This window comes from Oncorhynchus mykiss, chromosome 27 (assembly GCF_013265735.2).
Source record: "Oncorhynchus mykiss isolate Arlee chromosome 27, USDA_OmykA_1.1, whole genome shotgun sequence".
NCBI lineage: Eukaryota > Metazoa > Chordata > Actinopteri > Salmoniformes > Salmonidae > Oncorhynchus > Oncorhynchus mykiss.
In genome coordinates, this window is record NC_048591.1 from 20,946,724 (window position 1) to 21,018,812 (window position 72,089).

The following is a 72,089-nucleotide window of genomic DNA, read 5'->3' on the forward strand; positions in this document are numbered from 1 at the left end:
TTTATGGATCTTCATGTAATGTGAATAGTTCCCCAACCTCAATAAGATAATGTATTATCCAGTCTGTGATAAATGGTCAGGAATAGCGGACAAGCCAGCAATTCCTCTGCTTTAAAACAACGACGGTTTCCCAAATGGTACCCTATTCCCTTTGTAGTGCACTACTATTGACCAGAACCCAATGGGCTTTGATCAAAAGTACTGCACTATATTGGGAATAGGGTGCCAATCGTGTCACAACCAATATCAATTAAAATCACGCATGGAATAAACTAAAGCAACCCTCCCATTACAAATAGATGCAGATTTAGGAAAGATTAAATTGCACTTAAAAATCTCGTCAGTAAGTAAGAGAGACGTCTCTAATCTTTGGAAGAGACCCAATCCTGTTGCAGTGTAACTCTGACCTAGCTGTGTGTAGTGCGTACCATGTGGTAGTGACCTGAAATGCAAACACAGCAGCCAGAGTGCCCTCACACAGGTCATTTCACCCACATTTGACTTCCATTGGTTTTGTTATTTTATCAATGTATGAGTAGTACATTAATCCAGATACAGTATGACTAAATGCATGGTAGACAATGGCAGTGTGTGGGCATTAGAAACATTATTGTGCCACCACACCTACTGCATTGTGTCTAAGTACAGTAATCAAGATGAAAATGTGGGTGTATCAATATCTAAAATACAAGAGTGAAATAATTCAATACCTGTCCTGAAACCTTTTACAAGACTCAGGCCCCTTATAGTATGTAACTGTACACAAGCATGCATTGTGTAAGATGGTATATTCTTGCCTGTCTTTAGTACTAATGTAAGTGATACGTTGATGGCGTCTGATTACTCTTTCTCAGCTTTGCTTGAGGAGCCAGTCCCCAGATGATACAGCTCTGAAAACCATCCCACCACTGTCCACCCCTTCAGTAGCTGTCAGGAGAGAAACAGTGGCACAAGGTGAAGGACTGCTAGCCTCCTCTGAATAACCTCTTCCAGTGGCCGGTAGTTTACTAAGCTGTTGGAGGATCCCTGCACATCTTACACAGTTTCAGTTGCCCTGTCTCAAGTCAGTTTATATATTTTTTTAAATATTATGTTTTTCATACAGTATTATGTAAATGGTGGGGCTTTATTAATGGCACAAATTATGGAACAAATGCAAAACAATCCTATTTAGCTTCCTGAGCTTATGTAGCTGGTAGCTAATAGAATGCTTTACCAAAAGTATTGGAGTGAGATTGCAGAAGGAATTGGGGAGCTGTCCTGATGTAAAGTTTTGTCCTCTCTCACCAGTGAGGTTAGCATGATAAAACACACAGTTCCAGGATGTCTAACTGGTTTGGTAGCTTTATTTACCCAGTATTGAGTTAGACAAAACAATGTGTGTGAAGAAGGAAGGCTGCTCGTTTAGGACTGCCACTACCGTGTGAGCCTACTAACTGACTTGTCAGTCAAATGAAGCAAGCAAGTACGGCACTTCAAATCTTAAGCACGTTATCAGTGTGCTTTTAGGATTAGTCCTCATCAATTGGTTTAGAAAGTTTTGTTTTCATTCACAATAACAGATTGTGTGTTTAGTATCAGGTACTTTTAGACAACACATGAACAGCGAGATTTTCTTTAAGACGGTTGACTAAAGGAGGCCACTTCTATTGTAAATGCATTTCAAGTCACATAGACCTTTCAACCCTCAAGAGTTCAAAGATTGTTTGAGATTTTGTATGTAGAAGTGCCACTAACAGCATGGCACAGGTGTGAGAGACACATTTAAGAGTCAATATTGACTCTTCAGCTGTGTGTGTGTCGTAGGCATGAGCCAGTTTGATATGATGTGCTTAATTAGAACCCTTAATGCATCCCAAATGGCACCCTATTCTCTACATAGTGCACTATTTATGGGCCCTGATCAAAAATAGTGCAATATATGGGGGAAAGGGTGATATTTGGGACGCATACACTAGCTTGATCCTACTCTGGAAAGCCTCCAAACAGGCTGGGATGGTAAGTGCTCCAGACAGAGGAAATCAATGTTATTGGCCTGCTCCTTACTATCTCTATGTCACCCACTCTAGTATCAGTGATGTAGTGGTAAAGAATAGGTGGTTAAACTGATCACCGGTCACAGTGAAAAAAGTAACGCTCCATATACTTTCAATGCATTTTCCACCAAAATGTGGGTAAACTGTAGTGCAAAAAAAGGTGCATCACTATCTGGTATCCAAGATGATTTCCAAGCAGATGTTTTTGTTTTCCATTTTTGGAAGAAATGTGAACATGATTCATGTTAGTGCTGCAGTGTTGCCAATTTGTCAGAACAATCCTCTTCATTTACCTTCTGTGGTACCACTGACAATTTTTCTGTGAGAAAAAAACTTATCTTATTTCCCAATCATTGTGTAACAAATAACAATTGATATTTGTGCTGTTATTACATAGTTACTGCCTTTGTTGGTATATGAATATGCCATTTTATAAATTCTGTCAAAGAAGGAATGGTCTATTCTTGTATTGTACATAATGTACCAGATAATTGATAAACACTGTATAGTATGCCTATTGTATGTGATACAATTATCAACTAAATTATAAATTAATAAGGGACAAGAAATTTGAAATGGATTTTCTTTGTTTGGGTCGCTATTTCATGTCAGATTACTTTAGTCAAAACTGAGTTAAATCATTTGTAATGATTGAAAACAGTTTATGAAGAATTGAGGCAGCAATAAATCAGGAGTTAGAAAAAGTTGAAAACATGTATTGTTTTGTTCATGATATCTATAGCTCTACTGTGTGTGTGTGTGTGTACAAACACACACACACACACAGTGCCTTCAGAAAGTTTTCAGACCCCTTGACTTTTTCCACATTTTATGTTATAGCCTTATTCTAAAATGGATTAAATAAAATAAAAAGTCCTCATCAATCTACACCCAATACCCCATAATGACAAAGCGAAAACAGGTTGTTATTTACATAAATATTCAGACCCTTTGGTATGAGACTTGAAGTTGAAATCAGGTGCATCTAGTTTCCATTGATCATCCTTGAGATGTTTCTACAACTTGATTGGAGTCCACCTGTGGTAAATTCAATTGATTGGACATCATTTGGAAAAGCACACACCTGCACACGTTTGGAACAACCAAGACCCTTCCTGGAGCTGGCCGCCTGGCCAAACTGAGCAAACGGGGGAGAAGGGCCTTGGTCAGGGAGGTGACCAAGAACCCGATTCTCACTCGGACAGAGCTCTAGAGTCCCTCTTTGGAGATAGGAGAACCTTCAAGAAGGACAACAATCTCTGCACCACTCCACCAATCAGGCCTTTATGGTAGAGTGGCTAGATGGAAGCCACTCTTCAGTAAAAGGCACATGAAAGCCTGCTTGGAGTGGGAAAAAGGCACCTAAAGACTCTCAGACCATGAGAAACAAGAGTCTCTGGTCTGATGAAACCCATATTGAACTCTTTGGCCTGAATGCCAAGCATCACGCCTGGAAGAAACCTGGTACCATCCCTACGGTGAAGCATGGTTGTGGCAGCATCATGTTGTGGGGATGTTTTTCTGGGACTGGGAGACTAGTCAGAATCAAGGGAAGATGAACAGAGCAAAGTACAGAGAGATCCTTGATGAAAAGCTGCTCCAGAGCGCTCAGAACATCAGACTGGGGCAAAGGTTCACCTTCCAACAGGACAACGACCCTAAGCACACAGCCAACACAACGCATGACTGGCTTCTCTAAATGTCCTTGAGTGGCCCAGTCAGAATCCGGACTTGAACCCGATTGAACATCTCGAGGCCAATGAAAATAGCTGTGCAGCGACGCTCCCCATCCAACCTGACAGAGCTTGAGAGGATCTGCAGAGAAGAATGGGAGAAACTCCCAAAATACAGGTGTGCCAAGCTTGTCGCATCATACCCAAGAAAAATCGAGGCTGTAATTACTTCCAAAGGTGCTTCTACAAAGTACTGTGTAAAGGGTCTGAATACTCATGTAAATGTGATATTTCTGGGGGTTTAAAAAAAAATGTTTTCTGAAAACCTTTTGTAACGTAACAAAATGTGGAAAAAGTAAAGGGGTCTGAATACTTTCCGAATGCACTGTAGATATAGAATTTCTATAGAGTCCCTCAATGGAGGTGTCATAATACCCATAAAACCTAGTGGTCAAAGAAGGAAATGGTTCCAATTGTTTTCCCACCATAAATGTTTCCCATAGAAACACTTAAAATAAGGTCTGTGTTTCATGTAGTCTTACCCTGACGTTATGTTTTGATAACCATGTATATCTCTCTTGGACAAGGTGATTTTAATCAATATATTCGGCTCTATTTACTTTCAGATTCGAAGTAGACATCATGCAAAACTACATATCCCTGCAAACTCCTGTATGTCATCTCTAGCTGACACCTTTGCTAACAGTTCACAGAATTGTCCATTTATAGAAATGTAGCAAATTTATTAATCACTTAATTTAGCTGACATTGGGTAGTTAATTCAGAGATTCTTACCTTTGCCTCGAGTCGGCAGTCTTGTCCAGATCATCATGACATTTGTATTTCTTTATGATATCCACATTAGCAGCTAATTAACATTTCATTTTTGGGGGGGTAAATACAGGCAAATTATTGATAAAAGTCACCTTGTCCTAGGGCCTCCCAGAGTGGCGCAGCGGTCTAAGGCACCTCATTGCAGTGCTAGAGGCGTCACTACAGACCCGGGTTCAATGAGTCCCATAGGGTGGCGCACAATTGGCCCAACATCGTCAGGGTTAGGGGAGGGTTTGGCTGGGGGGGGCTTTACTTGGCTCATTGCGCTCTAGCGACTCCTTGTGGCGTGCTGGGTGCCTGCAGGCTGAAATCAGTTGTAAGTTGAACAGTGTTTTCTGTGACACATTGGTGAGGCTGGCTTCTGGGTTAAGCGGCGGGTGTTAAGAAGTGCGGTTTGGTGTGTCATGTTTCGGAGGATGCATGATTCGACCTTCGCCTCCCGAGCCCATTGGGGAGTTGCAGCGTTGAGACGAGAAAAGGGGGTAAAATACAAAAAAGTAACTTTGTCCTAGAAAGATTTACAGGTTATCCCAATGTCAGGCCAGAGTAAGCATACACAAAACACAGCCCTTATTTTAAGTGTTTCTAAAATCCCCTATGGAAAAAATGTATGGTGGAAAACGATTGGAACCATTTCCCTCTTTGACCCTTACGTTTAATGGGTATTATGATTCATACTCTGGTACTCTATTGATGACTCTATTGATGTACTCTATGATTTAGTAATACCACAATGCTGTGGCGGGTTTTCGACACTTATTTGGAGAAAGCGCACGTGACTGCCTGTGTAATGATGTAATCCTGAAGCAACAAGGTTGGTGATGACAACCTATAGCTATTGAATAATTGTAAATGGACACAATTGTAAAGATTTTTAAGACAAGATATTGTCCAGCCATTTGAAACCACTTCCGACAATTATCGAAGTCAATGTTTAATATCGATTATCAAATGTTTCTGCAACACCATGAATATCAGGCTCTTCTTTTTCAGTTTCACCACCAGAGGGCAGCTCTTCCTAATTAGTAATTCATGTGTCTGCTTAGGGTCAATTCATTAATACATCTTGTTTTCTGAGCAGGGTTTAGGATATGCAAAACAAATATTTCACTTTTTTATTGAACATTAAACATCTGTACTTTTTCAAAAATGAACATACTCCTTTCAAACTACTTAATTCAAGCCAATTAATTTGCAGGTGAAACCCTACCTTATTTCCATTCATTTTAGATTGATATCATTCAACTCATAAAAAAGAGACTTGAATTACATAGCTGACAAATAAAACAAATCAGAGGAGATATCATTGACCCAGACCAGAGAAAAGCAAATAGGCTATGTTGATTTCACGTTCGACTCCTCCCGCAAGAAAAATAGTAGGCGGGGCTTTGTACCTAAGCAGATGGGATGAGAGCATTGTCTTCAATCTGTCAGTGTTACACCTCTGCTGAGAGACATATGCCGAAGATTTTCCTGCTTTTCTAGACGCAGAAGAAGATTGTCAGAAGAAGACATCGTCAGGTTTTTATGCAAAAACGTTTGTACTGTCGAGGATTCCCTTTGTTTCAATGCACTCGGTCACCCTGTTGCTGGAGAGACGGCGGAACTGAATCGGTCTATACTCTCGTCTCGTAAACCGATTTGTCACTGGCTGGCGAAGGGGACATGAATATCGGAGAATTTCTCTGTTGACGGCCATCAAAAGAGAGACACTGGTGACATCATACCCCAAATCACGCAGTAGGACAGGACACAGAGGCGAAGGGAGAGACATTATTCTGTAGTGTATTTCGACGAATCCTGCAGCAATGCCGGGGTTTGATTACAAGTTTCTGGAGAAACCGAAGAGACGTTTTCAATGTCCATTATGCAGTAAAGCCATGCGCGAGCCTGTTCAAGTTTCTACGTGTGGCCACCGATTTTGTGACACCTGTCTACAAGAATTCTTAAGGTAAGCTGCGCGTGCGTGTGTGTGTGTGTTCCAGATCAAACGCTATTAGCCTATTGGATTGCAATAATGATTTAGCATTTTGATGTGTTCTGTATACACAGCCTTAAAGAACACTGAAAAAACTTGTTTTCAAACTTCTCCCTGTATCTCTCTCGCTGTGCGTGTGTGTGTGTGTGTGCGTGCGTGCTACATGTGTCTTGTCTATGGGTCACTATAGGAACTAACCATAAATATCAAATTTCAGTTGGAAAGTATATATGTAAACAAACCCTGTAGGCGTGTCCTTCCTTTGTAAGGCCTTTGCACTCACAGGTGAAGCAAAATTATAGGTAAAGGAAGTGGTGGTGACTTAAATCCTTAACAATAAATTAGGACATATTATTATTATTATTATTATATGGGACAATATACAAACGTTTTTGAGAAAGATCATTTCAATATTTTTTTAATTGTATTTATTGGTTCCTTTTCATTTTGATAAGAGATGAAAAACATTAATTGAAGGTTATTTGTTGATGTAAAAATCGAAATGTACCGATTTTAAGGTTGTCATATTTGGGGTAGGGTAGGGTCACAATAAATTATTTCCCCCCCAAAAATATAGTAGAAATTTGGTCCCCTGCTGAAAAAGTTTGAATACCACTGCCTCACCTACCCAGCCTATGGTATTGAAAATGTTTATAACATATTTCACTCATGTCAACTTTATTCCTCTAGATTAGCCAAATTGTTTTATTTTGGTCCAAATATGATTCTATATTTCTGAATGTGATATCCTCCGGGTAGATATGTGTGGTATATTATGATACAGTATGATGATACAACAGCCATTGGGGGTGTTGTTTATACATGCAAATCTTTCATGAAGTCAGTTTCTTTATTTTCCATAACTGAATTCAAATTTGCCCAACTGGCAGAAGTCTGGGAGCCACCAATGAGAACTCAAGCTCTAAAAGGCCATAAAACAGAAGAGAAAACAATGTCTTGTTTGCATCATCATTTGGCACACTGCAATTGTAATATTGTGCATATAGGTTTCAGATAATAATAAACAGTCAGATTCAATTCTGTGATGAGGAAGTAATGTTTCAGTAGTTGTTGGTTTTGCAGACTTTGCTGCCATTCTAGCTGTAGTCGCCTACCATGACACATGTAAACAATTATCTAATGTTAAGACCTCAGGACCAGGGACAGACAGAGAGAGGGGAGAGGCACGTTTGAGGTTGTCTGTTTGTGTGTGTGAGCCTGCATGGAAATATATCTGTGTGTGTGCATGTTTGTTAATGTGTGTGTGTTTTCATCCAGGCAGGCATAGGGGACCCTGGCCTATCCTCCCATCCTGTCTGTCTGTCTTTTTGCCCTGAGGCTATGTGCCTGCCTGGCTGGGTTTTGGGTCAGGGGGAGGGGGCAGGGTGGTAGGGGTGCTGGGGTAGTCAGCAGTGGCACTGCCTTGGATAAGGGGGGATTAGACAGATTCCTTTATTGGATTAAGGGCACAAGTGTGCTGAGAGACTGGCGCCCATTCACTCGGAGGTCATCAAATTCAAATCACTTTAGAATCATTTTATTTGTCACATGGTTCATAAACAGCCGGTGTAGACTGACAGTGACATGCTTACAGGCCCTTCTCAACAATGCAGAGAGAAAAATAGAGAAATAATCACACAAGGAATAAATATACAATGAGCCATGTCTGAGCCCGAGAGAGGTTATGTCCCAAATAGAACTCTATCACCTATATAGTGTACTACTTTTGACAAGGGCTCTGGCTCTGTTCAGAAGTAGTGCACTTCACTATATAGGGGATAGGGTGCCATTTGGGACAGAGCCTCTGTCGTGGTCACATACAGTGTAAAATTACTGCCAAAATTAAGATTTAGTTTTGAGCCACTTGAGTTCCTCATACCCCTTCACCACTTCCACATCCCCACACCCCCCATTGAAAGATGACTGAAATACTTGGGGGTCTTACTTTATGTACAGTACCAGTATCAACATTTTGGACACCTACTCATTCAAGGGTTTTAAATTTTTTTTTTTTTTACAATTTTCTACTTTGTAGAATAATATGGAAGACATCAAAACTATGCAATTACACATATGGAATCATGTAGTAACCCAAAAAAGTGTTAAACAAATCAAAATGTATTTGATTTCTTCAGTGTCCACCCTTTGCCTTGATGACAGCTTTGCACACTCTTGGCATTCTCTCAACCAGCTTCACCTGGAATGCTTTTCAACAGTCTTGAAGGAGTCAACTGTTGGACCAAATAAATCATCCTCTCACTGTCAACTGTGTTTATTTTCAACAAACTTAACATGTGTAAATAGTTGTGTGAACATAACAAGATTCAACAACTGAGACATAAACTGAACAAGTTCCACATTCATGTGACTTAACAGAAATTGAATAATGTGTCCCTGAACAAAGGGGGGGGGGGTCAAAATCAAAAGTAACAGTCAGTATCTGGTGTTGCCGCCAATTGCATTAAGTGCTTCAGTGCATCTCCTCCTCATGGACTGCACCAGATTTGCCATTTCTTGCTGTGAGATGTTACCCCACTCTTCCACCAAGGCACCTGCAAGTTCCTGGAAATTTCTGGGGGAATGACCCTAGCCCTCACCCTGTTGGATCAGGTCCAACAGGTCCCAGACATGCTCAATGTGATTGAGATCCAGGCTCTTTGCTGGCCATGGCAGAACACTGACATTCCTGTCTTGCAGGAAATCACGCACAGAATGAGCAGTATGGCTGGTGGCATTGTCATGCTGGAGGGTCATGTCAGGATGAGCCTGCAGGAGCAGTACCACTTGAGGGAGAAGGATGTCTTGCTTGTAACACACAGCGTTGAGATTGCCTTAATGACAACAAGCTAAGTCCGATGATTCTGTGATACACCTCCCCGGACCATGACGGACCCTCCACTTCAAATTGATCCAGCTCCAGAATACAGGCCTTGGTGTAACGCTCATTCCTTCAACGATAATCGTGAATCCAACCATCACCCCTGGTGAGACAAAACTGTGACTCGTCAGTGAAGAACACTTTGTGCCAGTTCTGTCTGGTCCAGCAACGGTGGGTTTGTGCCCATAGGCGATGTTGTTGCCGGTGATGTCTGGTGAGGACCTGCCTTACAACAGGCCTACAAGCCCTCAGTCCAGCCTCTCTCAGCCTATTGCGGACAGTCTGAGCACTGATGGAGGGACTGTGCGTTCCTGGTGTAACTCTGGTAGTAGTTGTTGCCATCCTGTACCTGTCCCGCAGGTGTGATGTTCAGATGTACTGATCCTGTGCAGGTGTTGTTACACATGGTCTGCCACTGCGAGGACGATCAGCTGCCCGTCCTGTCTCCCTGTAGCGCTGTCTTAGGCGTCTCACAGTACGAACATTGCGATTTATTGCCCTGGCCGCATCTGCAGTCCTCATGCCTCCTTGCAGCATGCTTAAGGCACGTTCACGCAGGGACCCTGGGCATCTTTCTTTTGGTGTTTTTCAGAGTCAGTAGAAAGGCCTCTTTTTAGTCTCTAATTTTTCATAACTGTGACCTTTAATTGCTTACCGTCTGTAAGCTGTTAGTGTCTTAACGACTGTTCCACAGGTGAATGTTCATTAATTGTTTATGGTTCATTGAACAAGTATGGAAAAACAGTGTTTAAACCCTTTACAATGAAGATTTTGAAAGTCTTTGAAAGACACAGTCCTGAAAAAGGGACGTTTCTTATTTTGCTGAGTTTAGATAGGTGTGTGCCTTTCCAAATCATGTCCAATCAGTTGCATTTACTACAGGTGGACTCCAATAAAGTTGTAGAAACATATCAAGGATGATTCATGGAAACAGGATGCACCTGAACTCAATTTTGAGTTTCCTAGCCAGGAGTCTGAACACTTACAGTTGAAGTCGGAAGTTTACATACACCTTAGCCAAATACATTTAAACTCAGTTTTTCACTATTCCTGACATTTGATCCCTGTAAAAAAGGCCTGTTTTATGTCTGTCAGGATCACCACTTTATTTTAAGAATGTGAAACGTCAGAATAATAGTAGAGATTTATTTCAGCTTTTATTTCTTTCATCACATTCCCAATGGGTCAGAAGTTTAAATACACTCAATTAGTATTTGGTAGCATTGCCTTTAAATTGTTTAACTTGGGTCAAGCGTTTCGAGTAACCTTCCACAAGCTTCCCACAATAAGTTGGGTGAATTTTGGCCCATTCCTCCTGACAGAGCTGGTGTAACTGAGTCAGGTTTGTAGGCCTCCTTGCTCACACGCACTTTTTCAGTTCTGCCCACACATTTTCTATAGGATTGAGGTCAGGGCTTTGTGATGACCACTCCAATACCCTGACTTTGTTGTCCTTAAGCCATTTTGCCACAACTTTGGAAGTTTGCTTGGGGTCATTGTCCATTTGGAAGACCCATTTGCAACCAAGCTTTAACTTCCTAACTGATGTCTTGAGATGTTGCTTCAATATATCCACATAATTGTTCTTCCTCATGATGCCATCTATTTTGTGAAGTGCACCACTCCCTCCTGCAGCAAAGCACCCCCACAACATGATGCTGCCACCCCTGTGCTTCATGGTTGGGACGGTGTTCTTCGGCTTGCAAGCCTCCCCCTTTTTCCTCCAAACATAACGATGGTCATTATGGCCAAACAGTTCTATTTTTGTTTCATCAGACTAGAGGACGTTTCTACAAAAAGTACGATCTTTGTCCCCATGTGAAGTTGCAAACCATAGTTTGTCTTTTTTATGGCGGTTTTAGAGCAGTGGCTTCTTCCTTGCTGAGCGGCCTTTCAGGTTATGTCGATATAGGACTTGTTTTACTGTGGATATAGATACTTTTGTACCGGTTTCCTCCAGCATCTTCACAAGGTCCTCTGCTGTTGTTCTGGGATTGATTTGCACTTTTCGCACCAAAGCACGTTCATATCTAGGAGACAGAACGCGTCTCCTTCCTCAGCGGTATGATGGCTGTGTGGTCCCATGGTGTTTATACTTGCGTACTATTGTTTGTACAGGTGAACGTGGTACCTTCAGGCGTTTGGGAATTGCTCCCAAAGATGAACCAGACTTGTGGAGGTCTACAATTTCTTTTCTGAGGTCTTGGCTGATTTCTTTAGATTTTCCGATGATGTCTAGGCACTGAGTTTGAAGGTAGGCCTTGAAATACATCCACAGGTACACCTCCAATTGACTCAAATGATGTCAATTAGCCTATCGGAAGCTTCTAAAGCCATGAAATCATTTTCTGGAATTGTCCAAGCTGTTTAAAGGCACAGTCAACTTAGTGTATGTTAACATCTGACCCACTGGAATTGTGATACAGTGAACTATAAGTGAAATAATCTGTCTGTAAACAATTGTTGGAAAAATGACTTGTGTCATGCACAAAGTAGATGTCCTAACTGACTTGCCAAAACTATTGTTAACAATACATTTGTGGAGTGGTTGGAAAACGAGTTTTAATGACTCCAACCTAAGTGTATGTAAACTTCTGACTTCAACTGTATGTATACAAGGTTTTTCAGATTTTTTATCTCAAGGATGATCAATGGAAACTAGATGCACCTGATTTCAACTTCAAGTCTCATACCAAAGGGTCTGAATACTTATGTAAATAAAAACTTGTTTTCGCTTTGTCATTATGGGGTATTGTGTGTAGATTGATGGAAAAGGGCAATTTTAATCAATTTTAAAATAAAACTGGAATGGAACTAAATGTGGAAAAACTGTAAGTGGTCTGAACACTTTACGAATGCAATGTATAGGGAATAGGGTGGCATTTGGGACGCATGCAATGTCAGTGACTTACAATGTGAGTGACATTATTGACTTGGTAAGCTTGTTAAACTGTAGTGCCAAACATAGCCAAGAGATTGGGGCCTCTGTTTTCATAACGCATTGTTTTCTCAGCCTAGAAAACATCACACTTTTTCTGACTGGTATTTTATCCTCTAAAACATTTTGATGCCTCATGAGGTCTGTCCACTCCTACTTTACTTATTTCTTCATCTGCCAGGATCCTATTGGTCCAGCTGACATGGGGTTTAGGCTATTTGACAGCCACTTCACCTCTCCATCGATCCCACTCTTTAATCTAGTCAATTGATTAACCCAGTAAAAATCAGTTCACTGAGTGTGTTTCCATTGGCTTAGTTAGCACACTGTGCAAACCGAGGACACAGACCATTGCACAAGAAGGGATTGCACAAGGTACAGGTGAGATCATTGCTTCAGGTTTTACACTTTTTCATATGCTATCGTACAATAACATTTCCCTTTTCTCTGACAGACCCACTACTTTTGACTAACACAATAATAGCTTTATTTGCTGAATCATGTCTTTGTGATGAAAAGGTTTCGCTTGCCTGTCAGTCTGTCAGCATGTGATGCTAATGGGCTGTGTTTCCACCCAGGGAGAGAGAGGGAGGGAGGAATGTTTAAATACAACAGGCCAACAGGCAGAAGCCCTGGAGGCTGCCCGGCCCAGCTCTGATGTAGAGTCATGGGGTAGTAGAGCAAGCACAGACCTGAGGCTTATCACTTCTGCAATCAACTGTGAATCACATGACTGTACCACCGTGTATGCTGGTCTTGAACTGTGTCCCAAATGGCACCCTATTCCCTACTTTTGGCCAGGGCCCATAAGGCTCTGGTGAAAAGTAGTGTACTGTATAGGGAATAGGGTGCCATTTGGGACGCAACCCTGGTTGGCGACGGCAAAACGCTTATCATAGGCCTTGGCAATTAGCTCAATACCTCATGAGCAAAGGAGAATAAAAACTCAAACGATACAAAAACAACTATTATCCCCATGATATAGGGCAAGAGCAGCCTTACGTGCCTAACCCATCCCATACATGGAGTCATCTATCTTGCGTTAGTGTTTGTGAACCAAGGCAGAGTCACACGCACGCTACTGTGCCATCTCTGTGGGAATGATACAGTGCTCTGGCCTGGTCTTGACAGGGACAGCTATTGGTTTGTTCTGCCCCATAACTTATTCCAGGATATGTTTCCCCAACACTATGGTAGCCTACTGTAACTTCTTCCTGGATGGGCCTCCCCAACACTATGGTAGCCTACTGTAACTTCTTCCTGGATATGTTTCCCAATCACTATGGTAGCCTACTGTAACTTCTTCCTGGATGGGCCTCCCCAACACTATGGTAGCCTACTGTAACTTCTTCCTGGATGGGCCTCCCCAACACTATGGTAGCCTACTGTAACTTCTTCCTGGATGGGCCTCCCCAACACTATGGTAGCCTACTGTAACTTCTTCCTGGATGGGCCTGCCCAACACTATGGTAGCCTACTGTAACTTCTTCCTGGATATGTTTCCCAATCACTATGGTAGCCTACTGTAACTTCTTCCTGGATGGGCCTCCCCAACGCTATGGTCACCTACTGTAACTTCTTCCTGGATGGGCCTCTCAAACACTATGGTAGCCTACTGTAACTTCTTGCTGGATGGGCCTCCCCAACACTATGGTAGCCTACTGTAACTTCTGATTTCCTCTGCTGTCCCGTGGAGCTTACAATCTAATTGGTATGTCTCCCAAATGACACCTTTTTCCCTGTTAAAGTGCACTACTTTTAACCAGGGCCAATAGGGATCTCATCAACAGTAGCATACTATGTAGGGAAGAGGCTGCCATTTGGGACGTGGTGAATGCTTTGTGCTGTTTTGCTGATGCAGGCTATAGGCCTACTCATCTCTTCTGAAACATAATCTTCAGTGCGCTGTAGAATTGACACCTTTCCCTATGTTGCTATGTGCATAATAGCAAAGTTAACCAGCATATTACGATTGAAAACAATGCGGGGGAGGCAGATGCAGCAGAGACGAGGACACAGGACATTTCATTTGGTTTATAATCAATAGCCGAACTGTTAAATGTGCCTGGCTTTATCAATTATCCATATATATCTACAGAAATAAGACCGATCTTGCTTATTTGCCTGTTTCAGTTTTGTTTATTAGCCTGCTGATTCCGTGAGCACCAAGCCTCATGCAAAGTCAAAATGTCGGATAAAGCAATTTCACAGATTCGGCTGTTTTTAGTCTTTGCTATGCTGTAATAAAGGCTATAATTTTTTTTCTCGTTAGAACAGCCTGGTATTGCTTATAATTTATTTAGTGATGTTTACAATGTTTCAAACAGGCAGAAAAATTGCACATAAAATGCATGCAGCTCTCACTCACTCCTATGCCCCCCTTTTTCTTGATCTCCTTATTTGTATTTTTACAATTATTATTAAGATCATCATTATAATAATCAGTAATGTCGTTATCATTAGTGGTCTTTGTATACTAGCCTTGTATAACCACCATCGAGCTCTAGGCCTAAGAGTCCTGTTTACTCTTAATACCGTAACTTACTTTCAATATATAGGCTACTGTATCAATCAATAGATTATTCATTCATTCATTCATGCCATTACACAGCATACGAGACATTCATGCTTTGTAATGAAATCAAGCATTTTAGTTTTTAAATTAAATAACAAAGGGCGCTTTGAATAATTAGCCTAAACAATAAATAAATCGCAATTCACAAATGCATGCAACTGTTTCTAGTCTGCTGTAATAAAGGCTTTATCTTATTTTTTTGTTAGAACAGACTCTCTGGTACACTTATTGAGTGTTTACACTGTTCCAAATGGACAAAAAAAAGAATAATATTGTAATCAAACTGCTACTCTTTGTCACACATAATACTCAGGCAACGCTTGCTCCTATACCCTCCTTTTTCTTGATATCCAGTAGTCAAATGTCTTCCACAGATCGGACTTCCCCTATCCCTCCTGAGCAACCAGGAAACATTTGCCCGTTTCTAATTTATTTTTCACGTCCTCCCCATCCATTTAGCTGTCGACATTATTGTGTTGGGAGTTTGTTATAACCAATTTATTTATGTGATTATCATAGGCTATAGGTCAGGCCCTATTGGTCACATGCATGCGACACTTACATGTTCCCCGTAAAGAGAGCAAGGGTTGAGGGAATATGGAATGTTTTTCGTAAACAAATGATGGATTTCCGTAACAGAACTTTTCAGTCAGAAACATGGAAGAAACTAAATGGCTGAAATGATGTAGCATCTTCAGCACGGACAGCGCAATAAACACTTGCTGTTGTGCCTTTTCGCTGCAGTAGGGAGGAGAGCGAAACAACGTGCGCAAATCACACAGGCACTCGCCGTCATTTCTTTTAACTGTGTGAACATCGGACTCTTTCTTGAGTCATTTGTCTTAATTATTTAATCAAACAGTGTGCTTAAAGTATCAGACAAGCTCTGTGCATATGTAGTTGATTTATTCAAACACATATGGTATGTCAATATATGGACAAATAAGTCTAAACATTTCGATCAACTTATTGGTCAAAAGAACAGGATGCCAATTTTTTTTTAGTCTGGGACAACCCTAATCACCAGCATTATCAGTGCCTCCGCTACCTCCTACTTCCTCTCTCCTTCCTCATCCTGCTTCTTCCTTCCATCCCTTTTGCAGTCTGGGAAAGAGAGTTTGCAGCAAGTAAACAAAAAGCTTATTGCAGTGAGGAAAGAGTTTGGAGGGAAGAAAAAGGGTATGATTGATGTGGTCTGAGACAGCGGAGAGAGGGAGGGAATCTGGGTGAGTAACATTGGTCTCCATTAAAGCCAGATGAACTGACTTCTGTCCATTGTGTGTGCAGATTGATAGGGGAACGCAGAATAGAGGCACTTTTGGCCAGGGAGTTATCTAGTGTTTCTTAAAGGACTAAATGGGGTTGGGGAGTACTGGTGCCCAGTTCTGTGTGTGAGCCAGGCCTGCTCTGGCAGCTGGGCCTTTGAAAAAGAGTGTGTGTTTGTTTGTGTGTGGGTTCAGCTGGACTAGTAATGAATGGCTCAGTGAATGAGGATCTCCAGTCCCCAGCCCCACACGCATCCTATAGTCGCTTCACAGAGGCCTTCATAGACCCTCAAAGTTGTCCAAAGGCATTTATGTATGTATGGCACACGAGGATACAGAAGGGGATGCAGAGTGAAAGGGATTTTTGCTTCGTCTATTGCTGAGCACAACGTAGTTCACTGTGCTTCGCTGAAGGGGGTTTAGTTAGCGGAGTGAAATCCCCCAGGCCTCTGCTCTGTTCTACTCTGCTCTACTCTGTTCTCTGGGTGGGTGGCGAAGACCTCTCAAAGCTGAATATTGCTGTTCCAGCTGATAAACTGGGAATGGTGGAGTCTAGAATCTGGCTATAAACACTGAGGCAGTAGTAGCCCATACAAAGGAGTGACTCCTAGACACTGATCTTGGGTCAGTTTTGTATTTTCCTCCCACTAATGGTTCAGGTTAGGATTGATGGAGGGGAAGCTGATTTATTAGATCTGTACCTAGGGGAAACTAGAGAAACTACCCCAGAGCTAGTACCTGATATACAGTAAAAGAGAGGCAGGGTGGACACACCCTGACATGGAAATATCCCAATGTAGGCTATCCCTATTGAGAGAAACTAAACCAGTACTTCCTCACACGTGCATGGACTTTGAAGCGATCCATTGTGTGAAAGTCCACTGATCTTTTCAAGTTTAACATGTCAGTTACACATACCGTATGAATTATAGCTCTGCCCTTCAGAATGACTCCATGACCAATATGGTGCTCATTCACCCAAATCAACTGGTACAGTAGTCGTTACTGTACATGGACACACTGATTTGATGGCCTTCACAGATATGGTCAATAAAAAAATACTTGTTCTGTATTCCATTAGGTTTTTCAGAATTAGGCAAACTCAGGTAACCTGGGGAATGCATTAATCCTTTGGTGTTTGTAATGGATGACCTCACTGAAACAACAAAACAACAAGGTTGTATTTTGTCAACCTGTATGGAACTTACACCACCAGGATGTTTCTATTGCCCTGATAAGAGGTTTCTGTTGTGGGTGTGACTGTAAAACAACGTCTACACTTGCAAAGGTGATGATGTGTGCTTGTGTTTACGTGTGAGTGTGGCTGGGCGTGAGTGTATGTGGTTGAGAGAGTATTGTATACTCACTGAACATTTTGTGTGTCACTCACATGGCGTGATATACAGTGCATGCTGAAACCTGAAGTCACCCATCCATTTATCTTTAGGGCACCATCTTTTTCATTCAGCTCCTTGGCAGAACATAAGCCTTACTGTTCTCCAAGCATTTTCCCATAAGACCCCCTGTACCATGAGAGGAGTGATATGGATGTGAGCCAAGACATTGCAGGATGATGTCATTGTATGGGGTCTCATGGGAGGAAGCTGAGGGGCTTTAGACGTCCAGCTGTGATGACATCACTGAGAGAACGTTATTGGTCTGTTTCGCACAGCTGCAGAGTTCCTTCACACAGACTCTCTCCACATGGACTGGACGGCCCAGTTGCTATTGTCAAACTCCCTTAGTGGGAACTAGGGGTCATTTGGTTGAATTTTCTGCAATAGTAATTTTCTATGCCTTGGTCACTGGCGTAAGGGCTTCGTGATGCTAATTGTTGGTCTAAGCTAGGAAAATGTGAGTAAGTCTATGTACTTTTTTCAGGACAAAATTTCACACCTCTCAAAGAGGGAAAGCACTTAAAATTCTTGTCTAGCCTCTCCAAATGCGCTGACACATTCCTGCATCAAGGCTCTTATCTTCCCAGTTCTCTTTATCAACATTGTTGGTCTTATACAAAGTGTGCATGAAGCATCCCTAGAGCAGGTTTGGGACTTGCCGAGACTCGTCCATGGCTATAGGAGGTCTTATTCAAACAGCTCGGAATCTGGCAGCTCTTCAGGCTAACAAAGGTGGTAGGCATTCCAGTTATGCAGCGGAGCACCTTGCCCCTCACACAGAGAGCATGCTGGGGCCAAGCTGCCAGTCCCAGCCCTGTCACTGGAGCCTGAGCAGTTGGCAGCCCTCCCAGCATGGCCAGTGCCTACACGTGCATGTAATGTGAAAGGGCTAATGTAAGGTGTTTATTGTGAAACATACTAGCCCTCACGTCAGACTACATCAGGATTAATGGACAATGTACAGCGGAGAGAGTCTGGGTTAAGATTGTGGGAACTGGGAAGTGATGAGGGCTGTTAGGAGGTGGATGGATAGGCAGATTACCCTAATGACCAATTCAAGGTTACACAGTGGACATGGGAGGGTCTGCTTGGCCATGGCACAGCTTCTGCTTAGCTGTTCGAACCCCATTCCACTGCTCGGCTACATCACCGCACTGCTCCCTGTTGAGCTAATTGACTTCCCCCAAACTGTCTGTGTTGTGCAGAAACTTCTGCACTGGCTGTAAAGCTGACAGCCCCTCTGCAAATGAACACATGGACACACATGCTCAGACACCCACATATATTAAGCTAGTATAATGCATTAATTAATGTATACAATTTCTTCCCCAAGAGAGGCTACTGACTACTTTCTATTAAACCCAGTAGTCATGAGAGCTATTGGAAGCGTGTCTGTGAGGGGTAGTTGATGTTGTGAGAGGCTCATTAGCGGCAGGCAGCTGACTGACTGACTGACTGACTGACTGACTGACCATTGGTTCTGGTTGCTGAGTGGAGGCCCAGGCATGTGAAGAATCTGTGTCTGGGCTCTGAAAGGAGAGCAGCTGGCCAGTGGGACTGGAACGTGGGGAAGGCACCTGTCTTAGTGAAAGGGTCCACTGTAGACCAGAACAGGTGTTGGCATAGCAGTTAAGCTTTTCACTAAAAGCATACACACACATCCTGAATTATAGTAATTTATTCGGGAGAGGCTCCTTCAATGTTAAGGTCATTGCCATTCAACCCTAAGCCTTTCCGTTCAGCCCGCTCCCCCTGGCCAGTGAAAGGGCCGTTGTGATGATGGCTCCCTTCCTTCCTTCCTGCCCTACCTTAACATCAGCTAGCTGTACTTACTGTGTTGGACAACTAACTAAAACCCCAATGACCATCCACCACCACCACTCTCTGTCTGTGTGGCATCCTCCCTTCTCTCTCACAGCTCATTTCAGATATGTCAACAAGGCACAATGCACAGCCTCCTCCAATCATCCCTTCTCCTCCCCCTGCACAGATGGGCTATTGATCCTATGAAAGAGCCGAGCGGAGTAAGGAACTAGCTCACGTTCGTGGCCAGATGCATCATTCACTACCGCTCTGTTTAGGATGAGAGAGCATTTGTCTCATTGCAGCCTCTCGCCTCATTCATTTCTTAATTAATTTCCCATTTCAATTTGGCTTTTGTTCAGTGGCGCTCCTTTCAGTCATCATCCGGACCTGTAAATCAATATTGTTGAACAAGAGAAACCTGCTGAATTTTCTCTCTCTCTTGCTACCTTTAGCTCTCTCCCTCTCTACAGTCATAGAAAGCAGGGCCAGACTTATGTACACAAATAGTGTAACACTAAACTGGGCCATTGTGCTTTGTTTATGTTTAGTGAAATTCACATGGCTAATCGTTCTCCCTCGTCGCACTCTCTCTGTCTCTGATTCCAAAAGCAAAATGCCTCAATGTTGTCACTCCTGGCAACATGAGCAGTTTAAAGAATGCATACAACAGGAGCACTGCCTTCTAGGTGTTTCGACACAAAGGAGTATTTTTGACGTCACTGCCTCGCCTGGCTAAACAAAGAAAATACATCCTCAAAAAGAGGAATGGACAGCAGCTTGAGCTGCAGCTGAATGCTGGTTTCAAACATGTATGGCTCAAGGAGAAGGGGACGGAGGGAAAGAGATGACTAGATTTCTCTGGCAGGTTATTTTATGTCTCTGTCTGAATGTTTGTGGGCTTCAGATTCAGGCTGATAAGGGAAACAGGAGCCACAGCATGTCCGGAGACGAGCTTTCTGGCCTTATCGCGTGTGTGTGCACACGTTTACGTCACCGGCTAGACCACAGACAGCAGCCCCTGTCTGCTTACTGAGCTCTCTCTCACACAAAGAGCCTCACCTTCCCTCACTGTTACCATGGCCACAGCCAGCACAGGGCCCTCTCAAACTGTCACCAGCAGTGACACATCTCAGACACACTGACTTGAAATGAATTGGCATACTGACAAAACAAGAAAAATTGCTTTTTCCTAAATGTCAGATAAATGGAAATGCAGGTAGAGCAGAAATATAAATGATTATTATGTAAGGCTGTTTTTGCTCTGAAGTGTCACCATAGAAAAGTGCCAGGGTAAGGCGTCCTTTTGATCACCTTTTGAAAGCAAGCAGCATTTAGTGAGGGAGTTTGAAGAAGGCGAGGTAGAAATTTTGGACAGTTTTGTGGCTGTGAGCAAGGAGGAAGCCTGTGATGAGTGACTCATGACAGACAAGGGAAGAGAAGACGCGTGGTTCTGTTCTGTGCCATCCGCCGCAATGATGAATGTGTCCATCCCAAATGGCACCTTATGCCCTTCATAGGCCACTACTTTTGACAGGGAGCTATGGGCTCTGGTCAAAAGTAGTGCGCTATGTAGGGAATCAGGTGCCATTTGGGACTCAGACTATTACTCATGCAGAGGCAGGTCACACTGCCAGGCAGGCAGGCACAGGGTGAATCCACAATCATTAACTTCTCCACCTTGCACTCCTCCTCAGATGACCACGCCCTCACACAAGTTCCTCACAGCTTTACTTCTATGGAGGAGTTGAACAGAACTGATAACATGGTGATTACTTATCTACAAGTTATACCTTGAAAGCATGTTAGGACATAAGGTTCATCAATTGGTGTTTATAGTTTTGTTTATTTGTTTCTCATGGGGAATCTTTGTTGTTTTCCTGATTGAAACATCTCTCCTTCTCTTACTCAACCTGCTAATGAAAGGGTTCAACAACACTAAAGGCGTGGCAGAATTTTTCCACAGATGTTCCGTTGGGATTGAGCTAAATTAAGCCTCCCACACGGCACAGATGAAAGTAGTGTACACACAAATCCTGGTATCTCACTCACCCACATAGGCTTACTGTACATTCAGAAAGTGAGATCAATGGACAGAGAACAAACCCTCTGACCTCACTGTTGGTAAATCCATAAATAATAGACCAATCTTTATGGATAAAGCACTAAGCGCAGTAGATCACCTATATTCTATGTAAACCCTATCATGGTGAAGAAAGGAGAGCAACTTGGAACTTGAACTTGGTGCTGTTCCTTTTTGCATCAGCAGCTCCTAAAAGGTGACAAGAAGGGCATTCCTTTCCTCCATTGTTCCCTCCAGACACAAATACAGCCTGCAATGAACCACGCTGGTCTTAACAAGCAACAAAAGGCTTTATGGTTGTTGTGGGCATTGAGTATGAAACAAGAGCACAGTGGTGAATCACAGGTCATGTAGGTTAGACACAAAAAAAGTATTGCTTTCATCAGTCCTCAATTTGATCTTGTTTGTCTAACTTACTCCTCATCTATTGATGTGCCATAGAAGCAAGGTATGAATAGCTTGATGTTAATTAATTCACTGCAAGCCTTGTCACCAAAGGGGCAGCAGGTAGCCTAGTGGTTAGAGAATTGGGCCAGTAACCGAAAGGTTGCTAGATTGAATCTCAGAGCCGACAAGGTACAAATCTGTCGTTCTGCCCCTGAACAAGGCAGTTAACCCACGTAGGCTGTCATTGTAAATAAGAATTTGTTCTGAACTGACTTGCCTAGTTAAATAAAGGTTAAAACTTTTTTAGAGCATTTTATTGCATTCTGCTGATATATATCACACAGTGAATGTTTTGAAGGCACTGAGTAGTGATGAAAGGTTATTATACAAAAATAAGTCTCACCAGTGCCATCTTTAGCCAACGCTAGCATTTTGCTACATGTTACATGTCTCTGTGCAGGCTTGAGAGCAGATGCAGACTAATCAAAAGATCTGTAGTCCATAAGATATTATTAGTAGCAGGGAGGGATTATGTGTTCAACCCACCTGCTGTCCCTGTGGCAGTGTGCTGGGGAGAAGCAGTATGGAGTTGGTGAGGTAATCCGCCTTTAGCCACCAGCTCCATGGATTAGCACAGTGCTAATGTTGGCCTGCCACCATGTGATCCTGTATGCAGGCCATTGTTGTTCTCCATAATGTGTGTCTGACAAAAAACATCGCCTAAACCTTTCAATGGACCAGTGTGACAAAAGAAGTTGACACATTGTTAGAGGGTCAGGACACTTCAGATCATGTTGTCTGCTTTCCTCGGTGGAGTCTCTCTTTCTGTAGGACCTCCTTACATTGACATTTTAGTCATTTAGCAGACTCTCTTATCCAGAGTGACTCACAGTCAGTGTGTTCATCTTAAGATAGCTAGGGGGAGACAACCACATATCACAGTCGGTGTAAGTAAAGTTTTCCTCAAAGTAGCTATCAGCAAAGTCTGTGCTAGTAGGAAAAGAGAAGTGCAATTTTTATTTTTCATTTGTTTATGACTCATCCTTGCTCTGTGCGAGGAGTAGGAACAACAGTCACTGTTATGAGTGCATTATTTCAGTGATGGATGAAGCACTGGTTTCTACTACACCGTGGAGTAGATGGCTTGGCTGTCCAGGCAATCAAAGGGGCTCTGCCTGACTCACCTTATGCCTCAGTGAGCACAGAATAATGGTCACTAAGGAGTGTGCTCTACCAACAGAATGACTAGATGATAGTATAATGTGCTCTGTCAGGGAGAAGGTAAATCAAGATGAACTTGGCTGGAAGGTCAATGAACTGTCACTTGTCACAAGTGGCACTGACTGTAGTGTAGCGCCTTGGACTAAGAACATTTTCAAGGATGCCTAATTTAGAAACTAAACCGCTAAGTGGCTTGTGATAGATATATTACCTGTAGTTGGCCAGCCGCCAGTAATACTTTATGGAGAGAACCTTTTGTCTCGGCTCGGGAGTAACCGATCTCAGTGTGGTTTTAAAACTCTTTACAAGCGCTCAGGGGGAAGATTACTCTGGGGATACATGCGGATGGAGGAAACTAACTAGCCATGGGCTTATTCATCACTCTCAGTACTCTGTGTCCCTGGTGTATTATCTCTGGGCCTGGTTTATAGCTATGGACTCGAAGGTTTGGTATTTCGCCAAACATTCATTTCTAGAGGTTGATAGATGCTCTACTCACAGTACTCTTGCTGTGTTGTTTGGTGGTGGGATGCCTTCTGGGGGAAACCTCTACGGTATACTGTGTGTCTGCTTATTACATCATACTTCAGTTTTGGTCATAAGTATCAAGGCAACTTTTGTGGTAAGTAGTGAAAAGTTCAATTGTAATCTTGGGCAGTCTTAAAGCTTTTTGCCTTCGTTAGAATGTGCAGTGGATTGACTTACTCTCTCAGGGATGCTGCAGTCTTTATCCCTAAAGTAGGCTGTCCCATGAGGTCTCAAATATACTTCATTTCCCAACGAGGAACCATCTCACCTCTGCATTAAGGAGCTGATACCTCCAGCTAATCACAGGCAGTGCTTTAAGAAGCAGTCCTTTATCCTCCAGGGATGGAATAGTAGTCTTCTGTTTCTCTCATCCCTCAGGATTAAGACCAAACCTGCACTCTTCTCATCTGCCGGATATCCTGACGGTGAATACCTGAGATTAGTGAAGCGTTTGTAAGAGGAGTCTGAATACCTCCTGTGAGTTTGAGAGGGGGGCAGGGTGTTACCTTTACCTCTCAGATTTACTGTGTTGCTGTATGCTTTACTTTCTGGCTCCAGTAGCTGACTCGGGTTGGGCCCTGGTCAAAAGTAGTGCACTACATAAGGAATAGATTGTCAATTGGAACAAATCCTCAGTGTTTGAGGAGTGATGGCAGGACAGTCTCTCAGTCCTATGCTATGTGTGTGTGATAAGACGAAGTGCCTCTTTTAATAAGCCAGTCAGCACCCGGGCTAGTCATAAACCAGTCTCTGAGCCCCTCTGCCCAGCGTTGGTTAGCATTCTTCAGGATTACTGTGGCGGCACCACAACTTTTCAAAGGCAGCAGGCCTCGCGCATTGCAGATCACCCCCACAGCAGACATCTGCCCCCTGAAGCAAAGCTACAATAAGATCTGTCATCAAAACGGCTCAAATTTGCGTGTGTGAGGAAATTAATTTACTGTGTGTGTACACTAATTTGAGTCCAATATGTGTAAACTGAAAATTCCACTCTTTCTTCTAGTGCCCCAGTTTACCAGAGTTGCGATGGTAGTAAAGAGAGCAGGAACAAACAGTACTGACAAGAGTGTGGTGTTTCACACATCTAATACCTTGACAGGAGCTCTTAACACTTCTTCAGAGGATAGTGGCTCCTTCTCACATGTGTGCCATATCAAACCCAGGACCTTCATTGGCCCCTGGTGGTAGCCAAGCCCTGTGAGAAGCTCAGCCCACCCCACTCCACTATCTCTACACCCTGGGTGCATCTCAAATGTTACCCTATTCCCTATATAGGGCCCATAGGGCTCTGGTAAAATGTAGCGTACTATATTGGGAATAGGGTGCCATTTGGGATGCAACTCAAACTAAAGATCAAAGACAAGCTTCTAATTTGTATGCTCTCATCAAGCCCCCATTCTTAGATGGGTTCTCATGGATTCAACTGAACTGCTCAGAGCAGTGATACTGCTGGTCCTGCATGGTGGTGTGTGTACAGTGTGTGTCTCTAAGGGGTTTCTTGGCTGTGTATACTTTGTCTAAGCTGTGAGTGTGTTGAGTATGAGGGCGGCTGCAGTCATGCGTGGTATGCAGCCAGAGCCCAGCTAGCTCTCAGTAGGATTGATGGAACCGTTCTCCATCTAAACCCCCACCCTGGACCCAGATCAGCAGGAGTTAATGAAATTGAATTGATTTTTGTACCTCTTTCATGCAGGCAGAATATAATCCTGGGAAGAATTTGGTTGGGAAAATGATCTGGGAACGCATTCAGGGCTCTAAAGTTTGACCAATTTGGCAGAAATATCCGACCAAATATTTTCCTGTGCGACCAGGAGTTTTATTTTGGGACAACTGTGAGACTATGAAAAAATTTTCTCAGATAGTAATTGTTGTAATGACAAGGCTTCGCTGCACCATTGTTTGAGTGCCCTAGAGAAACAAACGAGTGCAGATTCGTTAGCGTCGTGGTTGCACCCTTACTACAGAGAAAACAGCATGCTTCTAACCCAACCATGTCAAAAGATCTGACCCATATTACCGGCACAATGTTTATCTTCCTATAGTGCAGAGTTTCCCAAACTCGTTCCTGGGGACCCCCTGGGTGCATGTTTTTACATAGCTGATTCAGATGAGTTGGTTATGAATGAGGTGTGTAGTGCTAGGGCAAAAAACTAAACAAAGATAAACCAAGATAGACCACAGCTTGTTGTTTCCAATTGGAACAAATTAGTCATAGTGGTCAGAACAAGCAAGGAGGTGGGAAGAGCCAAGCACACGTTAGCAATATCCTATTGGCGCGTTCTGGTATACATCTGCATATTTCCGTTAGGAAATGCCTACTCTGTTGTGTGCGTGTGCAATAACTAAATTCGCCATTGCACTCCTAAACAGCGTGATTTAAAACAAACTTTTGCAAAGGGTAAAGTCTACAAAACTTAGTCCACTCTGTTCACAACATATTTTTCGTTTTGGGAACCAAAAACTGTATAGAGATCAAATGTTTAATCAATGACAAAATTTGCAGAATGTCTGCCAAAATCCACCTCGTTCCATCTACCATATTTGGTAGTGAGAGGACATGCCAACCAGATGCTTCACGTTTATACATCCAGAAATATCTGTCTCCTTGTTCTATCTGTGACTAAAATGTGCACCCAGGGAGATGGCCCCAGGACCGAGTTTGGGAAACCCTGCTATAGTGGATCTCTGGGACAAAACTTTCCATTCATAAACCATGTCGTGGGTCATCCTACAACTACTTGCATTAACCATTTGTTTACACTTTGTTTAGTAATTTTACCTCATTGGCTGGCTAACTATCTCATAACTTTACCACTATATCCAAACATTTGGGGCCTCAGAAGGAATGGAAAAGGGATTGCTTCTTCAGGAAATCAATAGAGAGAAATAGTAATAGTAATTTTTTTTTTTGGCACTAACTCCGCCATGGTTCATTGGACAAAGCCTATGGGGGACATGACTGGAGTTTTTGTATGGTTTTTGGATAGACGCTGAATATGAGGTCTGTGGTAAACACAGGCTTGGGAGATCTTATACGTTTTGTTCTATGAGATAATCTTCATCAGCTAATGTCACTTATTTTGAAGAATTGATGTAATAAAAAAAACCATATAAAACACAAAGGCTTCATAATTCATAAAGGTCATGTTACCTGACTGATATTATCTCATAGAACACATAATATCTCCTAAGTCTGTGTTGACCTCCGACCTTATTTTGGCATTTATTCCAAAACCCTATTCTTTCCCTATCCATTTTTTCCGCAGGGATGACTGAACGATCCAGAGGTCATTTTTTTTGTTGTTGCCCGATTTGGCAAAAAATCTGTCTCCCGCCAGCATGTGCTGTTTTTCTTCTTCATTGTTTTGCCCACCAAGCAAGTGTTTTGCTAGATGAGGTTTATTTGATCTAATAGAAGTTTCGTAATGCTTAAGTTGTTACGAGTGTACTGATATAAGTAGGACACGTGACATCCCGGTATCTTTGAGAGAAAAAACACTTTATATCGGAGTTGCCTCAAGATAGTAGTGCTGAGCGATTTAATTTCGGTTATTTTTTGTTGACCGACGTCGGTTCAATTATTAGAATTTCATTTCCTTCGTTTTTTTTCTTCTGTGAGCTCATCTCTAGAGATATGTCAGATCCAGCCTGAACTGTGCAATGTAGTAGGGAGTTGTAGTTTCCAACAGGCCAATATTCTACATAGTTTATCTCATAGAACGTGGTAATTAACTACAATGACCATAATCCATTGCGCATCTACTTATCAGGTCTCTTTCTTTTACGCCTACTACAGAAGACACAGAACAATGCAAGTTCATGAGGGGATATAGTGAGCAGCTATTAGTTTGTGTGGTATCTCTACCAGAAAATACATGATCTAAGTGATTTGATAGTTGGAATTCAGCTGTCATTAAAGTATGCCTTATTTACTTTACCATTCCAGTGTTTTACTTGCTATATTGTATTTACTTTGCCACCATGGCCTTTTTTTTTGCCTTTACCTCCCTTATCTCACCTCATTTGCTCATATCGTATATAGACTTATTTTAACTCTGTTTGTTTTACTCCATGTGTAACTCTGTCGTTGTTTGTGTCGAACTGCTTTGCTTTATCTTGGCCAGGTCGCAATTGTAAATGAGAACTTGTTCTCAACTTACCTACCTGGTTAAATAAAGGTGAAAAAAATAATAAATAAAACTTTGAAGAACTACTAAAATAGAGATTTTGTCTGACAGCATAGGCAGCAGCTCTATAGAGATGATGATTTGGAATTAAATAATAAAGTCATCAAATAAAACAAATGTAATATACACAACTGAAATATTTTATTAAAGTTATGTTAAGTGAAAAGCAGTAATGGGCAGTCACTACCATCATGGGACTTTTATTCATTGTTTTATTCTGTGTTACCATGATTATTTTTTAAATAATCGAACCGACCTCAATAAGCACTAACCGCTCAGCATTAGATGGCTATGCATATTCATGGCATGAGGCTAGTAGCATAGCATCTCTCCATTGAATACAGGTGGTTCACGTCAAAAAACCCTCATCGAATATTCAAAAAATGATTACAATAATGAGATGTATCCACCAATCAAAAGAAAGGATAGGCAGGAGCTAGACAGACCGCCATGCCGCTTTGTGGACAACGACTCCCATTGTTAGGGCGGAGAGACATGTATCTTGTCAGTATATCCATCATCTTTGATCATGGCAATAAATGAATGACAGTTCTCTTGCATGTCATCATCAAAAACCTGACGTTTTTAAAGAGACGGTGTACAATTTTCAATGTAATGCATCTCAATAGGAAAATAGTGCTTTTACACAATGTAGAAATATAATATTCCACAAATGACTTTGTAATTTCAATGACAGGTATTTGTATCAACATTTTAGCTTTTATAATAAACTGTGTTTGCGGTGTTACATATTAGTTTCCTGGGCACAACATGTGCTTCAAAAGTAGCTAGAATTCATATAGGCCCAATATATCCTGTATCTCAATCAATGTAAAAAAAAATATATATATGTTTTTCTGTTGCTCCTAAATTTCATGTGGCGCTCCTTTATTTAGAGCCATGAATACATTACATTTGCTAATGTATTTATCTAATTCAAGTACCATCCATGTACATGTAGGCTAAACAGTAAAGTTAAATCCACCCTTGTATGCAGTCCTTCCCATTGGAAGAGGATTCATTACAAACCCAATGAAGCACATAACCCTGCCAGCTGAGCTATAGATCCCCAGTCAAGGTTAGCCAGTTCAAGCGAGAACAAGGAAACCATAAAACAAATCAGTTGACAGTATTTTCAAACGATTGACTATTACAAAAATACAAAGTCGACAAGAAAGGGTTTCATATCGCGAGGTCTGCTGGGTTGGCAGTTGTGGCTACGTGAAGATTCTAAGGCCCTGGTTCCCCTGATGAAGACTCCATGTCTATAGCACAGTCACATTGATGGAATGAGATGGCAACAGGGATTGTGAGGGAGTGTAAACTTAGTCTCCCCTCCTCTCAGGTGGCTGGATCCTTCCCTCTCACCCTCCCTCCTTCCGTTCCCCCTCTCCTCTGTGCCCTGGCAGGTGGCTGCATCCTTCCGTTCCCCCTCTCCTTCTGTGCTCTGGCAGGTGGCTGTATCCTTCCCTCTCACCCTCCCTCCTTCCGTTCCCCCTCTCCTCTGTGCCCTGGCAGGTGGCTGGATCCTTCCCTCTCACCCTCCCTACTTCCGTTCCCCTTCTCCTCTGTGCCCTGGCAGGTGGCTGCATCCTTCCCTCCCTCCTTCCGTTCCCCCTCTCATCTGTGCCCTGGCAGGTGGCTGCATCCTTCCCTCTCACCCTCCCTCCTTCCGTTCCCCCTCTCATCTGTGCCCTGGCAGGTGGCTGCATCCTTCCATCCCTCCTTCCGTTCCCCCTCTCATCTGTGCCCTGGCAGGTGGCTGGATGCTTCCCTCTCACCCGCCCTCCCTCTGGATGCTTTTGGGAGTCAGTGTTTTCTGTTACGCCGGAACACAGTGGACTTGCATCAGAGCTGTGCCACTATGAGTCACAGTGTATCCTAACGGTGTAGAGCAGACGCTCCTGGATTCAAACCGATCAACCACCTCAAATCCCCCCTGAACAGTGTGCAGATCCTATTCCATTATGTATTCTCGGGGAACTGCCTGTGGCTCAGAACAGACGTCTGATATCATAAAAGTCAAAGAACTAGCCGTCTGTTCCTTTTCTTACAAGGATGTCAGCGAACATAGCTTTGCCCATTTTTTTTGTCAGTTTTGACGTGCTAGCTTGTTCCCCTAAGCTCTACTCGGGGAAAAGAGCTGCTGCCATGCATGCAATTCACAGCAGGATCCAAAAGCTTAATTTTGACACTATTGCAATTCTAAAACCCTTGGAAAATATACTTTAACACAGTATTACCCTTGAACAACTGCCTGCGTTAGTGCTGTTAAACAAAGATGGCATTTGAAAAACAAATTGATATTTCACTAACCTTTGAACGTGCCAGGACTGTGTGAATTAGCTGACAGATGTGTTTGAGTGTTTGGAGAACTGCAAATAAAAATGAATGTCGTTACGTAAGTGGCGTGAAATCGTGCCGTCCCCTGCATCTAAACAACTTCCATCTTTGGGCATCTTTCTACAGAGCTGTCCCATGATCAATACCTGCGTCTGTAATGGCACCCTTTCCCATATATAGTGGTATACTTTTGACCAGGGCTTGTATGGCTCTATATAGGGAAAAGGGTGCCAGTTGGGAATAGGGTGTTATTTGGGACACATACAGTATGAGAGAGCAGGAGGAGCAAGAGAGCCATGGAAACGCTACCAGACAACTACCCACACATTTGTCGTTGTAGTATGAGGCCTAGTCGGCTTTCCTCCACTTGCATCATTTGTGCTATTGTTGCTAAGAACAACAGTAGAAAGACTCATGAAAAGTCTTAAGAGTGTTTTTAGAGTAGATACAGAAAACGTACGTTGTAGATCCAAACTGGATCTTGAGGAACTAGGCCTAATACCTATAAGGCTGAATCAACTCTTGCTGATGTCTGTGACCTTCAGATATACAGACATGGTCAGTTCACATTAAGCTGTCACTGACTGGACATGGACATTGCAAACACCAATGATGTGAGTCAAATATGATTTTACAAATTACATTTGCTGTACAAGCATGTCCTCTATGCATTAGTCAATCAAACCCTGATTAAAAAAGTCCAAACATAACAAGATGTATGTACTCAACTAAATTAAACTAAAATAAACTTCACAGCATGTTGATTCAAACATGCTTCCTTGCTGCACGTGAAGTACTGTAGCCAACTGTGTTTGGATTTATCCCAAAAACCCTAAGGATATGATTGGCCTATCAAAGGTCATGGGTTTCTGCACAACATAATCCTGTTGAACTCTTTAACTCATCTCTGATTCATTTTCAGAAGTGTGAAATTTCACACAAGTCGTCATGCTACAGTAGACTAAACTCCAGAATTCTCTGAACCAGTCAGGTAGTGAGGAGTTAACCGGTGATGTCATTCATGCATAGAGAAAGTGGAGCTAGTTCCTTCTCCTCCCAGGGACAAAGAAGAAGGCTGATGTAAGCCTCCCTGTGTCCCAAGTGGCACCCTATTCCCATATGGGTCCAGGTCAAAAGTAGTATTCCCTATGTAGGGAATAGGCAGCCATTTGGGATGCAAACCCTGCCTTTGTCCAGGCTGTAAACTGAGTCAGCATTTAGCTGGAGTAGGGAACATTACCCTCCCATCGTATCGGGTTCCATAGACAGAAACACCTGTTTCACCCCGTGTCCTCCACCTCATTCCTCATCCAGGAGATCCCTCTGATTGCGTCAAAACAAATTGCACACTTTGCCCTATATCGTGCACTTATTTTGACCAGGGTTTATAGGCCTCTAGCCAAAAATAGGACACTATAGGGAATAGCTAGCCAAAAATCGTGCACTATAGGGAATAGGGTGCCATTTGGGAAGCACATTCTGACTGTTCTTTGGCTAGGGGGCATTCTTTCACCCGGTCACTGCCTAATGACTCTCCCTCCATCTCTCCCTCCACTGTCCTACAAACCTCTTCACTCATGTGGATATGGCCTGTACTTCGGATCACTTCTCTAATCTCAGTTGCCTCTTCTATAAATAAAAATATATTTAGTCAAATGTGTTAGAGGCTCTTTATCTTTGCATGAGAGTCCTTTAATTATCTCTAAATGCTACTACTGGGAATCGTATAAACAACAGAACATGTAGTTGACGACCGGTCATTTCATTTAACTGGCAAGTGTTAAAATGTTCTCCCCTTCAGCATTGCATAGGATAGGTTTATTGTGTATATATTATATTGTCCAATACAGAATGGCCTTTAGGGTTGTGTTTCTGTAGCGTGAGGCAGCTCGATGTACAAGTACACCTCCTGGACAGGAGGCGAGTCTGTCAACAGGCAGACTTGTAAAGGGCAGTTATAATGACAGTCTCATTACTGTTGGAAACTACAGGCTGATAATTTGATGTGAGTTGTAACACACACATACACATTCATATACACACACATTCATATACACATACAAAAAACTGTTGGATTTGGGAGATTAAGGGAACTCCTGCTGAGATGAAACAAGATTCCTGTTTTCTCCCAACATTCTGGCAGCAGAAGCATGGAATTGGGATCAGCTGGGAGACTGAAAGCCACGAAGCCTGAATAAAGGGAACTGGTGGCATTTAAGATCTTGTTTGTGTAGCATAGTTAATCCACTTCTTTACTTGAAAAGAAAATGATTTGGCATGAAGATGAACATAAAACCTCAGAGTAAGCTTCCAGAGAAGACCAGCAAGCCAGCCTGATACAGTTACTAGCCAGACGACCCAGTCCATTTTCTTGATGAGATCTCTGAGTTTGAAAAGACCTCTTCTGAGTCCCAAATGACCTATGGGTCCTGGTCAAACGTAGTGCACTATTTAGTTAATAATGTACCATTTTGTGTCGCATTCAACCTCTCACAGTAATAGTAAAACTCTCTTTTGGGTGTTAATGTGTCGTAGACGTCCTGCTTTCCAGAACTCTCAAACTCCTCTGAGAGGCGTTTGTTTAGCTCTCCACAGCCATTCCCTCTATTATTGGAAACAGGGTCAGGGGTCTCCCTGGTAGTCAAGAGATCAGGCTTCAGGGTCATTCTTAGGCCTCAGTCGGTGAGGTAGCAGCCATCAGGAGCCATCTCCTCTTTCTCTGTGTGTGATGGCTGTACTGTACTGTCCCTGACAGGCCGTTTGCAGTCTTCTGCAGGCAAACTAAACCTGGGGGCTTTGTCTTGTTTTTCTCAGTGGCCGTCTGCCTATCAGGAGGCATATGGAGGGTGACCTTCAGTCCTCATCACTATCACTGGGCTCAATGGATGGCTGTTTAATCTGCTCTGAGGGCAAGAGAGGGGGTGCAATTAGGGTCTGGGGAGTGGGGGATGGTCCAGGGAAATACTAGGGTGATGCTGGGGGGGGGGGGGGGGGGGGGGGGGACTTTCACTCATGGAAGGGAATTGGGAAATGCCCCTAATTAGAGCTGGGGAGAAGGCTGTTGTCTAACCAGATAAGTGGGGTGATTTTGAACATGTAATTAGCTGTGGGGCATACTCATCTGGCCTTCTGCTGTTTTGGTCCAGGGGCCTGCTGGATCTGATGTTGGCCTCCCTGTGCTGCAGCACAACAGCTGTGGAGCCTAGGCTACTCTCACAATATGAGAGACAGGGAAAGGATGGGAACCCATTGACATTTTAATGTGCTGATTATATTAAACACGCTATTTGTATTTTATTATGGATCCCCATTCTACATGGGTTCCAGCCAAATGAAGGCAGTTATACAATTCTAAAAGCATTAGAACACTAAGTGTGTGCCCTCAGGCTCCTACTTCACTACCACATATCTACAACACAAAATCCATGTGTACAAGTGTGTATTATATCACGTGTGTTTGTATGCATGTGTCTGTGCCTATATTTGTGCTGCTTCACAGTTCCCAGATCACAGATTTTTACCTTGTCAGCTCGGGGATTCGTTTTTGCAACCTTCCGGTTACTAGTCCAACGCTCTAACCACCTGCCTTACATTGCACTCCACGAGGAGCCTGCGTGGCAGGCTGACTACCTGTTAAGCGAGGGCAGCAAGAAGCCAAATAAGTTGCTAGCTAGCATTAAACTTATAAAAAACAATCAATCTTCACATAATCACTAGTTAACTACACATGGTTGATGACATTACTAGTTTATCTAGCGTGTCCTGCGTTGCATATAATTGATGCGGTGCCTGTTAATTTCTCATCAAATCCCAGCAGCATACTCGTAAGCATTCATTCAAACAGCACTTTTGTGCGTTTGCCAGCAGCTCTTCGCAATGCTTCAAGCATTGTGCTGTTTTTGACTTCAAGCCTATCAACTCCCGAGATTAGGCTGGTGTAACCGATGTGAAATGGCTAGCTAGTTAGCGGGGTGCGCGCTAATAGCGTTTCAATCGTTGACGTCACTCGCTCTGAGACTTGGAGTAGTTGTTCCCCTTGCTCTGATAGGGCCACAGTTTTTGTGGCTTCAAGGATAGCTGTTGTCGATGTGTTCCTGGTTCGAGCCCAGGTAGGTGCGAGGAGAGGGACGGAAGCTATACTGTTACACTGGCAATACTAAAGTGCCTATAAGAACATCCATTAGTCAAAGGTATATGAAATACAAATGGTATAGAGAGAAATAGTCCTATAATTCCTATAATAACCTCAACCTAAAACTTCTTAACTGGGAATATTGAAGACTCATGTTAAAAGGAACCACCAGCTTTCATATCTTCTCATGTTCTGAGCAAGGAACTAAAACGTTAGCTTTTTACATGACACATATTGCACTTTTACTTTCTTCTCCAACACTTTGTTTTTGCATTATTTAAACCAAATTGAACATGTTTCATTATTTATTTGAGGCTAAATTGATTTTTATTGATGTATTATATTAAGTGAAAATAAGTGTTTATCCGGTATTGTTGTATTTGTCATTATTGGTTAGTTTGTTGTTTATCAGCCTCTCACCCTGTATAATCATTGACTTGTACAAATCAGGCACTGTTATCTCTGCCCTGTGTATCCTAGTAGGCACGTATTTTTCTCCCATGAAACTGTGTCCTAGTTGTAGTGAAGCTGTTGGTATCAGTAGTGTTGTTGGTTTGTGAGTCAAGTGGACAGGGTGCAAGGACCCTGCGGGTGACCAGGCTGTACTGTATGTATGCAAAGGACTTTTCTCTTTTTTCAGTGTTACAATATTGTTCATCCTCTCACAGCTGCACAGTGCTGAGTGATTAGAGGTGGGCATTGAAGTAGTCAAGGGCATTGAACGGTAATTAGTGCAATCTTACTCCACTGTAAGGAGGCCTTCAAGTAGTCATAGAAATGGTTTGTCAAGAGAAGGGGAAGACTTGTATAGAAGCTATTATTATTCCAATGCCCCCACCTCTCTCTGCTAATGTGCATTCACAAAGTGGCAGTGTGCTCCACAAACAAGCTGGCTGGAGAGTCGGGTAGCATTATGAACAGCGGGCCAAGCAGATGAATGTGTGGCTGCAGGTCTTTCTCTGCGAAGCAGGGAGGGAATCATCCTGACAGCCTGTGACGATGCTCTTTTCGCCTGTCTGCCTCTGTGTCAGGTAGAGCAGAGGAGCCGCCTGGGTAGGTCTTTAGCTGTAAACCCTGCTTTCCTGCACTGCTTACATCTCCCCTGTCTAGTCCAGCAAGGAGCACCTTTCTCTCTGTTCTTATTTCCTTCCTCTATATGGGGAAACAGTCACTACACATCCCCATGTCCCAAATGGCCGCCTATTCCCTATACAGTGCACTACTTTTGTGGGCCCTGGTAAAAAAAAAATAGTGCAGTATGTAGGGTGTTGTTTGGGGTGTAGCCCACAGCTCTGCGTCATGCAGTCCGGCCCTGTGGCTCTAAAACTTATCATCAACATCAAATAGATGAGGCTCGAATGACGGAGATGAGTAAATGATTTCACAGTACATAGATGTTCTGCTGACTGGGCTCTCTCCCCTGGGGATCAATAATGTTTTTTAAAAAGCTGCATTGTTGTTTATTAATTGCTCTCCAGCTCCCTGCTGACAGAGTGACCCTAATGGACTGGAATTACTGCTGTCTCGTAATGCATTAAACTCACCTCCCTCACCTCTATCTCCCCGTCACCCCTCTGGTCTGTTGTTCTGTGTGCAGCTGATTCCACAGCAGCTGGAGAGACATGCCAGGCATTCCAGCCAGGGCAAAGTGCAGGGTGATCATTGATCATGTGTCCCAACATCACATGGCCCTGGGTCTCTGGTCCACTCCCATTGGCCTCAGGCTCTGTCAGGTGACATTGAGGCCAACTAGACTACAGGGTAACAAGGGCCCTGGTCAATAGGCACATTGTGTGCATCCCAAATGGCAACCTATTCCCTAAATAGTGCAAAAGTAGTGCACTACATAGGGGATAGGGTGCAATTTGGGAAGAACCCATTGTAGGACCCTGGGAGCAGAGACCACTGCCCTCCCTGCCCCCTTCGGGCTGTTTGTTTTCCCATTAATCTATTAATGTACTTTGGAGAATGGAGAGGTCAGAAGAAGTTTGTTCATTAAAAGATGTCTTTCTGTTGTTTACCTAGTACATGGTAGTAGGACAGATGGAGCTTCAGGGCCTTGTTGCTTTAACCCAAAACACTGAGGTTATTTTAGTCTCTCTCACACCCGTGGGCAATGAAAATGTATGCAAAGCAAAGGAGCATTTCACCATTTGTGTTACAGTACCTCTATCAATATGGCCATTGTTGCAACAAGATGCCTGTCTGGCTGCGGCCTATGATAATGACATTGCGATCTCATGTATGTGCACTGGGCCACGAGGAAAGGGATGTACATCCTCATCTCATGTCACTGACTGACTGACCCTCTTGATCCCCCTGACCCTGACCCAGCCACCCCTATGGCTCAGCAGGGGGCCTGCAGCCAAGCAGCCCACCACTACACTACTGACACATCTCTTTTAAAGGGTGCACACATCGCACCGAATGTGGATTTCCCGTTCGTCTATCGATCGTTCAGCGCGCTGTTGACATCTGACTGGCGACATTGTCATGCGATTCTATATGTAAAATCAGTTTGCAGTCAGTTTGCGAGTACTCTCGGCAGGCAAACGCTATTGGTATGTTCGATCCCTAATGCATCTCAGGGGATCAGCCACTGATTACCTTTTTAAAGTTGCTCTTTGTGTCACTAATTGACTGGCTTTGCTGTACAGTAGATCTATGGGCTCAGCACGCAGTGAGCCCACTGCCTGCCTGACTGCCTATAGTACTGCAGTGACGTCATCTCCGTTATTTACCAGAGTGAATATTTCATGGTGACATCAGGACTGGGGACGTGCTGCGTTGTTACCTGAGGGCCACCGCCACCCAGCTCATCTGGCCCCTTGATAAAAGGCCTCTAAATCAGGGCAGGGAATTAGTTTTTTTGTGGTGCTGCCTGTGTGATAAACCCAGAGATCTCAGAGATCTTATTTTGGGTTTTATTGCTGCTGGAGGAAGGGAGGAAGGGAGGAACAAAGAGAGGCAGCAGCTAGTCGCCCAGCCAAGCCACCAGCCTCACTGGCAAATCAGCAATCAATATTTACTGAGGGAGGGTATAAAGACCAGGCTTACCGCCCTCTTCAGCCGCTTCACACACGCTCAGTTTGTCATCCCCCTGCCTTCAAAAATAGGGGTAAAAATGAACACCTTTGACATGAGAGAGAGAAAGAGAGGGGCGGGGGTGGGGGCGAGCGAGAGAAGCCCTTAATGTATTATGGATAGACAGTTCAGGTTCTAATGTGTTCTCTTTTCCTGTCCAGTAATAAAACTGTGAATTTGTGGAAATAAATCCCTAGAGGGAGGGAAGATGAAAGGGCAACTACATAAAAGCCAGTGGCTCAGAAACTCATCTGGCTTTATTGTACAGTGCAGTGTGGTTGGGACGGGTGTGTGAGAGCAGAGATGTGGTGGTGATGCTTTTGAAGGCAACTAACATGTCTTCCTTCTTGTGTCTTACAGTGAGGGGGTCTTCAAGTGCCCAGAGGACCAGCTGCCCCTGGACTATGCCAAGGTACGGTTAAAACCCTCTTACCCACTTTCTCACATGTCCCTGACAGTCCCACCCATTCAAGTTTGAATATGATCTGTGTGCCAGTTAAGCAATACTTTAGCCTACAACCATAGTTAAGCCTACAACCATGCCCCAATCAACATAATTCACCCTCACTTTCTGATGTCTCTGGGCTACCCAGTAACTTACCCATACAACACACTAATTATGAATGTCCTGGTCAGGCTGAGATGAGGCCTTATTTTAAATGTGAATCTGAAGGGACCCAAATGGTACTATATTCCCTATATAGTGTACTATTTAGACCAAACGTAGTGGACTATATAGGGAATAGGGTCCCATTTGAGACACAGCATGGACCCGTGAATCACCATGTCCCTTGCCCCAGACCCTTAGACCAACAGACAGACAGAGGGCTCAGGCAGCTAGCTAGCCATCCTAGTATATTCCCACTAATTGTGCTAATGAAGGACCACAGGCTACTCATTCCCCTTGGAATGTCAGGTTTGATGGCGGTCCATTTCTCAATGCACAAAACTCTCGCACACTACGGTCGACATGAACGTTTTAGAGTTTAATACGGTACCCATGAAAAACAAATGAGCAGACATTATTACACAACCGGAGAGCGGCTGGGGAGTGGTAATAACACTCTCCAGCCTAGCAGCCAAAGTCAAAGGTTGTGTTTAAATGTTTTAAGTATTGCATTGCTGGAGAAAAGCAGGGTATTGGGTTGATCTGTTAGAAAAGGGAGGCAAAAACCTTCAAATCACTAAAATAGTAGCTCTCCTAAACCTCTTCATCTGGGTTCCACTGAAAGAATACCACATTTAAATCTCTTTAATTCAACTTTTGGCTTCTTACTCCATCTTTTCTTTTAAGCATTTAATCAGATTGTACTGGGGGGAAAGATGGTTGGCAGTCTTTATTCGTAATGAAAGAATCACTCTCTTACAAACTTGATTTCTCCATTGTGCCACAGTGTGCAGCGAAAGGATAAGGACTTAATTCTGCTCTGTGCATGAGCGTACCCCAAGCTTAACACTTAACAAAGCAATAAAAATACCATTGGTCACTAATTCATCATCTCAGTTACTATACACTGGCTAGTTTTTCCATCAATAAAATAATTTCCCATACAGTAGGCCCATCATGCTCTATACTAGAACATTAGCATGCTAAAGTGTGTTAGGAGTTCAGTGGCAGCGATCCAGTGAGGTGGGGAGTGTGAGTTCAGTGGGTGCTGAGCTGCAACTGCTAGCGAAGCACTTAAGGAGACTGTAGTCACGACAGAGAAGCAGTACATGGGTCCCCACAGTGAGGATGTGCTCATTGTACATCTGTCAGACACTGTTATTTACTGATGCCTTCATAGCCTTCCAGTCACCTGTAAATTACCCCCTGCTGGTGACTAGGGATGCATCCCAATTGGCACCCTACTCCCTATATAGTGCACTTCTGTTGACCAGAACCCTGTGAGCCCTGATCAAAACTAGTGCAGTATATAGGGAATAGGGTGCCATTTGGGACACAGTCCAGCTCCCTGGGTACAGCTCATTACGCTATGTCCCTGTCCTTGCCCTCCCCTGAACACAGCTCAATTCTAATAATGCTCTCATTTCACCCAGGCAGTGCAACATGTCATTCAAATATGTCCCTGTTGTCAGAGAGGAAGCAGAATGTCAGTAATGTAAAGGGATGGGTTCTGCTGTGAGACTGCAGCTGACTGACTCTTCCAAAACGCAGACAGACAGAGTCGAAGTTAGCACTCCAAAGAGCTTTAGTTCCCTGATCCGCCAGGGCCTATGTTATTAAAAGGTCTTTATTGCAGTCCCCCGCAGACTCCCAGGCAGGAACAATGAGGGAACGTTAAGGTTTACTTTAGAGGATTTGGTTTCTTTGTCATCTTGGCTCAGCGCATGTGATTTCCAGTAGGAAATAGTATTGCGGTTATCTGCTTCAATCACTCACCATGCATTATTATGCTGCGGTACATGCTGCAGTAGATTGTAAGAGACAGTGCTGTTCTGTAGCACAATAGTTGCTTTATTGGTCCATTTGCACAGATAGCCTATTCTTTATTTGTTGCTGTCATAGTACCCAACCTGAAACACAACACACACATCACAGGCTGCTCACACACCAACACACACACCAATGATCTGCCATAGTACTGTGCTCCTTTCAGATGGCAAGACTCTTCTCTGCTATGTATTTTGGGGATTTGAAGGCAGTGTTCATTACAGCATGGTTAATGTAATATATAAATCATCCTCACTAGTTAAACTACTGTAGCACACAGCTTTTATTTGCGATGACATAACAGTTCATGTAAGTTAATGGACCAATAAAGGCTGCCAAGTCAGGAGAGGGAAAAGTTTTACCTCAGATCTACTTTTGGTTCGAATGCATTATTCACTGGACCCTTTTTAATTTACCTTTTACAATTCTGACTTTTACCGTTCTAATAGGGTACCAAGACCATGAACATTTACAGTGTACTTATTTATGTATAAATAGTATTTAGGCTATGGTAAAACCATAGTATCTCAATGTTTTGATTCCTAGCCTATAGAGAAAGAGACTTCCTCTTGTATGACGGCGTGTGACGACAGTTGAGCTGTTATTTGTTTTAGGGACAGCTTTGACATTTTGAGGAAGTTCCTTTTCTCCTCATGTGACAAAGGCAGCCTGGGCACCATAGGGACGGAGATGCATGCAGTGCTGCCTCACATGGGTTGTGTGTGGCCTCACATGGGCTGTGTGTGGCCTCACATGGGTTGTGTGTGGCCTCACATGGGTTGTGTGTGGCCTCACATGGGTTGTGTGTGGCCTAAATCTGTAAATCCATAGGATACTGTCCTGTAGGGAGTGGATTTGGCTTGATTGGATAGAGAAGGACCTCATCCTTCTTGATCAGTGACTATGGGGTTTTCTCCCTCACTCTAATTCTCTCTCTGATGTTTTCAACATTTCATGAACTAATTCCATAAACATTGCCGTATATATTCTTGTGTTCACAGAAGTTTCATTGTTATTCCTAATATTCCTGTGGGACTGATTCATTCGTCATTCATGTCCATGACTAGTACTTTGAACTCTGTTGTTTGGCTGCTGGTCACTCAGACCCTCTTTGTCAAGGCTTCATTGTATTAGTAATACACTTAGTTGGGCATCAACATGATAATCATTACTAGACTGCTGCAAACACCCTTTGTCTTACTCGGTCACACACTATATTAGTTTGGGTGTTGCCATTGGTGTGGCCACTCTACCCCCACTCTGTCCCCATAGCATAATCAGCATTAAGGAGATGTATTGGGGCCCAGCGACAGACTAGCTTCCTGTCCAGGGGGTGTACTTGTACATCAACCTGCCTCATGCTACAGAAAAAGGAGATGGGCTGGACAAGACGTATCTATCCCAGTGTGATGCAGTGCTGATCATGTCCTCATGGTTGTGTCATGGCTACAGATCTACCCTGACCCAGAGCTAGAGCAGCAGATCCTGGCTCTACCCATCCGCTGCATCCACAGTGAGGAGGGCTGTCGCTGGACCGGACAGATGATGCAGCTCCAGGTCAGTAGCTGCCTGCCTGGCTTTCTTATCTTTTTTTTCTTTGTTTTACCTTTCTATCTCTCTACAGTATCTCATCCTCTCCCTTGCTCCTCCTGTCTAAGCCACCTCCTTTGTGACCAGAGCCCTGTGTCTCCTGCCTCCAGTGTGTCGTGTTGTGTTATCTGCTAGCTGAAGCCTGGCTAAATGCTAAATACTGCGTGTCTGGCTGCTGACACATTCCTCTCTCCCCCCTCCCTCTGTCACCCTCAGGGCCACTTTTCCACCTGTGCCTTCAATGTGATCCCCTGCCCCAACCGCTGCTCCATCAAGCTGACGCGCCGTGACCTGCCCGACCACCTGCAGCACGACTGCCCCAAGCGCAAGGTCAAGTGCGAGTTCTGCGGCAACGAGTTCACCGGGGAGGCCTATGAGGTAAACAACAACAATAAACAGAGACCTACTTTTTAATTTTGTTTGTATATTTTTACAGGGTAGCACTTACAAGTAAACAACCTGGTGAATAGAAATATTTGTATTGTCTACCCCAGAATGCCCATTATGTAAATGACTCTCGCTTTCAAAGGTGGCAGTGTATTCAGAAAGAATGTGTGTTGGCGTGAGGGGAGCGAGGTAGAACTGTGCACATTTCATACTGTGTGCTTTTCTCTCAGTCCATGAGAAGTAGTGTCTCACGGTTAAAGTTAGCCTTCCTCCCTCTAACTAACACCTCTGTTACTGTTTACAGGCTGACCCTCCTTTGTTTATACAGGCCCAATGTAGCCTTTCTGTTTTATACAGGCCCAATGTGGCCTTTCTGGTTTATACAGGCCCAATGTGGCCTTTCTGTTTATTCAGGCCCAATGTGGCCTTTCTGTTTTATACAGGCCCAATGTGGCCTTTCTGGTTTATACAGGCCCAATGTGGCCTTTCTGGTTTATACAGGCCCAATGTGGCCTTTCTGGTTTATACAGGCCCAATGTGGCCTTTCTGTTTATACAGGCCCAATGTGGCCTTTCTGGTTTATACAGGCCCAATGTGGCCTTTCTGTTTTATTCAGGCCCAATGTGGCCTTTCTGTTTTATACAGGCCCAATGTGGCCTTTCTGTTTTATTCAGGCCCAATGTGGCCTTTCTGTTTTATTCAGGCCCAATGTGGCCTTTCTGGTTTATACAGGCCCAATGTGGCCTTTCTGGTTTATACAGGCCCAATGTGGCCTTTCTGGTTTATACAGGCCCAATGTGGCCTTTCTGTTTTATTCAGGCCCAATGTGGCCTTTCTGTTTTATACAGGCCCAATGTGGCCTTTCTGGTTTATACAGGCCCAATGTGGCCTTTCTGTTTATACAGGCCCAATGTGGCCTTTCTGTTTTATACAGGCCCAATGTGGCCTTTCTGTTTTATTCAGGCCCAATGTGGCCTTTCTGTTTTATTCAGGCCCAATGTGGCCTTTCTGTTTTATTCAGGCCCAATGTGGCCTTTCTGTTTTATACAGGCCCAATGTGGCCTTTCTGTTTTATTCAGGCCCAATGTGGCCTTTCTGTTTTATTCAGGCCCAATGTGGCCTTTCTGGTTTATACAGGCCCAATGTGGCCTTTCTGGTTTATACAGGCCCAATGTGGCCTTTCTGGTTTATACAGGCCCAATGTGGCCTTTCTGTTTATACAGGCCCAATGTGGCCTTTCTGTTTATACAGGCCCAATGTGGCCTTTCTGTTTTATACAGGCCCAATGTGGCCTTTCTGTTTTATTCAGGCCCAATGCGGCCTTTCTGGTTTATACAGGCCCAATGTAGCCTTTCTGTTTTATACAGGCCCAATGCGGCCTTTCTGTTTTATACAGGCCCAATGTGGCCTTTCTGTTTTATTCAGGCCCAATGTGGCCTTTCTGTTTTATTCAGGCCCAATGTGGCCTTTCCACCATGGCTCAAGCTTTTTATAGGATAATTATTTGTTCATTTTCAGTGGCAATGGGATCATACATTTGATGCATACCAATTACATTTTTTTATCTGACCATTTGTGACCCACCACCTCGATTCGGTCTTATGTAGCAAAATTTGAAATTGTGTTTTTTACATTGTATAAAAGTAGACACTGCGAACTAGTAAATGGTATATCATACACTGCAGTTGAGGAACAATGGGAAAGTAATTCTGCTTTGAAAGTTGATAAACTTGTAACACCACTTTTTTAGAAAATGGCCCTTGAATGTCTTGGTACACCTACTGGAGAGCTCTTTTTTGTCTACACCCATTCAGCATCGTTCACACCCTCTTAAGCCTTAGCCCCACTCATAGATGGCCACCATATATGAATCTGCAGGTAGCTAAAGCTAACCAACTAGGTTCAATGTTAGCTAGCTTGCAATCATACAGTACTCTGCTTCCATCGTGCATTCCACTGATTTCAAAACTTGGTCAATTTCTTTCGTGACAACAACACTGTTGATCACCGTTTCTTCTCCATCACTGTCATCAGAAGACTCTGTAATGTCTGGTTTAATGAAAAATGTTGTTAACTAAATCAGGGATTTCCTCATCGTCAGAGAGATTCAGCATGGCATGATCGTCCTCCAGAAAGTAGTCCGTCACAACTTCTTCCCACTGATCTTTGTCGATAGCTCCTGTTAAATTCAGGGAAGCAATGTTGAGAGCAGTAGCAACACTTTTGCAGTTCTCCATGATATCTTTAAAAAAATCCACAGTAGCAAGGATTATCTGCACACACTGAGCAGCTCATGTTATAGACAGAAGCATGCTACATGGCAGACCAATACAAACTAATCTCTCGGCATGTCCAGCCCATCCATTATCTCAGCTAATCATGGCTAGCCGGTAGGTTCATGACTTTTTCTGTGGCTAAACCAATTAGGCTCGTTATTTAACAATTTTATTCGTTATTTACAGATGGCATACAAGTTTGTTATTAAGGCACATGAAAGTTCACATGTTCCAGAAGGCATTTCTGCCAATAAAACACATTTTCATAAGAATGTTTCAAAATACATTAAAATGCCTCTCCTGTGAAGTAGGGACGTGTGACATACACCTAGCTTTTTGAAAAGAGTCACAATTATGATGAACTGCGCTGAAAGCTTGGTAGTTTTGCTGGTATTTTTGCAGGTTATGATGTCACTGCTGTGTTGTGACCTGTTTGAATGTCCTGTCTTTTCTCCCAGAACCACCAGGGTATTTGTCCCCAGGAGAGTGTGTACTGTGAGAATAAGTGTGGTGCGCGGATGATGCGTCGGCTCCTGTCCCAGCACAGTCTGGCTGAGTGTCCCAAACGCACGCAGCCCTGCAAGTACTGTGGTAAGGAGTTTGTCTTCGACACCATCCAGGTTAGTCAACAACACCAACACACCTCCTCTGACCGAACAAGCTCTAGGACTTCTCCTCCTGCGTGTCTTGTTTTACAATCACATTTGTCATCACGTGATTAATGGGTACATTTTCTTTCCCATCAATGTAGTATTTGTATTGGAAGGCTGGGCACCAATTTAGGTCTAAACTCAGACCTGTGAGAATTAAGTGTTTTGAAGGTTTATTCTGGAGGGTTGTTATGAGTCCTTCCCCTATTTGACTGTGTGTGATTAAAGAACAGTGCAGTCTGTCGTGGATGAAGGAGGGTTCTCAGTCTCTGTAGAGCAGGATGGCACTGGGCCCATGAACACTGGCTTCCATGGTGCTCACTTCTCTGTGCCAGCCGTAGTTTGTGCTGGCTGCGTCCACCCCCGGCAGCACCTGTCTCTGCACACATCCTGTCCTCAGGCCCAGTGGCCGGCCAACCTCTCCCACTCTCCTCTTCTCTCATACCCACAGTTTATTCATCATGTCTCCCTCTCAGAGCACATGCTTTATGATGCAGACATCAGCTCCATAATCAACTTGTTTATCCCATTCATACATTTTAATAGACAGTCATTTGTTCAATATGATACACAACATTTTTTAATCACTCACAGTGATTCTGCTGTGTAAAGTACATAATGTAATAAATTAAATAATAAATGTATCTTTTTTTTCTGCCCTACAGAACCATCAGTACCACTGCCCTCGGTTTCCAGTTGCATGCCCAAACCAGTGTGGGACCCCCAACATTGCCCGGGAGGACTTGGCCAATCACGTGAAGGAGAACTGTGGCAGTGCCCTCATCCTCTGCCCCTTCAAAGATGCTGGCTGCAAACACAGGGTAAGGCTGACCTGCTGCGATCTAGCTGCTTTTTATTATTTCAGACCCTCATTGAGAATAACTTTGATTCTAGCTTCTTGCAAGAGGTGTAGTTAGATTTTTCATTACTGCCCACTGCTTTATTGACGTCAGGTTTGATCATTTTTCCACTCTCTGGTTGTTTTTTGTGCATGTTTCCAAAATTATATTTGGATTATTATGCTTCATGGTCCAGTGGAGTTGAAACCCAGTAACTTATGTCCAAAGCTATGATTGTCTCCAACATACATCACTGTCTGCCCGTCTGTGCCTCTAGGCTCTATTTTAATGAGAGTCACACTTCTCCTCCGCTCTGACAGCGTATTTAGGTCTATTTTTGAAACTGACGTCAATCTGAGAAAATGTGGAGAGCTCCCAGAGTCAGAGAAAACAGGCTTCATGCTTTGTGTTGTCAGCTTCTGTCCTTCAGTTTGAAATGGGAGCAAGTTTGGAAAGCTCAGTGCAAAGCAATGCACATGGTCTGACAAATGCATAAATGACTCTCTCCCTGACCACGAAGGCATCAGGCGAGAGAGTACAACCAAGAGTGCAGATGTTCAGTACACCAAACACAAATGTGTATGGCAGGGCTCCCAAAAGAGCAGCTGATCAGCAGACAGACAAAACAATTTAGTGTGATGTGCATACTGTACCACATTATTAAACACAACACATTTCTATACAGAGTTTGTACTATACAGAGTTTCACCCTCCTTGCTACACACAGTGACCTCTCCCTAACCAGTCTCTCCTCTCTCCTTGCAGTGCCCAAAACTAGCGATCGGTCGTCACCTGGAGGACACGACCAAGTCCCACCTGACCATGATGTGCAGCCTGGTGGGGCGCCAGCGGCAGGAGATCCTGGAGCTGCGGAGGGAGATGGAGGAGCTGTCAGTCAGCAACGATGGAGTGCTCATCTGGAAGCTCAGCGACTACTCCCGGAAACTCCAGGAGGCCAAGCTCCGGAACAACCATGAGTTCTTCAGCCCGCCCTTCTATACCCATCGCTATGGCTACAAGTTGCAGGTGTCTGCGTTTCTCAATGGTAATGGCAGTGGGGAGGGCTCGCACCTGTCCATCTACATCCGGGTACTGCCAGGGGAGTACGACAACCTGCTTGAGTGGCCCTTCTCCTACAAGGTGACCTTCTCCATCATGGACCAGAGCGACCCGTCGCTGTCCAAGCCCCAACACATTACAGAGACCTTCAATCCTGACCCCAACTGGAAGAACTTCCAGAAGCCGTGCAGCACCCGCAACTCGCTGGACGAGAGCACCCTGGGCTTTGGCTACCCCAAGTTCATCTCCCACGAAGAGATCAAGAAGAGGAACTATGTCAGAGACAACTCCATCTTCCTCAAGGCTTCCATAGAGATCCCCCAGAAAATTATGGCCTGAGGGAGAGCTGGTTTTCGGTTTATCGGAAGGGAAAGGAGGGTGAAAGACAGGCTTGAGACTGATATGACACTTACCTTGAGAACTTCACCACACTTATCCTTTAGACACTGAATAACTGTCCAAATCCATACAGCCACTCCACTGCAGGACTTAGAGCTGCTAGTCTGTTGGGTTGTGTTGGAGGACCCCACTATATTTAAATGGAGGAGAATTCTAAGTGTTTGGAATGCAGAAACCATCACTTTCTGATTCTTATTTTTAAGTGTTTGTTTTCTAAAAATGTTCTTCTCTATCTGCAACAGAAAGCCTTGGAAATCAACAGTGCCTAGAGTTTATTTTAAGTTGTATTTTGTTGTTTTTCTGCAGCACAGGTAAATATTAAGGGATAGAGCGATGTTCTGGAGGTGGAAGGCGTCCTTAAGCCTAGTGTTTTCAGCTCTGGTTTGAACCATCGTATCTGGTCACGAGCGGTCTATAGAATAGAGCAAACCTCAGGCTATTGGAAGGAGCTCATCACACTCTCAAACCCAACTGCATTCTGTTTACATGCTCTAACAGTATCTCCCACTGATCCCTTAACAAATGCAAAGCTCTTGGTTAGCGAATTTGAGATTGCTGTTAAGCTTATTGTCAGCAAACAATATTACAGCTGTGAATTAAGTTTGTTTCTTCTTGTCATTGTTCCATCACTCGCTGTCTACAGTTGGTCATTTGGCCATTGCTTATAAATGAGAGGATCATGATCTTTAGACAAAAAACAACAATCATTTGTCACAGGCAGATTTATAGGCCTCTGAAAGACATCTCCTGTGGGGTCCTGAGAGGATAGATACAGTAGATGGGTTCCTGTGCGTTGTTGGTCAAAGGTGCTAATTAATGTATGACGGTCTTTGAATGTGTAGAACTGAATCGAATCCACTCAGTCTTGTCAAGAGGCGATATGGTACATGTGTACTTAAGTGTGAAGGGAAAGCCATGAGGGCTGGGTCTTAGTTGGTAGGCAGGTAGGCACGTAGGTAGGGGAGAGATGAGCTCGAAGACATCAACAGAAAAACATGTATGTTTCAATGATATTCAACGTGGACCACATTTTTGTACTGTAACCTGTATTCTTGAAATCTTCTCCCCCGATACTGAGGGCTTTTTTTGCAGCGGAGGACCTGTTAACTGGAACCAAATTCTTTTCATATTTGCAAAAGGTGAGCAACATTTGTTGATAATATGTCATAGACCGAAAGACATTGGAGTGAATTAGCTTAACGGAGGTCTGTGAACTAAAGTGCATTGTTTTTACGTCAGCCCAGGCGGGAATGGGGGCTGTTTAAAATATGGTTTATGCCTTGGTTCCCACCTGAGAATGACGTGTGGGTGCCTCAGGACAGACTGCATCTCAATGGTGTGGCGCTGCTGGTTACCATGGCCACCAGTGTGCATCTTCATCTCAGCACATAAGCTGGTCACGAGGAGAGGTTGAAGAGGAGCAGCCATGTGCAATACACCAGTCAGAGGCTCCATCAGACCAGTAACACCCGCAGTGGAGAACTTGATCAAACATTCATGACATAATGTGAATAATACTGATGTAAAAAATGCAGAAGCCCATTCTGTCATTTTTTTTCTACATTAAAATTCCTGGTTTCTTGCTATAATACCAGCCAATATTTTACAGTGATTTTAAAGAACTAAAAAAAAAGAACATTTTGTAAGGTTATGTATTTTGCGAAGTACTTAAATGTTTTATACAACTTTTTGTTGGCGAGTCGGGGTTGAGCTTAGGAATTTTATGGACACTTTTTAAAAAGTTGAATCTCTTCTGAATCTAAATAATTGTTTTGTTTGGTTTGAATCTCATATTCTGTCTGTATTACTTTGTCTTTAAAATGTATTATTTTAAAGAGCATCACTTAAGCTTGATTGACTAGATGGCAAAGATGTTTTAATATGTTGAGTGCTTCTCAATTTCTCTTTTAAAATAAAATACCCTCTTACATCTTGCTTCACTATGCTGCTAATTTACTCTTTATGTCGTTGTACAGTATGTCTGAGTGTTTGCATCACCTACTGACTTCTCAGCTTTCATCCACATGAATATTGTCAGGCAGTTTGGCCTCTCAGCTGAACCCTTCTCCACCAGAAAATGTTTTACTGATCACATTGATGATTCTGCTCCTCTTGTAATACAGTAAACCACGCTAGATACAGTGCTTGGCTCAGCTGTCTCGTAGGCTGACAACTTGTCTTAAACTACAGCAAATGTTACCTTAACTCTTGCTCCCTTGATGAAAAGGTGCAATTTCTGTCTGAAATTCCTGCCTTTTTCAGCACTTCAAGTGTATCAATAAAATCTCTTGTCCCACCGTGTTTCACTTGTTTTAGTTAGTCACATACTGAGCACCCACTCCAAGCATCTAGTCTGAATTGAATTATCACAGTAGTGTTGTCTAAGGAGCAGGCCCCATCTGATTACAACACAAAGCCCTCCTCCTGGTCGCTTCCCCCCCTCCCTTCCTCCCTCTCTGGTCCAACACATCCAGAGATGGAGGGAACGGAGGAAAGGGGGCAGAGAGAGAGGAAGCGAGGCAGACGCTTTCCCTGCTTTGATGTGATGCCAGGAGTTTGCTGTAGCTCTCAGCTTGAATGATGTTGAATGTGGAGTTTAGGGAAGGGGAAAATTAGCTTTTACCTCCGTTAACTCAAATATCCCTCAGGAAGGAAACTCTTTCTTCACTTGTTTTGGAATAGTTTGGGGAACTCTTTTCTCAAAAGTAAAACTTATGAAGTTACACAAAGGGTGATGTGTAATGGCACATACACTCCACTGTCAATTCTCCAGGATATTTGGTCATAGTCCAACTTACATTTCTCTTTAAATGGCTACTTATTTATCATTATGGGAAAATTGTTCCCATGACAAAATAGGTTTCCCTGCTGTGGGCAATGTTTTCAGTGGTATGAATTTCACCACAAGGGGTTCTCTGGGTAGGACAATCCCCCCCGTCTGTCCCCAGACTAATGGCTTTCCACAGAGAGAATGGCTTCATTTTGAGCTGCCTTATACAAAGTTAAGCATAATAACCAAACGCCATACTGACAGCCTCAACATTTCCTGGCGCTGGGGGTTCAAACAACAGCCTAGCTCGTGCTGCTCTGGGGCTGTGCAGCAGCACTCAAATAGAAAAGGATAATTACATGTCGACAGTAGAGGAGCAGAGTAGTCACGTGTTATGGAGCCACTGCTCAATGTACTATACAGTACTGTCCTTTGGCTTCTCTCTCTCGTGACTTTTCGCCTGGTAAATGAGCCCTCGGGTAGTCTACACCCAAGCTCTCACACTACAGTGTTGTTCCCTATAGGTTAGCTCACCCAGACTTTGGTCAACGTCAACGTGAGGAACATGAGTGGAGTGTCAGAGCAGGTTGGGTGAAAGGCTGAGTAAAGAGGGAGGACCCAGCACAGCCCATAAGGCTTTCCTCTGCCATAAAACACATCAAAGAGTTGTGGTGTGGGTTTGTGTAGCGATGCCATGCTGTCGTCTCCCTCATGTTGAAGTTAAACAATGACTGGTGTGGAGCAGGATAGAGGTTCAGTGGAGGGGTGTGTGGCTCTGTGTCCTCCAGCGGTGAGAAAACACATCCCCTGACTGATCAACATCTTAACTGAGAGGCTGAGGAAACAGCCCAGCACCGCAGTGGTCTCCTCAGAACTCTGACAGATGCCTTCCTCCTTGGCTACAGGCAATATGGTTGAAGACCTAGCTGATCCAACAGAGGTTTTCCAACTGTTTTTATATACAGTACTGTACTATACCCACAATGTCAAGTGCTGGTGCTGGTAATTTAAACCATCTAATTGTGGATATCATGCCACTTAACTCAAAATATGCATACAGCAGTTCATTCACTTTGACCTAAATTGATTCTTTCCTCCTCTGTCCCACATGTCAAATCTGTGATGTTCAGTGTTGTGGCTGACTGTCCTCATTAGCACACTGGCTCTTTTTCAGTTGCAGCTTTCAGATAGATCAGATAACTGCCCCAGGAGCACAGAGAGCAGCCCTCTCACTCTCTGCATACTGTAGCTGAGCAGAGCTCCCAAGACCAGAGACCTCGGGATAGACACTGCTTTGATTCAGGGAGTTATTCAATTGAAACGGCAATATCTTCTTGTTTCATACAGCACTACTGTTGTTGCTCAGTCACATTTATACAGTGCCTTGCGAAAGTATTCGGCCCCCTTGAACTTTGCGACCTTTTGCCACATTTCAGGCTTCAAACATAAAGATATAAAACTGTATTTTTTTGTGAAGAATCAACAAAAAGTGGGACACAATCATGAAGTGGAACGACATTTATTGGATATTTCAAACTTTTTTAACAAATCAAAAACTGAAAAATTGGGCGTGCAAAATTATTCAGCCTGTTTACTTTCAGTGCAGCAAACTCTCACCAGAAGTTCAGTGAGGATCTCTGAATGATCCAATGTTGACCTAAATTACTAATGAGGATAAATGCAATCCACCTGTGTGTAATCAAGTCTCTGTGCAAAATTATTCAGCCCCCTTAAGTTAATACTTTGTAGCGCCACCTTTTGCTGCGATTACAGCTGTAAGTCGCTTGGGGTATGTCTCTATCAGTTTTGCACATCGAGAGACTGACATTTTTTCCCATTCCTCCTTGCAAAACAGCTCGAGCTCAGTGAGGTTGGATGGAGAGCATTTGTGAACAGCAGTTTTTAGTTCTTTCCACAGATTCTCGATTGGATTCAGGTCTGGACTTTGACTTGGCCATTCTAACATCTGGATATGTTTATTTTTGAACCATTCCATTGTAGATTTTGCTTTATGTTATGGATCATTGTCTTGTTGGAAGACAAATCTCCGTCCCAGTCTCAGGTCTTTTGCCTACTCCATCAGGTTTTCTTCCAGAATGGTCTTGTATTTGGCTCCATCCATCTTCCCATCAATTTTAACCATCTTCCCTGTCCCTGCTGAAGAAAAGCAGGCCCAAACCATGATGCTGCCACCACCATGTTTGACAGTGGGGATGGTGTGTTCAGGGTGATGAGCTGTGTTGCTTTTACGCCAAACATAACGTCTTGCATTGTTGCCAAAAAGTTCAATTTTGGTTTCATCTGACCAGAGCACCTTCTTCCACATGTTTGGTGTGTCTCCCAGGTGGCTTGTGGCAAACTTTAAACAACACTTTTTATGGATATCTTTAAGAAATGGCTTTCTTCTTGCCACTCCCCCATAAAGGCCAGATTTGTGCAATATACGACTGATTGTTGTCCTATGGACAGAGTCTCCCACCTCAGCTGTAGATCTCTGCAGTTCATCCAGAGTGATCATGGGCCTCTTGGCTGCATCTCTGATCAGTCTTCTCCTTGTATGAGCTGAAAGTTTAGAGGGACGGCCAGGTCTTGGTAGATTTGCAGTGGTCTGATACTCCTTCCATTTCAATATTATCGCTTGCACAGTGCTCCTTGGGATGTTTAAAGCTTGGGAAATCTTTTTGTATCCAAATCCGTCTTTAAACTTCTTCACAACAGTATCTCGGACCTGCCTGGTGTGTTCCTTGTTCTTCATGATGCTCTCTGCGCTTTTAACGGACCTCTGAGACTATCACAGTGCAGGTGCATTTATACGGAGACTTGATTACACACAGGTGGATTGTATTTATCATCATTAGTCATTTAGGTCAACATTGGATCATTCAGAGATCCTCACTGAACTTCTGGAGAGAGTTTGCTGCACTGAAAGTAAAGGGGCTGAATAATTTTGCACGCCCAATTTTTCAGTTTTTGATTTGTTAAAAAAGTTTGAAATATCCAATAAATGTCGTTCCACTTCATGATTGTGTCCCACTTGTTGTTGATTCTTCACAAAAAAATACAGTTTTATATCTTTATGTTTGAAGCCTGAAATGTGGCAAAAGGTCGCAAAGTTCAAGGGGACCGGATACTTTCGCAAGGCACTGCATATGGTTTTTTTTCAAGACAACCACAATTGTTGCTGCTCTCCTTACTTCAATGTGAAATAGTGAAACTACGATGAGAGATGGGGACATTGATAACCATCCAGGTGCTTTCACTTAACGTTGCCCTTGATCCCAAACAAACCAGACGACATGATGGTTATCTACAATGGACATTTTTTAAATTTTGTTTCACCTTTATTTAACCAGGTAGGCCAGTTGAGAACAAGTTCTCATTTACAACTGCGACCTGGTCAAGATAAAGCAAAGCAGTGTGACACAAACAACAACACAGAGTTACACATGGAATAAACAAACGTACAGTCAATAACACAATAGAAAAGTGTATATACAGTGTGTGCAAGTGAAGTAAGATTATGGTTGTAAGGAAATAAATAGGCCGTAGTGGCGAAGTAATTACAATTTAGCAATTAAACACTGGAGTGATAGATGTGCAGAAGATGAATGTGCAAGTAGACATACTGGGTTGCAAAGGAGCAAAAAAAATGGGGTGGGTGCTGCTATGGGTGGGTGCTGCTATGGTGACCAGTGAGCTGAGATAAGGCAAGGCTTTACCTAGCAAAGACTTATAGGTGACCTGGAGCCAGTGGGTTTAGCGACGAATATGAAGCGAGGGCCAGCCATCGAGAGCATACAGGACACAGTGGTGGGTAGTATATGGGGCTTTGGTGACAAAACACTGAATCAAAACAATAAAGCGACAACAAACGAAACAAAACAGTCGTGTACGGTGAATACACAAAACACAGAACAGAAAATAATCACCGAACTCAAGTGTGAAAACAGGCTACCTAAGTATGGTTCTCAATCAGGGACAACAATTGACAGCTGCCTCTGATTGAGAACCATACCAGGCCAAACAGAAATCACAAATCACAGAAAAAAGAACATAGACTGCCAACCTCAACTCACGCCCTGACCATACTAAAACAAAGACAAAACAAAGGAACCAAGGTCAGAACGTGACAACAACAAAACACTTTTATCATGCCAACTGGTTTGATACATTCACCTCTGAAGGTAAATCATATTTTCATTTAGTAATCGTGCTCTGAGGGTCCCAGAGATATAATGTAGCATAAAATAAATGTGTATATTTATATTTGATAAATGTAGGAGCTTGATGCAAAATATTGTGAAGTGAGGTAAGTCTTCACTGGATCAGTCTGAAACTTTGCACACGCACTGCTGCCATCTTGTGGACAAAATCTCAATTCTACCTAGGATCCTATGCTAATGTAAGGCCTTTCTCTTGCACTTCAAAGATGATGGAACAAAACAAAAAAATAGAAAACGCATTGTTTTTTTGTTTGTATTATCTTTTACCTGATCTAATCTGTTATATTGTCCTACATTAGTTTCACATTTCCACAAACTTCAAAGTGTTTCCTTTCAAATGGTATCAAGATTATGCATATGCTTGCTTCAGGTCCTGAGCTACAGGCAGTTAGATTTGGGTATGTCATTTTAGGTGAAAATGTAAAAAAAGAGTCCCATCCTTAAGAGGTTTTAAGCTAAAGGAGAGCGCTACTGCACACAGAGCTATCGCAGATAACCCTAAGACTACAGCTGAAGACAGGAACAAATACAAGAAGTCCCGCTATGGCCTTTGCAGAGTCATCAAATGAGCAAAGGGACAATATAGGAATAAGGTAGAATCATATTACACAGGTTCCGACACCCATCACATGTCAGGAGCTACAATCCATTACAGATTAAAATGGATGACCCAGACGTGATCTGCCCAACAATGCCTCTCATATTATGCACGCTTCAACCTTGCCGGGTGTGAGGGCCCCCACTGACCAGAGGACTGAGTGATCTCGCTCTCTGAGGAAAATATGATTAAGGTCTTTAATTAGGTCCCTCGCAAGGCCGAAGGGCCTGACAGTATTCCTCAGAGCATGCGCAGAACAGCTGACAGGCATATTAACAATAATTTTCTACCTCTCTTTTAACCAATCTGTAATCCCCACATGTTTTAAGATGACCACCATCATTCCTGTTCCAAAGAACTCTAAGGACTCCCACAATGACTACCGTCCTGTAGCACTCACATCTGTAATCATGAAGTGCTTTGAAAGGCTGGTCATGGCACACATCAACTCCATCATCCCAGACACCCATGACCCACTCCAAATTGCATACCGCCCCAATGGATCCATAGATGACACAATCTCAATTGCACACCACTCTGCCCTCACCCACCTAGATAAGAAGAATACCTATGTGAGAATACTGTTCGATGACTACAGCTCAGCATACAACACCATTGTCCCCTTCAAGCTCGTCACCAAGCATAGGAACCTGGGTCTGAACATCTCCCTCTGCAACTGGACCTTGAACTTCCTGACGGGCCGACCCCAGGTGGTAAGGGTAGGCAACATCACCACTGCTACGCTGACCCTCAACACGGGTGCCCCACAGGGGTGTGTGCTTAGTCCCCTCCTGTACTCTCTGTTCACTCATCACTGTGTGGCTACGCATGACTCCAGCACCATCATCAAGTTTGCTTATGACCCAAGGGTGGTAGGGCTGATCACCAGCAACGACAAGACAATCTACAGGGAGGAGATCAGTGACCTGGCAGTGTGGTGCCGGGACAACAACCTCTCTGTCAACGTCAGTAAGATCAAGGAGCTGATCATGGACTACATGAAATGGGGGTGTCGAGCATCCACATTGATGGGGCTGCAGTGGAGCAGGTCGAGAGCTTCAAGTTCCTCTGTGTCCAAATCAGTAAGGACTTAAAATGGTCCACGCGTTTAGTTGTGAAGAAGGCATGACAGGGATTCGTCCCCCTGGGAGTCTGCCTGTAGATGGTAAATCGTTTAAAGCCCTCTGTCCGAACATGGGAGTTGGGAACGGTAGCCTGTAGCCTCTGATGTATTGATCTCCCTAGGCAGACTGCGATACATCCAGCCAATGAGTGGTTGACCTGCTGTTTTCTACCTCTCAACAGCCAGCCGAGCAGGACCAGAGACAGTGACCTGGAACCAGAGGCCACGTGTGCATCCCAAATGACATCCTTTTGTCAAAAGTAGGTCACTAAATAGGGAATAGGTTGCCATTTGGGACACGTCCCAGGGCCTCCCTGACGGCCTCTCCTCTCAGTAAGGCCTGCCTGGATCAATGACTGACCTGCTTTACCCATTGGGGATAGGGTTGGGAGAGGAGGCTGTGAGAGGGAGGGGAGAGCTCTGAGGCCTCCCACTCCCTCCTGATTTCAATCAATATACTGCAAATTGTGTTCTGAGGTTTGGGTCTGCATGACAGGTTAGGCGGGGGATTTGTGAAAATACACATGCAGTGGGTGCAGTGTGTGATTAGGATTTTAAAAAGCATTTGTTTGTGTTTTTAAGTGCATAATGCGATGAATGATACTCTTCATTCCTGGGTGGAACATGTTTTGTGGGCTCTAAATTCCTGTCTGCATTAACAGCCATAGGGGCAAGATGTGCGGGGCAAGGCTGGGTGGTAGTCAATGTGTAAACATCTTATATATGCTACTTGTCCTCCCGACCTCACACTAAACTGTTAAAACTTGAAACTTATGTTAGAACTTACCTCTGTTCTTGCCCCATTTGGAAACACTAAAACATATTACTAAAGTTTTGTCCTCTCACTTGCCCTCTGTACAAAGGCAGCGCATACATACAGAGGTCAGGACCTAGGTCACCTGCTCCTAGTCTGCTCCGGGTACTGGGTGGTCAATGGCAAACATTAGGGAAAAAGGACATCCAGCTCAGGCCTTCCCTCCCACGCCTCACTGACAGTCCGGTGGATTGAAGGCTGTGAGAGGTGCTTGCTTTCTGTCTCCTGTATGGGGGTCAGATTTACCAGTATCTAACACCTCTATGAGGATTCCGCAACGACTCAGATGCAAACAAGCAGTACAGTGTCTAACTGGAAAGAAGCCATTCAGCCCATCAGGTTTAGAGATAGACAGGACTGGAGAGAGCAGGGTAGATAGATATATACTGCATATGATTGGGAATACATTTGGAAACTATGTCATATCCTCATAATGCCCTGGTTGGTTAAACAATTTAATCCATAATGTTTTTGGATGTGAATATTTAAGTGAGTCTCTTTGAGAGAGGGAACAAAATAATTGCTTAACAAAAAACAAATAGAAAAACAACAATTTTGCATACATCATGATCCATGCTACTACAGTTGCATCATGATCCATGCTACTACAGCTGCATCATGATCCATCCTACTACAGCTGCATCATGATCCATGCTACTACAGCTGCATCATGATCCATGCTGCTACAGCTGCATCATGATCCATGCTGCTACAGCTGCATCATGGTCCATGCTACTACAGCTGCATCATGATCCATGCTGCTACAGCTGCATCATGATCCATGCTGCTACAGCTGCATCATGATCCATGCTGCTACAGCTGCATCATGATCCATGCTACTACAGCTGCATCATGGTCCATGCTACTACAGCTGCATCATGATCCATGCTACTACAGCTGCATCATGGTCCATGCTACTACAGATGCATCATGGTCCATGCTACTACAGCTGCATAATGATCCATCCTACTACAGCTGCATCATGGTCCATGCTACTACAGCTACATCATGATCCATGCTACTACAGCTGCATCATGGTCCATGCTACTACAGATGCATCATGGTCCATGCTACTACAGCTGCATAATGATCCATCCTACTACAGCTGCATCATGATCCATCCTACTACAGCCGCATAATGATCCATCCTACTACAGCTGCATCGTGATCCATGCTACTACAGCTGCATCATGATCCATGCTGCTACAGCTGCATCATGATCCATCCTACTACAGCTGCATAAACATCCATGCTACTACAGCTGCATCATGATCCATGCTGCTACAGCTGCATCATGGTCCATGCTACTACAGCTGCATCATGATCCATGCTACTACAGCTGCATCATGGTCCATGCTACTACAGCTGCATCATGGTCCATGCTACTACAGCTGCATCATGATCCATGCTGCTACAGCTGCATCATGATCCATGCTACTACAGCTGCATCATGATCCATGCTGCTACAGCTGCATCATGGTCCATGCTACTACAGCTGCATCATGATTCATGCTGCTACAGCTGCATAATGATCCATGCTACTACAGCTGCATCATGATCCATGCTACTACAGCTGCATCATGATCCATGCAGCTACAGCTGCATCATGGTCCATGCTACTACAGCTGCATCATGATCCATGCTGCTACAGCTGCATAATGATCCATGCTACTACAGCTGCATCATGATCCATGCTACTACAGCTGCATCATGATCCATGCTGCTACAGCTGCATAATGATCCATGCTACTACAGCTGCATCCACATCCATGCTACTACAGCTTCATCATGACCCATGCTACTACAGCTGCATCAACATCCATGCTATTACAGCTGCATCAACATCCATGCTACTACAGCTGCATCAACATCCATGCTGCTACAGCTGCATCAACATCCATGCTACTACAGCTGCATCAACATCCATGCTGCTACAGCTGCATCATGATCCATCCTACTACAGCTGCATCAACATCCATGCTGCTACAGCTGCATCAACATCCATGCTACTACAGCTGCATCAACATCCATGCTGCTACAGCTGCATCAACATCCATGCTACTACAGCTGCATCAACATCCGTGCTACTACAGCTGCATCATGATCCATCCTACTACAGCTGCATCAACATCCATGCTGCTACAGCTGCATCAACATCCATCCTACTACAGCTGCATCAACATCCATGCTGCTACAGCTGCATCAACATCCATGCTACTACAGCTGCATCAACATCCATGCTACTACCGCTGCATCATGATCCATCCTACTACAGCTGCATCAACATCCATGCTGCTACAGCTGCATCAACATCCATGCTACTACAGCTGCATCAACATCCATGCTGCTACAAATGCATCATGATCCATCCTACTACAGCTGCGTCAACATCCATGCTGCTACAGCTGCATCAACATCCATGCTACTACAGCTGCATCATGATCCATGCTACTACAGCTGCATCATGATCCATCCTACTACAGCTGCATCAACATCCATGCTGCTACAGCTGCATCAACATCCATGCTACTACAGCTGCATCATGATCCATCCTACTACAGCTGCATCAGCATCCATGCTACTACAGCTGCATCATGATCCATCCTACTACAGCTGCATCATGATCCATCATACTACAGCTGCATCAACATCCATGCTACTACAGCTGCATCATGATCCATGCTACTACAGCTGCATCAACATCCATGCTACTACAGCTGCATCAACATCCATCCTATTACAGCTGCATCATGACCCATGCTACTACAGCTGCATCATGATCCATGCTACTACAGCTGCATCATGACCCATGCTATTACAGCTGCATCATGATGCATGCTGCTACAGCTGCATCATGGTCCATGCTACTACAGCTGCATCATGATCCATCCTACTACAGCTGCATCATGATCCATGCTGCTACAGCTGCATCATGGTCCATGCTACTACAGCTGCATCATGATCCATGCTGCTACAGCTGCATCATGATCCATGCTACTACAGCTGCATCATGATCCATGCTGCTACAGCTGCATCATGGTCCATGCTACTACAGCTGCATCATGATCCATGCTGCTACAGCTGCATCATGATCCATCCTACTACAGCTGCATCATGATCCATCCTACTACAGCTGCATCATGGTCCATGCTACTACAGCTGCATCATGATCCATGCTGCTACAGCTGCATCATGATCCATCCTACTACAGCTGCATCATGATCCATGCTACTACAGCTGCATCATGATCCATGCTACTACAGCTGCATCATGATCCATGCTGCTACAGCTGCATCATGATCCATGCTACTACAGCTGCATCATGAGCCATGCAGCTACAGCTGCATAATGATCCATCCTACTACAGCTGCATGATGATCCATACAACTACAGCTGCATAAACATCCATGCTGCTACAGATGCATCAACATCCATGCTACTACAGATGCATTAACATCCATGCTACTACAGCTTCATCAACATCCATGCTATTACAGCTGCATCCACATCAATGCTACTACAGCTGCATCATGATCCATCCTACTACAGCTGCATCATGATCCATGCTACTACAGCTGCATCCACATCCATGCTGCTACAGCTGCATCATGATCCATGCTACTACAGCTGCATCCACATCCATGCTGCTACAGCTGCATCATGATCCATCCTACTACAGCTGCATCATGATCCATGCTACTACAGCTGCATCCACATCCATGCTACTACAGCTGCATCATGATCCATCCTACTACAGCTGCGTCAACATCCATGCTGCTACAGCTGCATCAACATCCATGCTACTACAGCTGCATCAACATCCATGCTGCTACAGCTGCATCATGATCCATGCTCCTACAACTGCATCATGATCCATGCTACTACAGCTGCATCATGATCCATCCTACTACAGCTGCATCAACATCCATGCTATTACAGCTGCATCATGATCCATGCTACTACAGCTGCATCAACATCCATGCTACTACAGCTGCATCAACATCCATGCTACTACAGCTGCATCATGATCCATCCTACTACAGCTGCATCATGATCCATCCTACTACAGCTGCATCATGAGCCATCCTACTACAGCTACATCATGATCCATCCTACTACAGCTGCATCAACATCCATCCTACTACAGCTGCATCAACATCCATGCTACTACAGCTGTATCATGATCCATCCTACTACAGCTGCATCAACATCCATCCTACTACAGCTGCATGAACATCCATGCTACTACAGCTGCATCAACATCCATCCTACTACAGCTGCATGAACATCCATGCTGCTACAGCTGCATCAACATCCATGCTGCTACAGCTGCAGCATGATCCATCCTACTACAGCTGCATCATGAGCCATCCTACTACAGCTGCATCATGATCCATCCTACTACAGCCGCATTATGATCCATCCTACTACAGCTGCATCATGAGCCATCCTACTACAGCTGCATCATGATCCATCCTACTACAGCTGCAGCATGATCCATCCTACTACAGCTGCATCATGAGCCATCCTACTACAGCTGCATCAACATCCATGCTGCTACAGCTGCATCATAATCCATCCTACTACAGCTGCAGCATGATCCATCCTACTGCAGCTGCATCATGAGCCATCCTACTACAGCTGCAGCATGATCCATCCTACTGCAGCTGCATCATGAGCCATCCTACTACAGCTGCATCATGATCCATCCTACTACAGCTGCATCATGATCCATCCTACTACAACTGCATCATGATCCATGCTACTACAGCTGCATCATGATCCATCCTACTACAGCTGCATCATGACCCATGCTATTACAGCTGCATCATGAGCCATCCTACTACAGCTGCATCAACATCCATGCTGCTACAGCTGCATCAACATCCATGCTGCTACAGCTGCATCATGATCCATGCTACTACAGCTGCATAAACATCCATGCTGCTACAGCTGCATCAACATCCATGCTACTACAGCTGCATCATGATCCATCCTACTACAGCTGCATCATGACCCATGCTACTTCAGCTGCATCAACATCCATGATGCTACAGCTGCATCAACATCCATGCTGCTACAGCTGCATCAACATCCATGCTGCTACAGCTGCATCATGATCCATGCTACTACAGCTGCATAAACATCCATGCTGCTACAGCTGCATCAACATCCATGCTACTACAGCTGCATCATTATCCATGCTACTACAGCTGCATCCACATCCATGCTACTACAGCTGCATCATGATCCATCCTACTACAGCTGCATCAACATCCATGCTACTACAGCTGCATCATGATCCATCCTACTACAGCTGCATCATGAGCCATCCTACTACAGCTGCATCATGATCCATCCTACTACAGCTGCATCATGATTCATCCTACTACAGCTGCATCATGAGCCATCCTACTACAGCTGCATCATGAGCCATCCTACTACAGCTGCATCATGATCCATCCTACTACAGCTGCAGCATGATCCATCCTACTACAGCTGCATCATGATCCATGCTACTACAGCTGCATCATGATCCATGCTACTACAGCTGCATCATGAGCCATCCTACTACAGCTGCATCATGATCCATGCTACTACAGCTGCATCATGATCCATGCTACTACAGCTGCATCATGAGCCATCCTACTAGAGCTGCATCATGAGCCATCCTACTACAGCTGCATCATGAGCCATCCTACTCCAGCTGTATCATGAGCCATCCTACTACAGCGGCATCATAATCCATGCTACTTACATATTTCATACCGTTTAGTTTATTGGAGAATAATGTTTTATTCACACCATAAACAATGAACAGTTACATACTGTACTGTACATTCTCTGCACATGCAAGAGAGTCCGTACCCCCCAGATATATAAAGACTGACTCTCTATCTCACAGTAATTAACATAGAAGCTAAAGCCCCACAAAACTGACAATGGTGGGATTAAGGACCCCTCTGTGGAAGACAATAAGGCTGTGAATCGGAGGGGATGGTGTGTGTACTGAGATGACAGGCAGGCTCTGAGAGATCCTTACAGTAGAGTGAGTGTCACTTTCAGAGGAGACGGCCTTGGCTGTCATAGTCAGGGAGGACTGACTGCATTGTACTCCATAGAGAGAACACTTCATCTCAGTAGAGAGAAGGGTTGTTTCCCAAATGGCACCCTATTTCTCATACTGTATAGTGCACTACTTTGTATAGTGTATAGTGTATGGTGTATAGTGTATAGTGTATAGTGTATACTACATAGTGCACTTCCATCCCCCCACCCCAAGTGCACTGCATGATAGAACCAATGGAAAATAATCTCTCAGCGCCTCTGTGCAACCTGGCTAGCATGGTGATGAATGTTTTGCTCCATGTTAAACAGAAAGCTATTCCTCCTGAGCCAGGAAAGGTTTGGTCTGGGACTACATGAGGGGTATGACATAAAAGGCACCCTATTCATTAGTGCCTTCAGAAAGTATTCACACTGCTTGTTGTGTTACAGCCTGAGTAAAAAAATCAAACATTGAATATCCCTTTGAGCATGGTGAAGTTATTCATTAATCATTGGATGGTATATCAATACACCCAGTCACTACAAAGATACATGCGTCCTTCGTAACTCAGTTTCCAGAGAGAAAGGAAACCGCTCAGAGATTTCACCATGAGGTCAATGGTGACTTTAAAACAGTTACATGGCTGTGTTAGGAGAAAACTGAGGATGGATAAACATTGTCATTACTCCACAATACTAACCTAGACAACAGAGTGAAAAGAAGGAAGACTTTGCAGAATAAAAATAATCCAAAACATGCATCTTGTTTGCAGTAACGCACTAAAGTAAAACTGTGGAAAATAAATTAAATTATGCCCTGAATATAAAGAGTTATGTTCAGCGAAAATCCAACACAACACATCACTGAGTACCACTCTTTATATTTTCAAGAATGGTGGTGGCTGCATCATGTTATGGGTATGTTTGTCATCAGGCAAAGACTAAGGAGTATTTTGGGGGATAAAAATAAATGGAATAGACCTAAGCACAGGAAAAATCCTAAAGGAAAACCTGGTTCAGTCTGCTTTCCAACAGACACCGGGAGACAAATTCACCTTTAAGCAGAACAATAACCTTAAACACGAGGCAAAATACACGGGAGTTGCTTACCAAGATGACATTGAACATTCCTAAGTGGCCTAGTTACAGTTTTGACTGAAATCGGCTTGAAAATCTATGGTAAGACTGGAAAATGGCTGTCTAGCAATATATAAATTTAAACATTATTTGAAAACAATTTACATATAGTATATAGAAATGTTGTGGGACTATTGTAGATGAAGAATCAATATTTTTTAGATTTAGTATTTATTGGGTCATTATGCTAGTATATTATGTATGTTTGTAATAGTGTGTTATATGTGAAAGTGTGTTTGTATTATAAATTGTACATCAATGTTTAAGGACTCTTAGAAGATTAGTCGAAATGGGGACTAAAAGACATCCAAATAAAATCAAGATCAAAATCAACAACCAACTTGACAGAGACTGAAGAATTAAAAAAATATATAAAGTGCAAATATTGTACAATCCAGGTGTGCAAAGCTCTTAGCAACCTACCCAGAAAGACTCACAACTGTTATCGCTTTAAAAGGTGATTCTCAATCAATCTATCAATCAAATGTATTTACAAAGCGCTCTTTACATCAGCCGATGTCACAAAGTGCTATACAGAAACCCAGCCTAAAACCCCGAACAGCAAGCAATGGAGATGTAGAAGCACAGTGGCTAGGAAAAACTCCCTAGAAAGGCAGGAACCTAGGAAGAAACCTAGAGAGCTGAACCAGGCTATGAGGGGTGGCCAGTCCTCTTCTGGCTGTGCAGGGTGGAGATTATAACAGTACATGGCCAAGATCGTCAAACGTTCATAGATGACCAGCAGGGTCAAATATTAACAATCGCAGTGGTTGTAGAGGGTGCAGCAGGTCAGCACCTCAGGAGTAAGTGTCAGTTGGCTTTTCATAGCCGATCATTCAGTGTTAGAGACAGCAGGTGCAGTAGAGAGAGTCGAAAACAGCAGGTCCGGGACAAGGTAGCACGTCCGGTGAACAGGTCAGGGTTCCATAGCCGCAGGCAGAACAGTTGAAACTGGAGCAGCAGCAGGTGGACTGGGGTGGACTGGGGACAGCAGGTTGACTGGGGACAGCAAGGAGTAATCGGGCCAGGTAGTCCTGAGGCATGGTCCTAGGGCTCAGGTCCTCAGAGAGAGAAAAGAGAGGGAGAAAGAGTTAGAGGGAGCATACTTAAATTCATACAGGACACCGGATAAGACAGGAGAAATACTCCAGATATAGCAGACTGATCCTAGCCCCCCGACACAAACTATTGCAGCATAAATACTGGAGGCTGAGACAGGAGGGGTCGGGAGACACTGTGGCCCTATCCGGACGATACCCCCGGACAGGGCCAAACAGGCAGGATTTAACCCCACCCACTTTGCCAAAGCACAGCCCCCACACCACTAGAGGAATATCTTCAAACCACTAACTTACTACCCTGAGACAAGGCCGAGTATAGCCCACGAAGATCTCCCCCAAACCGGACAGGAAGGTCACGTCAGTGACTCAACCCACTCAAGTGACACACCCCTCCTAGGGACGGCATGGAAGAGCACCAGTAAGCCAGTGACTCAGTCCCCGTAATAGGGTTAGAGGCAGAGAATCCCAGTGGAGAGAGGGGAACCGGCCAAGCAGAGACAGCAAGGGCGGTTCGTCGCTCCAGTGCCTTTCCGTTCACTTTCACACCCCTGGGCCAGACTACACTCAATCATAGGACCTACTGAAGAGATGAGTCTTCAATAAAGACTTAAAGGTCGAGACCGAGTCAGCGTCTCTCACATGGATAGGCAGACCATTCCATAAAAATAGGAGAAAGCCCTGCCTCCAGCTGTTTGCTTAGAAATTCTAGGGATAATAAGGAGGCCTGCGTCTTGTGACCGTAGCGAACGTGTAGGTATGTATGGCAGGACCAAATCAGAAAGATCGGTAGGAGCAAGCCCATGTAATGCTTTGTAGGTTAGCAGTAAAACCTTGAAATCAGCCCTTGCCTTAACAGGAAGCCAGTGTAGAGAGGCTAGCACTGAAGTAATATGATACATTTTTTGGGTTCTAGTCAAGAATCTAGCAGCCGTGTTTAGCACTAACTGAAGTTTATTTAGTGCTTTATCCGGGTAGCCGGAAAGTAGAGCATTGCAGTAGTCTAACCTAGAAGTGACAAAAGCATTGATACATTTTTCTGCATAATTTTTGCATTTTTGCAATGTTACGTAGATGGAAAAAAGCTATCCTTGAAACAGTCTTGATATGTTCGTCAAATGAGAGATCAGGGTCCAGAGTTACGCCGAGGTCCTTCACTGTTTTATTTGAGACGATTGTACAACAATCAAGATTAATTGTCAGATCCAACAGAAGATCCCTTTGTTTCTTGGGATCTAGAACTAGCATCTCTGTTTTGTTTAAAAGTAAAACAGTTGCCCTATCCACTTCCTTATAAACACAGGCTTCCAGGGAGGGCAATTTTGGGGCTTCACCATGTTTCATTGAAATATACAGCTGTGTATTGTCCGCATAGCAGTGAAAGTTAACATTATGTTTCCGAATGACATCACCAAGAGGTAAAATATATGGTGAAAACAATAGTGGTCCTAACACCGAACCTTGGGGAACATCGAAATTAATTTGTCAGAGGACAAACCCTCCACAGAGACAAACTGATATCTTTCCAACAGATAAGATCTAAACCAGGCCAGAACTTGTCCATGTAGACCAATTTGGGTGTCCAATCTCTCTAAAAGAATGTGGTGATCAATGGTATCAAAAGCAGCACTAAGGTCGAGGAGCACGAGGACCGATGCAGAGCCTTGGTCTGAAGCCATTAAAAGGTAATTTACCACCTTAACGAGTGCAGTCTCAGTGCAATGATGGGGTCTAAAACCAGACTGAAGCGTTTCGTATACATTGTTTGTCTTCAATACATTCTAACATGTATTGACTCAGTAGTGTGAATACTTATGTCAATTAGATATTTCATTTTCAATAGATAAAAACTAGATTAAAACATGTTTACACTGTCATTATGGGCTGTTGTGTGTAGATGGGTGAGAAAAATATATTTAATCCATTTTGAATTCAGGCTGTAACTCAACAAAATGTGGAATAAGTCAAGGGATATGAATACTTTCTGAAGGCACTATAGTAGACTACTTTTGACCAGGGCCATGCAGCCAGATCAAAGGTAGTGCACTACGTAGGTAATTAGAGTGCCATTTGGGACACAAACGAGGTCGAAGGGGGGAAATTACCTTCAGTGCCGGTGTACGATGAGGATGCATACATGATTGTTTGACAGGGAGATGGGAGAAGATGTGGAGGGTGGGGATGATGTTTACACAGTACTGTACAAGCAGCATAATAACATAACATGACTGAGTAATGTTGTGTCTATTGCCTACTCGACTGCACACATCAATTCACAGTTGTCTGAAAGTGATATGCCCCCCACTGTGTCCCTGTTCCGTTCACTCTACTAAGAAAGGCAGAAATGGCAATGAATATAGTTAGTTTAAATAGGCTGTAATGCCATTGAAACTAGCATTAGCCATTAACACTAAACTGTTACTCTGTAATATACCTGGGTTGGTTGATGGAGATTTTGGTTGCATCCCAATTGGCACCCTATTCCCTATAGAGTGCACTACTTTTGACCAGGGCCCTTATAGCTCTGGTCAAAAGTAGTGCACTGTATAGGGAATATGATACCATTTGGGATGCAGCCATAGGCTGTGAGAATCCTATGGTTTTGAGGTCATGATTAACGACAGTAATAATATTCTCCAGTCTGTACACTCAGTACTGTACTGTCTATCTATTTATATATATGGTCTGCTACAGCATGACTGCATGGGATGCCCTTGAAATGCTTCTCATCCTGCATTAGCTCTTGTGTCTGTAATCTGTGTGTTTGGGTTTAACCATTGTCCCTCTAGAATCCACAACAGCAGTGTTGTGCCTGCTGTGTAGGATAAATCTCTTTGGGTGGAAGTCAGTCGTCCTATAGTCAGTTAATCTAGACTCTGGGCTTTAGCCTTTAAGTGACTGCTCTGTAGTTCTGACAAGGGCTGGCAATAACCTTTTGGGGGCCCCCCACTTTGCGGAAAAACATTGTAGTGGCCCTCTTGACAGTGAAGAGAAAAGTACACGTTTAAAAGTAAATTTCCTGCATTTCTACACATTTGCCATGGGTTTTAGTTAAAATGTTTCAGTTTTAAAGCAAGTTTCCTGAAATTCTGCACATTTTGCAATGGGGCAGAGAGGAAACTTTTATAACACATTTCATGTAATTCTACTAATTTTGCAATGGGGCAGCAAGAACAAATGTGCAGTTTTACAGTTGATTTCCTGTGAATTTACCTATTTTGCCATGGGGTGGATAGACATTTTCCATGCAATTCTACACATTTTGTAATGACGTATGACATGTTAATATGATATCTAAGTGAGAATGACTAACAAGATCAATGGTGGCCCTCTGGAGGTCAGGGCCCCTGGACACATGCCCTGCGTGCCCGGTCGGTATTCGGCCATGATTAATACAAGTTTAGATAGCTGGCTAGACTAACTACCAATCTAAAAAAATGGCTAATTGAGTGACTGTCAGTGATTGACATAACAAGAGAAAACTGCTGATGCACAACCACATTTCAAAATTGCACCTGGTGTATTCTACTATTCATAATTTAAAAAAAAAAAAAATTTGGGGGGGGGCCTTAAGTGACCACTTATGCCTGGAACTCCCCCTGTTCTGACCTCACAACCCATAATCTGGCATTATGGGGAAGACAGAGCAGCATGAGGACACAGAGAACAGACACACAGCAGATATTTTACAACTCAAGATAAGCAGCAGCTAGCAGTAGCATAATATTGATGCATAGTGTTCACTCCAGACAAAACATAACTACTTCCCAAATGGCACCCTATATCCTACATAGTGCCCATAGTGCACTGGTCAAAAGTAGTGCGCTACAGAGGGAAATGTGATGCCATTTGGGATGCAACTTTGAGATGCTCTAAGGCCTCTATTGTAACTGTCTCTATACCAGATTATGTTTTGTCTCATTGTTTCTCTTTCAAAAAGCCTAAAATGACAGGATGAATTATTTAGGCCCTATTTGTTAAAGGTGCAATTTCCTGGTTGCGACAATTCTAATAGTTTGCCTAATTTCAGTTTATGTGATAAAAATATAATTGTGCTGTGAAATACATTTTCAATAACGAAAAAGTAAAATATGTTTGAAGCTGTGTACAAAACCAAAAGACGCAAAAATGTTACTTAAGAACTGGAAGCATAAAAATAGCGCACATAGAACAGATCTACCACTTTTTAGACTTGCTTTCAATAAAAATGACAGATCTATAACTCACATTTCTATGTGAATTTGGTCTCTCTCTCTTTTCTCTCTCTCTCTCACTCTCTTTATGCACACAAACACTCACTGACACCACAAAGCCTGTTCTATGCTCATTACAAATGTTTTCATGCTCTTTGAGTTTATTACACTCCTGCTGTCAAGAGGAGGTTAATCCTATTATAGCCACTTTCATCATAACCATAACATCTACAGTAGATTTCCCTGTCTCTCCACACTGCACCTAAACACACACACACCCACACGTTTGTTTTACTATACTTGTGGGGACCAAACAATTGATTCCCAATCAAAATCCTATTTTCCTGAACCAATCTCTAACTCTAACCTTAACCGCAAAACCCTAACCCTAAAACTAAACCTAAACCCTAACCTTTACCCTAATTCTAACCCTAATTGTAACCTTAACCCTAAACCCTAAGCCTAAATAAGCTTTTTTCCTTGTAGAGACTGGTCGAAATGTCCCAACTTGTCCAACTTGATTTACTATCCTTGTGAGAACTTCTGGTCCCCACAAGGATAGTGAAACCAAACCACACACACAACCGTCTATGTAACGTATTAGAGAGGAGCTATCTGTAACTAACCTGTGACACTAATATGATATGATATCACAGTACAGTATACGTCTGGGACTCTCCGCCTACAGCCAGCCAGTGGTGTGACATGTTCAGTATGCCACCAGTGGAACTGAGAGCTATCCAACCTGTTCTCCCACCCTGTCTGCCTCAATTTCACTTTCAATTTCAACTGTCCCAAATGTTATGGTTGTTCTCCTGCAACGATAGGAAGAAGAGGTCAATCTCCGCGAGCACTTGAAATAGTTTCAAATTGCTGTCAGTGATTACAAAAGGAACATTTGATTTTCATTTAGAAAAAAGGGAGGAAACCAGAAATACAGAGAAAATAGAAAATCTTGAGCAGATGGTCAGAGGAAGATTATCCACTGAACATGGCCTGCCTGGCTCTGAGCCCCTAATGGGAATACTGTCATTTAAAGCAGAGATGTGCAAACTTTGATCGGGTGGGGGCCACAAAAAATCTGAACTCACAGTTTACGTACCCACATTCACACTATTCTAACTCGCAACAGTACGCTGTGATCCCGACAGAGTTTCTTTTCCAAGGGCCTTCAAAAAGGGGGCCAGTTGCCCATCCCTGATTTAGAGTAATCAGTAGAGGAACATACAATAGATGAACAGCCCACTCCATCATTGCCAACAACGAAGAGATGGCTCAGTGCATGTTATGTCTGTTTGTCTGTGTGTGTGTTTGGATCCATGTGTGGAATGCATGTGTGGGCGTATGTGTTGGAGTGCTTAGACCGTTGTGTGTGTGTACGTGTGGGCGCGTGTGTATGGTAAGGGAGCTGGTATATCAGAAAAGAGGGATTTGATGTTTTGATGTATTGAAACATGCAGCACCACCCATACTTGTCTTAAACAGTTTTCCTACATCTTTGCTGAGGCTAAAATGTCACAGCTTCCCCCATGAGCATCTGCTACAGGCACTGAACCCACCCAGGCCTGTGTGAATCTGCCTCACACCTCACACTATCTCACAGTATCAGTCTGAAGCCGAAAACAAAGTAAAACAAATAAAATAGTGGGGATTATGTATAATATAGTTTTCCGGTGGATGACATATAAAAATATCCATCTTAACTGTAAATATACAGTCATACAATGTGGGTAAGAAAAAAAGCTTACATTTTCACCGGGGGGTGGGGGTTGCCATAGTCTTCATAAAAGGGTTCATTCAATGGTAAATACTGTATACTGCCCACTCTGCCACATAACCTGCCCTCCAGGGTCACTATGCTATATGAATCGGTCTCCTGCTCCCTCCCCTGCCAGCTCTTCCTTCAGGGGGAAAATCAGGTGGGTTTACCTGAGGAATGACCAGTTTCGGTTGGCCGGTGGGTGTCGATTTTGACCATCTGACAGAGGGAGTGGACTGACTGACTGTGTGAGAAGAGAACACATCAGCTGGGAAAAGGTAGAGTGGAGTGAGTGGTTGCCAGGGTGAGCATACTCTGTTCCACTAAATTGGCCTCTGATAGGCCAGAGCTGCCACTGAGAGAATGAAATCCAGCCAATTGAAAACAATTGATGTTTTGTTGCTGGTCCAAGCTGTCACGACAAAAAGCTGACTTTTGTTGGCAACAGGACTTGCCTTCAGGTTAAAAAGGTGACACTTCAAAAACAACACTGGTCATTCAGCTCATTAGTTAACTCTGTGACAAGCAGACAGCCTTTTCTCCACAGAAACTGCACAGTTACCAGTGTCATCTTCTTAGAATGGACTGGGCACCATTTACAACCTCCCAGTAGCCAGCAGCCAATGTTAGTAGAAAAAGGAGATTGTGGATATTATTACTTATTTAACAAGAGCCTGATCAAATTCTAATTGAGTCGCTGCTTGTGAAAAGGATGTAGCTGGAGCTCCTTCAACCTCAGTGTGCTCTTCTTTGGCTCTATTTACATATTTTATTGAATCAGAGCCACTTCGCAGACAGACCTCCTTTCTCACCTCATCTAGAAAATAATTAGATATCCCCCCCTACAATATCCCCCCTTTGATTTTCTGCTTTTTGAAGTCACAGGACTTTTCTTAGGGTGCTATTCAATCCGTATCGGGGAAGTTCAGCGTTACAGACTGATTGAAATTTAAAGGCAATGTTCCCACGTTAGCGGACCCTGCATTCATGCCAAATACTACATATGTCGGCTCAATCGGAAATTACCATTACATTTCTAACGCGATACAGAGCGAATAGAGACCTTATTCTAGTCAGTGAGTGAATCCAATTGCAGAACACTGTGGCATTGGGACTTGTACAAAGCAGGTGAAACAATACAGTTAGCACGTTCCTCTCTGAGCTTGGTATCCATCAGCCTTTTTCAGTTTTGCTTCTATAAATGTCTCACCCAAAAACAGTTAAAGAGGATGCAAAGACAGACTTTGATTTCCTTCTTGTGGTGAGAAACTCTAGAGAGAGTTTGTTGTACGTAGCTTACTTCTGCGTGCAATCGCCAGTAGCTGTACTGTAGCACTGTTCAAATGCTCTATGCTACTCATCCATGTCACATTCTCATTACAGCGCGATG

General features: G+C 43.5%; 2 protein-coding genes across 2 annotated transcripts in view; both read left to right on the plus strand.

Moving 5' to 3' along the window:
* Positions 1 to 2,604, plus strand: part of nek8 (NIMA-related kinase 8) — a 19,677-nt gene extending 17,073 nt beyond the window's left edge. The window contains exon 15 of the mRNA XM_021587968.2: positions 855 to 2,604. Within this exon, the coding sequence (XP_021443643.1) occupies positions 855 to 883 (29 nt within the window). The 3' untranslated portion in view covers positions 884 to 2,604. The remainder of the gene's footprint in view (positions 1 to 854) is intronic.
* A 3,045-nt stretch (positions 2,605 to 5,649) lies between these two features.
* LOC110507756 (TNF receptor-associated factor 4) lies at positions 5,650 to 48,911 on the plus strand. Its single transcript, XM_021587969.2, has 7 exons — positions 5,650 to 6,494; positions 37,703 to 37,754; positions 41,229 to 41,333; positions 41,583 to 41,744; positions 44,488 to 44,649; positions 45,345 to 45,500; positions 46,284 to 48,911. The coding sequence occupies exons 1-7, from the start codon at positions 6,352 to 6,354 to the stop codon at positions 46,914 to 46,916; spliced, it is 1,413 nt and encodes a 470-aa protein (XP_021443644.1). The 5' UTR covers positions 5,650 to 6,351; the 3' UTR covers positions 46,917 to 48,911.
* Positions 48,912 to 72,089: the final 23,178 nt, after the last annotated feature.

Bases quoted from the DNA above. Each gene is read 5' to 3' on its own strand.
- LOC110507756 (XM_021587969.2), top strand. From the start codon at position 6,352: ATGCCGGGGTTTGATTACAAGTTTCTGGAGAAACCGAAGAGACGTTTT. The intron at 41,334-41,582 runs GTCAGTAGCTGC...TGTCACCCTCAG, and splicing joins GACAGATGATGCAGCTCCAG to GGCCACTTTTCCACCTGTGC. The intron at 44,650-45,344 runs GTTAGTCAACAA...TCTGCCCTACAG, and splicing joins TTGTCTTCGACACCATCCAG to AACCATCAGTACCACTGCCC.